This window comes from Triturus cristatus, chromosome 8, assembly GCF_964204655.1.
Source record: "Triturus cristatus chromosome 8, aTriCri1.1, whole genome shotgun sequence".
In the NCBI taxonomy this organism is placed as follows: Eukaryota; Metazoa; Chordata; class Amphibia; order Caudata; family Salamandridae; genus Triturus; species Triturus cristatus.
In genome coordinates, this window is record NC_140591.1 from 1106356333 (window position 1) to 1106428421 (window position 72089).

A 72089-nucleotide genomic window follows, 5' to 3' on the forward strand; every position below is an offset into this window, starting at 1 on the left:
TGTCCGGGGGCCAGATTTTCTGTTCTTACTCTGCTGGATACTTACCTCAGGAAAGGTGTTGGCCAGCTTCTGGGGGAAGGATCTTCTATTCTTACACTGCCAGCTACTTACCTTAGGGAAGGAGTTGTCCTGTGTCTGGGGTCAAAATTTCTATACTAACTCTGCCGTGTACTTACCTCAGGAAAGGTGTTGGAACGTGTCTGGGGGCTAAATTTCTATTGTTAATGTGCCGGGTACTTATCTCAGGGAACGTGTAGGGCTAGTGCCTGGGGGATAAATTTCTATTCATACTCTGCTGGGTACTTACCTCAGGGAAGTTGTTGGCTAGTGTCTGGGGGCTAAATTTATATTCATACTCCGCCGGGTATTTACCTCAGGGATGGTGTTGGCCAGTGTCTGGGTTATAAATTTCTACTCTTACTCCACCAAGAACTTACATCAGCGAAGGTGTTGGCAAGTGTCTGAGGGCTACATTTTTATTATTACTCCACTGGGAACTTATCTCAGCGAACGTGTTGGCCAGTGTTTGGGTTATAAATTTATACTCTTACTCCACCAAGTACTTACATCAGTGAAGGTTTTGGCCAGTGTCTGGGGGCTACATTTGTATTATTACTTCTCTGGGTACTTATCTCAGCGAACGTGTTGGCCAGTGTTTGGAGGCCAGATTTTCTATTTTTACTCTGCTGGGTATGTACATCAGGGAAGGTTTTGGCCAGGGTCAAGGGGTACATTTATATTATAATTCCGATGGGTACTTACCTCAGGGAAAATGTTCGCGGGCGTATGGGAGCTAAAATTCTATTCTTACTCTGCTGTTTGCTTACCTCAGGGAAGGTGTTGGCCAGTGTCTGGGGGCTAAATTTCTATTATGACTCTGCTGGGTGCTTATCTCAGGGAAGGTGTTGGCCAGTGTGTGGGGGCTAAATTTATATTCTTAATGTGCTGGGTACTTACCGCAGGGTGTGTATTATCCAGTGTCTGGGGAACAGATTTCCTATTCTTACTCTGCCGGGAACTCACCTCAGGGAAGGTGTTGGCCAGCTTCTGGCGGATAGGTTTTCTATTCTTACTCTGCCAGGTACTTACCTCAGGAAAGGTGTTGGCCCGTGTCTGGGGGCTAAATTTCTATTCTTACTCTACCAGGTACTTGCCTTGGGGATAAATCTCTATACAAACTCTGCTGGGTACTTACCTCAGGGAAGTTGTTGGCTAGTGTTTGGGGGCTCAATTTCTATTCTTACTTTGCCAGGTATTTATCTCAGGGAAGGTGTTGGCCAGTGTCTGGGTTCTAAATTCTACTGTTACTCCACTGAGTACTTACATCAGGGAAGGTGTTGGCCGGTGTCTGCGGGACAGATTTTGTGATCTTACTCTGCTGGGTACTTACCTCAGGGAAGTTGTTAACTAGTGTCTGGGGGCTCAATTTCTATTCTTACTCCGCCCGGTATTTACCTCAGGAAAGGTGTTGGCCAGTGTCTGGGTTCTAAATTCTACTCTTACTTCACTGAGTACTTACATCAGGGAAGGTGTTGGCCAGTGTCTGGGGGACAGATTTTCTGATCTTACTCTGCTGGGTACTTACCTCATGGAAAGTTTTGGCCAGTGTCAAGGGGCAAATTTATATTCTTATTCTGATTGATACTTACCTCAGGGGAAATGTTCGTCAGTGTATAGGTGCTAAAATTCTAGTCTTACTCTGCCGTGTGCTTACCTCATGGACGTTGTTGGCCAGTGTGTGGGGGCTTAACTTCAATTCTTACTCTGCCGGGTACTTACCTCAGAGAAGGTGTTGGCCAGTGTCTGGGGGCCGGATTATTAATTCTAGCACTGCCGGGTACTTACCTCAGGGAAGGTGTTGGCCAGTGTGTGGAGGCTAAATTTCCATTCTTACTATGATGGTTACTTACCTCAGGGAATGTGTTGGCCAGTGTCTGGTGACAGATTTTCTGTTCCTTCTCCCCTAGGTACTTACCTCAGGGAAGTTGTTGACCAGTGTCTGTGGGCCAGATTTTCTATAGTTTCTCTGCTGTATATTTACTTTGGGGGAGGTGTTGGCCAGTGTCTAGGGGCTAGATTTTCTATTCTTACACCTCCGAGTACTTAACTAAGGGAAGGTGTGGGCTAGTGTCTGGGGGCTAAATTTATATTCTTACTCCGCCAGGTACTTAACTCAGGGAAGGTGTTGGCCAGTGTTTGGGGGTTACATTTATATTCCTATTCCACTGCGTACTTACCTAATTAAAGGTGCTGGACAGTGTCTCAGGGCTAAATTTCTATTCTTACTCTTCCGGGTACTTACCTCAGGGAAAGTGTTGGCCAGTGTCTTGGGGCTAAATTTCTATTCTTACACAGCCTGGTCCTTACCTCAGGGAAGGTGTGGGCCAGTGTCTGGGTTCTACATTTCTATTCATACTACACTGAGTTCTTACCTCAGGGAAGGTGTTTGCCAGTGTCTGGGGCCTAAACATCTATTTTGACTCTGCAGGGTACTTATCTCAGGGAAGGTGTTGGCCAGTGTGTGGGGGCTAAATTTATATTCTTAATATGCTGGGTACTTACCCCAGGGAAGGTATTGTCCAGTGTCCGGGGGCCAGATTTTCTGTTCTTACTCTGCTGGATACTTACCTCAGGAAAGGTGTTGGCCAGCTTCTGGGGGAAGGATCTTCTATCCTTACACTGCCAGCTACTTACCTTAGGGAAGGAGTTGTCCTGTGTCTGGGGTCAAAATTTCTATACTAACTCTGCCGTGTACTTACCTCAGGAAAGGTGTTGGAACGTGTCTGGGGGCTAAATTTCTATTGTTAATGTGCCGGGTACTTATCTCAGGGAACGTGTAGGGCTAGTGCCTGGGGGATAAATTTCTATTCATACTCTGCTGGGTACTTACCTCAGGGAAGTTGTTGGCTAGTGTCTGGGGGCTAAATTTATATTCATACTCCACCGGGTATTTACCTCAGGGATGGTGTTGGCCAGTGTCTGGGTTATAAATTTCTACTCTTACTCCACCAAGAACTTACATCAGCGAAGGTGTTGGCAAGTGTCTGAGGGCTACATTTTTATTATTACTCCACTGGGTACTTATCTCAGCGAACGTGTTGGCCAGTGTTTGGGTTATAAATTTATACTCTTACTCCACCAAGTACTTACATCAGTGAAGGTTTTGGCCAGTGTCTGGGGGCTACATTTGTTTTATTACTTCACTGGGTACTTATCTCAGCGAACGTGTTGGCCAGTGTTTGGAGGCCAGATTTTCTATTTTTACTCTGCTGGGTATGTACATCAGGGAAGGTTTTGGCCAGGGTCAAGGGGTACATTTATATTATAATTCCGATGGGTACTTACCTCAGGGAAAATGTTCGCGGGCGTATGGGAGCTAAAATTCTATTCTTACTCTGCTGTTTGCTTACCTCAGGGAAGGTGTTGGCCAGTGTCTGGGGGCTAAATTTCTATTATGACTCTGCTGGGTGCTTATCTCAGGGAAGGTGTTGGCCAGTGTGTGGGGGCTAAATTTATATTCTTAATGTGCTGGGTACTTACCGCAGGGTGTGTATTATCCAGTGTCTGGGGAACAGATTTCCTATTCTTACTCTGCCGGGAACTCACCTCAGGGAAGGTGTTGGCCAGCTTCTGGCGGACAGGTTTTCTATTCTTACTCTGCCAGGTACTTACCTCAGGAAAGGTGTTGGCCCGTGTCTGGGGGCTAAATTTCTGTTCTTACTCTGCCAGGTACTTGCCTTGGGGATAAATCTCTATACAAACTCTGCTGGGTACTTACCTCAGGGAAGTTGTTGGCTAGTGTTTGGGGGCTCAATTTCTATTCTTACTTTGCCAGGTATTTATCTCAGGGAAGGTGTTGGCCAGTGTCTGGGTTCTAAATTCTACTGTTACTCCACTGAGTACTTACATCAGGGAAGGTGTTGGCCGGTGTCTGGGGGACAGATTTTGTGATCTTACTCTGCTGGGTACTTACCTCAGGGAAGTTGTTAACTAGTGTCTGGGGGCTCAATTTCTATTCTTACTCCGCCCGGTATTTACCTGAGGAAAGGTGTTGGCCAGTGTCTGGGTTCTAAATTCTACTCTTACTTCACTGAGTACTTACATCAGGGAAGGTGTTGGCCAGTGTCTGGGGGACAGATTTTCTGATGTTACTCTGCTGGGTACTTACCTCATGGAAAGTTTTGGCCAGTGTCAAGGGGCAAATTTATATTCTTATTCTGATTGATACTTACCTCAGGGGAAATGTTCGTCAGTGTATAGGTGCTAAAATTCTAGTCTTACTCTGCCGTGTGCTTACCTCATGGACGTTGCTGGCCAGTGTGTGGGGGCTTAACTTCAATTCTTACTCTGCCGGGTACTTACCTCAGAGAAGGTGTTGGCCAGTGTCTGGGGGCCGGATTATTAATTCTAGCACTGCCGGGTACTTACCTCAGGGAAGGTGTTGGCCAGTGTGTGGAGGCTAAATTTTCATTCTTACTATGATGGTTACTTACCTCAGGGAATGTGTTGGCCAGTGTCTGGTGACAGATTTTCTGTTCCTTCTCCCCTAGGTACTTACCTCAGGGAAGTTGTTGACCAGTGTCTGTGGGCCAGATTTTCTATAGTTTCTCTGCTGTATATTTACTTTGGGGGAGGTGTTGGCCAGTGTCTAGGGGCCAGATTTTCTATTCTTACACCTCCGAGTACTTAACTAAGGGAAGGTGTGGGCTAGTGTCTGGGGGCTAAATTTATATTCTTACTCCGCCGGGTACTTAACTCAGGGAAGGTGTTGGCCAGTGTTTGGGGGTTACATTTATATTCCTATTCCACTGCGTACTTACCTAATTAAAGGTGTTGGACAGTGTCTCAGGGCTAAATTTCTATTCTTACTCTTCCGGGTACTTACCTCAGGGAAGGTGTTGGCCAGTGTCTTGGGGCTAAATTTCTATTCTTACACAGCCTGGTCCTTACCTCAGGGAAGGTGTGGGCCAGTGTCTGGGTTCTACATTTCTATTCATACTACACTGAGTTCTTACCTCAGGGAAGGTGTTTGCCAGTGTCTGGGGCCTAAACATCTATTTTGACTCTGCAGGGTACTTATCTCAGGGAAGGTGTTGGCCAGTGTGTGGGGGCTAAATTTATATTCTTAATATGCTGGGTACTTACCCCAGGGAAGGTATTGTCCAGTGTCCGGGGGCCAGATTTTCTGTTCTTACTCTGCTGGATACTTACCTCAGGAAAGGTGTTGGCCAGCTTCTGGGGGAAGGATCTTCTATCCTTACACTGCCAGCTACTTACCTTAGGGAAGGAGTTGTCCTGTGTCTGGGGTCAAAATTTCTATACTAACTCTGCCGTGTACTTACCTCAGGAAAGGTGTTGGAACGTGTCTGGGGGCTAAATTTCTATTGTTAATGTGCCGGGTACTTATCTCAGGGAACGTGTAGGGCTAGTGCCTGGGGGATAAATTTCTATTCATACTCTGCTGGGTACTTACCTCAGGGAAGTTGTTGGCTAGTGTCTGGGGGCTAAATTTATATTCATACTCCGCCGGGTATTTACCTCAGGGATGGTGTTGGCCAGTGTCTGGGTTATAAATTTCTACTCTTACTCCACCAAGAACTTACATCAGCGAAGGTGTTGGCAAGTGTCTGAGGGCTACATTTTTATTATTACTCCACTGGGTACTTATCTCAGCGAACGTGTTGGCCAGTGTTTGGGTTATAAATTTATACTCTTACTCCACCAAGTACTTACATCAGTGAAGGTTTTGGCCAGTGTCTGGGGGCTACATTTGTATTATTACTTCACTGGGTACTTATCTCAGCGAACGTGTTGGCCAGTGTTTGGAGGCCAGATTTTCTATTTTTACTCTGCTGGGTATGTACATCAGGGAAGGTTTTGGCCAGGGTCAAGGGGTACATTTATATTATAATTCCGATGGGTACTTACCTCAGGGAAAATGTTCGCGGGCGTATGGGAGCTAAAATTCTATTCTTACTCTGCTGTTTGCTTACCTCAGGGAAGGTGTTGGCCAGTGTCTGGGGGCTAAATTTCTATTATGACTCTGCTGGGTGCTTATCTCAGGGAAGGTGTTGGCCAGTGTGTGGGGGCTAAATTTATATTCTTAATGTGCTGGGTACTTACCGCAGGGTGTGTATTATCCAGTGTCTGGGGAACAGATTTCCTATTCTTACTCTGCCGGGAACTCACCTCAGGGAAGGTGTTGGCCAGCTACTGGCGGACAGGTTTTCTATTCTTACTCTGCCAGGTACTTACCTCAGGAAAGGTGTTGGCCCGTGTCGGGGGGCTAAATTTCTGTTCTTACTCTGCCAGGTACTTGCCTTGGGGATAAATCTCTATACAAACTCTGCTGGGTACTTACCTCAGGGAAGTTGTTGGCTAGTGTTTGGGGGCTCAATTTCTATTCTTACTTTGCCAGGTATTTATCTCAGGGAAGGTGTTGGCCAGTGTCTGGGTTCTAAATTCTACTGTTACTCCACTGAGTACTTACATCAGGGAAGGTGTTGGCCGGTGTCTGGGGGACAGATTTTGTGATCTTACTCTGCTGGGTACTTACCTCAGGGAAGTTGTTAACTAGTGTCTGGGGGCTCAATTTCTATTCTTACTCTGCCCGGTATTTACCTCAGGAAAGGTGTTGGCCAGTGTCTGGGTTCTAAATTCTACTCTTACTTCACTGACTACTTACATCAGGGAAGGTGTTGGCCAGTGTCTGGGGGACAGATTTTCTGATGTTACTCTGCTGGGTACTTACCTCATGGAAAGTTTTGGCCAGTGTCAAGGGGCAAATTTATATTCTTATTCTGATTGATACTTACCTCAGGGGAAATGTTCGTCAGTGTATAGGTGCTAAAATTCTAGTCTTACTCTGCCGTGTGCTTACCTCATGGACGTTGTTGGCCAGTGTGTGGGGGCTTAACTTCAATTCTTACTCTGCCGGGTACTTACCTCAGAGAAGGTGTTGGCCAGTGTCTGGGGGCCGGATTATTAATTCTAGCACTGCCGGGTACTTACCTCAGGGAAGGTGTTGGCCAGTGTGTGGAGGCTAAATTTCCATTCTTACTATGATGGTTACTTACCTCAGGGAATGTGTTGGCCAGTGTCTGGTGACAGATTTTCTGTTCCTTCTCCCCTAGGTACTTACCTCAGGGAAGTTGTTGACCAGTGTCTGTGGGCCAGATTTTCTATAGTTTCTCTGCTGTATATTTACTTTGGGGGAGGTGTTGGCCAGTGTCTAGGGGCCAGATTTTCTATTCTTACACCTCCGAGTACTTAACTAAGGGAAGGTGTGGGCTAGTGTCTGGGGGCTAAATTTATATTCTTACTCCGCCGGGTACTTAACTCAGGGAAGGTGTTGGCCAGTGTTTGGGGGTTACATTTATATTCCTATTCCACTGCGTACTTACCTAATTAAAGGTGTTGGACAGTGTCTCAGGGCTAAATTTCTATTCTTACTCTTCCGGGTACTTACCTCAGGGAAGGTGTTGGCCAGTGTCTTGGGGCTAAATTTCTATTCTTACACAGCCTGGTCCTTACCTCAGGGAAGGTGTGGGCCAGTGTCTGGGTTCTACATTTCTATTCATACTACACTGAGTTCTTACCTCAGGGAAGGTGTTTGTCAGTGTCTGGGGCCTAAACATCTATTTTGACTCTGCAGGGTACTTATCTCAGGGAAGGTGTTGGCCAGTGTGTGGGGGCTAAATTTATATTCTTAATATGCTGGGTACTTACCCCAGGGAAGGTATTGTCCAGTGTCCGGGGGCCAGATTTTCTGTTCTTACTCTGCTGGATACTTACCTCAGGAAAGGTGTTGGCCAGCTTCTGGGGGAAGGATCTTCTATTCTTACACTGCCAGCTACTTACCTTAGGGAAGGAGTTGTCCTGTGTCTGAGGTCAAAATTTCTATACTAACTCTGCCATGTACTTACCTCAGGAAAGGTGTTGGAACGTGTCTGGGGGCTAAATTTCTATTGTTAATGTGCCGGGTACTTATCTCAGGGAACGTGTAGGGCTAGTGCCTGGGGGATAAATTTCTATTCATACTCTGCTGGGTACTTACCTCAGGGAAGTTGTTGGCTAGTGTCTGGGGGCTAAATTTATATTCATACTCCGCCAGGTATTTACCTCAGGGATGGTGTTGGCCAGTGTCTGGGATATAAATTTCTACTCTTACTCCACCAAGAACTTACATCAGCGAAGGTGTTGGCAAGTGTCTGAGGGCTACATTTTTATTATTACTCCACTGGGTACTTATCTCAGCGAACGTGTTGGCCAGTGTTTGGGTTATACATTTATACTCTTACTCCACCAAGTACTTACATCAGTGAAGGTTTTGGCCAGTGTCTGGGGGCTACATTTGTATTATTACTTCACTGGGTACTTATCTCAGCGAACGTGTTGGCCAGTGTTTGGGGGCCAGATTTTCTATTTTTACTCTGCTGGGTATGTACATCAGGGAAGGTTTTGGCCAGGGTCAAGGGGTACATTTATATTATAATTCCGATGGGTACTTACCTCAGGGAAAATGTTCGCGGGCGTATGGGAGCTAAAATTCTATTCTTACTCTGCTGTTTGCTTACCTCAGGGAAGGTGTTGGCCAGTGTCTGGGGGCTAAATTTCTATTATGACTCTGCTGGGTGCTTATCTCAGGGAAGGTGTTGGCCAGTGTGTGGGGGCTAAATTTATATTCTTAATGTGCTGGGTACTTACCGCAGGGTGTGTATTATCCAGTGTCTGGGGAACAGATTTCCTATTCTTACTCTGCCGGGAACTCACCTCAGGGAAGGTGTTGGCCAGCTTCTGGCGGACAGGTTTTCTATTCTTACTCTGCCAGGTACTTACCTCAGGAAAGGTGTTGGCCCGTGTCTGGGGGCTAAATTTCTGTTCTTACTCTGCCAGGTACTTGCCTTGGGGATAAATCTCTATACAAACTCTGCTGGGTACTTACCTCAGGGAAGTTGTTGGCTAGTGTTTGGGGGCTCAATTTCTATTCTTACTTTGCCAGGTATTTATCTCAGGGAAGGTGTTGGCCAGTGTCTGGGTTCTAAATTCTACTGTTACTCCACTGAGTACTTACATCAGGGAAGGTGTTGGCCGGTGTCTGGGGGACAGATTTTGTGATCTTACTCTGCTGGGTACTTACCTCAGGGAAGTTGTTAACTAGTGTCTGGGGGCTCAATTTCTATTCTTACTCCGCCCGGTATTTACCTGAGGAAAGGTGTTGGCCAGTGTCTGGGTTCTAAATTCTACTCTTACTTCACTGAGTACTTACATCAGGGAAGGTGTTGGCCAGTGTCTGGGGGACAGATTTTCTGATGTTACTCTGCTGGGTACTTACCTCATGGAAAGTTTTGGCCAGTGTCAAGGGGCAAATTTATATTCTTATTCTGATTGATACTTACCTCAGGGGAAATGTTCGTCAGTGTATAGGTGCTAAAATTCTAGTCTTACTCTGCCGTGTGCTTACCTCATGGACGTTGCTGGCCAGTGTGTGGGGGCTTAACTTCAATTCTTACTCTGCCGGGTACTTACCTCAGAGAAGGTGTTGGCCAGTGTCTGGGGGCCGGATTATTAATTCTAGCACTGCCGGGTACTTACCTCAGGGAAGGTGTTGGCCAGTGTGTGGAGGCTAAATTTTCATTCTTACTATGATGGTTACTTACCTCAGGGAATGTGTTGGCCAGTGTCTGGTGACAGATTTTCTGTTCCTTCTCCCCTAGGTACTTACCTCAGGGAAGTTGTTGACCAGTGTCTGTGGGCCAGATTTTCTATAGTTTCTCTGCTGTATATTTACTTTGGGGGAGGTGTTGGCCAGTGTCTAGGGGCCAGATTTTCTATTCTTACACCTCCGAGTACTTAACTAAGGGAAGGTGTGGGCTAGTGTCTGGGGGCTAAATTTATATTCTTACTCCGCCGGGTACTTAACTCAGGGAAGGTGTTGGCCAGTGTTTGGGGGTTACATTTATATTCCTATTCCACTGCGTACTTACCTAATTAAAGGTGTTGGACAGTGTCTCAGGGCTAAATTTCTATTCTTACTCTTCCGGGTACTTACCTCAGGGAAGGTGTTGGCCAGTGTCTTGGGGCTAAATTTCTATTCTTACACAGCCTGGTCCTTACCTCAGGGAAGGTGTGGGCCAGTGTCTGGGTTCTACATTTCTATTCATACTACACTGAGTTCTTACCTCAGGGAAGGTGTTTGCCAGTGTCTGGGGCCTAAACATCTATTTTGACTCTGCAGGGTACTTATCTCAGGGAAGGTGTTGGCCAGTGTGTGGGGGCTAAATTTATATTCTTAATATGCTGGGTACTTACCCCAGGGAAGGTATTGTCCAGTGTCCGGGGGCCAGATTTTCTGTTCTTACTCTGCTGGATACTTACCTCAGGAAAGGTGTTGGCCAGCTTCTGGGGGAAGGATCTTCTATCCTTACACTGCCAGCTACTTACCTTAGGGAAGGAGTTGTCCTGTGTCTGGGGTCAAAATTTCTATACTAACTCTGCCGTGTACTTACCTCAGGAAAGGTGTTGGAACGTGTCTGGGGGCTAAATTTCTATTGTTAATGTGCCGGGTACTTATCTCAGGGAACGTGTAGGGCTAGTGCCTGGGGGATAAATTTCTATTCATACTCTGCTGGGTACTTACCTCAGGGAAGTTGTTGGCTAGTGTCTGGGGGCTAAATTTATATTCATACTCCGCCGGGTATTTACCTCAGGGATGGTGTTGGCCAGTGTCTGGGTTATAAATTTCTACTCTTACTCCACCAAGAACTTACATCAGCGAAGGTGTTGGCAAGTGTCTGAGGGCTACATTTTTATTATTACTCCACTGGGTACTTATCTCAGCGAACGTGTTGGCCAGTGTTTGGGTTATAAATTTATACTCTTACTCCACCAAGTACTTACATCAGTGAAGGTTTTGGCCAGTGTCTGGGGGCTACATTTGTATTATTACTTCACTGGGTACTTATCTCAGCGAACGTGTTGGCCAGTGTTTGGAGGCCAGATTTTCTATTTTTACTCTGCTGGGTATGTACATCAGGGAAGGTTTTGGCCAGGGTCAAGGGGTACATTTATATTATAATTCCGATGGGTACTTACCTCAGGGAAAATGTTCGCGGGCGTATGGGAGCTAAAATTCTATTCTTACTCTGCTGTTTGCTTACCTCAGGGAAGGTGTTGGCCAGTGTCTGGGGGCTAAATTTCTATTATGACTCTGCTGGGTGCTTATCTCAGGGAAGGTGTTGGCCAGTGTGTGGGGGCTAAATTTATATTCTTAATGTGCTGGGTACTTACCGCAGGGTGTGTATTATCCAGTGTCTGGGGAACAGATTTCCTATTCTTACTCTGCCGGGAACTCACCTCAGGGAAGGTGTTGGCCAGCTACTGGCGGACAGGTTTTCTATTCTTACTCTGCCAGGTACTTACCTCAGGAAAGGTGTTGGCCCGTGTCTGGGGGCTAAATTTCTGTTCTTACTCTGCCAGGTACTTGCCTTGGGGATAAATCTCTATACAAACTCTGCTGGGTACTTACCTCAGGGAAGTTGTTGGCTAGTGTTTGGGGGCTCAATTTCTATTCTTACTTTGCCAGGTATTTATCTCAGGGAAGGTGTTGGCCAGTGTCTGGGTTCTAAATTCTACTGTTACTCCACTGAGTACTTACATCAGGGAAGGTGTTGGCCGGTGTCTGGGGGACAGATTTTGTGATCTTACTCTGCTGGGTACTTACCTCAGGGAAGTTGTTAACTAGTGTCTGGGGGCTCAATTTCTATTCTTACTCTGCCCGGTATTTACCTCAGGAAAGGTGTTGGCCAGTGTCTGGGTTCTAAATTCTACTCTTACTTCACTGACTACTTACATCAGGGAAGGTGTTGGCCAGTGTCTGGGGGACAGATTTTCTGATGTTACTCTGCTGGGTACTTACCTCATGGAAAGTTTTGGCCAGTGTCAAGGGGCAAATTTATATTCTTATTCTGATTGATACTTACCTCAGGGGAAATGTTCGTCAGTGTATAGGTGCTAAAATTCTAGTCTTACTCTGCCGTGTGCTTACCTCATGGACGTTGTTGGCCAGTGTGTGGGGGCTTAACTTCAATTCTTACTCTGCCGGGTACTTACCTCAGAGAAGGTGTTGGCCAGTGTCTGGGGGCCGGATTATTAATTCTAGCACTGCCGGGTACTTACCTCAGGGAAGGTGTTGGCCAGTGTGTGGAGGCTAAATTTCCATTCTTACTATGATGGTTACTTACCTCAGGGAATGTGTTGGCCAGTGTCTGGTGACAGATTTTCTGTTCCTTCTCCCCTAGGTACTTACCTCAGGGAAGTTGTTGACCAGTGTCTGTGGGCCAGATTTTCTATAGTTTCTCTGCTGTATATTTACTTTGGGGGAGGTGTTGGCCAGTGTCTAGGGGCCAGATTTTCTATTCTTACACCTCCGAGTACTTAACTAAGGGAAGGTGTGGGCTAGTGTCTGGGGGCTAAATTTATATTCTTACTCCGCCGGGTACTTAACTCAGGGAAGGTGTTGGCCAGTGTTTGGGGGTTACATTTATATTCCTATTCCACTGCGTACTTACCTAATTAAAGGTGTTGGACAGTGTCTCAGGGCTAAATTTCTATTCTTACTCTTCCGGGTACTTACCTCAGGGAAGGTGTTGGCCAGTGTCTTGGGGCTAAATTTCTATTCTTACACAGCCTGGTCCTTACCTCAGGGAAGGTGTGGGCCAGTGTCTGGGTTCTACATTTCTATTCATACTACACTGAGTTCTTACCTCAGGGAAGGTGTTTGTCAGTGTCTGGGGCCTAAACATCTATTTTGACTCTGCAGGGTACTTATCTCAGGGAAGGTGTTGGCCAGTGTGTGGGGGCTAAATTTATATTCTTAATATGCTGGGTACTTACCCCAGGGAAGGTATTGTCCAGTGTCCGGGGGCCAGATTTTCTGTTCTTACTCTGCTGGATACTTACCTCAGGAAAGGTGTTGGCCAGCTTCTGGGGGAAGGATCTTCTATTCTTACACTGCCAGCTACTTACCTTAGGGAAGGAGTTGTCCTGTGTCTGAGGTCAAAATTTCTATACTAACTCTGCCATGTACTTACCTCAGGAAAGGTGTTGGAACGTGTCTGGGGGCTAAATTTCTATTGTTAATGTGCCGGGTACTTATCTCAGGGAACGTGTAGGGCTAGTGCCTGGGGGATAAATTTCTATTCATACTCTGCTGGGTACTTACCTCAGGGAAGTTGTTGGCTAGTGTCTGGGGGCTAAATTTATATTCATACTCCGCCAGGTATTTACCTCAGGGATGGTGTTGGCCAGTGTCTGGGATATAAATTTCTACTCTTACTCCACCAAGAACTTACATCAGCGAAGGTGTTGGCAAGTGTCTGAGGGCTACATTTTTATTATTACTCCACTGGGTACTTATCTCAGCGAACGTGTTGGCCAGTGTTTGGGTTATACATTTATACTCTTACTCCACCAAGTACTTACATCAGTGAAGGTTTTGGCCAGTGTCTGGGGGCTACATTTGTATTATTACTTCACTGGGTACTTATCTCAGCGAACGTGTTGGCCAGTGTTTGGGGGCCAGATTTTCTATTTTTACTCTGCTGGGTATGTACATCAGGGAAGGTTTTGGCCAGGGTCAAGGGGTACATTTATATTATAATTCCGATGGGTACTTACCTCAGGGAAAATGTTCGCGGGCGTATGGGAGCTAAAATTCTATTCTTACTCTGCTGTTTGCTTACCTCAGGGAAGGTGTTGGCCAGTGTCTGGGGGCTAAATTTCTATTATGACTCTGCTGGGTGCTTATCTCAGGGAAGGTGTTGGCCAGTGTGTGGGGGCTAAATTTATATTCTTAATGTGCTGGGTACTTACCGCAGGGTGTGTATTATCCAGTGTCTGGGGAACAGATTTCCTATTCTTACTCTGCCGGGAACTCACCTCAGGGAAGGTGTTGGCCAGCTTCTGGCGGACAGGTTTTCTATTCTTACTCTGCCAGGTACTTACCTCAGGAAAGGTGTTGGCCCGTGTCTGGGGGCTAAATTTCTGTTCTTACTCTGCCAGGTACTTGCCTTGGGGATAAATCTCTATACAAACTCTGCTGGGTACTTACCTCAGGGAAGTTGTTGGCTAGTGTTTGGGGGCTCAATTTCTATTCTTACTTTGCCAGGTATTTATCTCAGGGAAGGTGTTGGCCAGTGTCTGGGTTCTAAATTCTACTGTTACTCCACTGAGTACTTACATCAGGGAAGGTGTTGGCCGGTGTCTGGGGGACAGATTTTGTGATCTTACTCTGCTGGGTACTTACCTCAGGGAAGTTGTTAACTAGTGTCTGGGGGCTCAATTTCTATTCTTACTCCGCCCGGTATTTACCTGAGGAAAGGTGTTGGCCAGTGTCTGGGTTCTAAATTCTACTCTTACTTCACTGAGTACTTACATCAGGGAAGGTGTTGGCCAGTGTCTGGGGGACAGATTTTCTGATGTTACTCTGCTGGGTACTTACCTCATGGAAAGTTTTGGCCAGTGTCAAGGGGCAAATTTATATTCTTATTCTGATTGATACTTACCTCAGGGGAAATGTTCGTCAGTGTATAGGTGCTAAAATTCTAGTCTTACTCTGCCGTGTGCTTACCTCATGGACGTTGCTGGCCAGTGTGTGGGGGCTTAACTTCAATTCTTACTCTGCCGGGTACTTACCTCAGAGAAGGTGTTGGCCAGTGTCTGGGGGCCGGATTATTAATTCTAGCACTGCCGGGTACTTACCTCAGGGAAGGTGTTGGCCAGTGTGTGGAGGCTAAATTTTCATTCTTACTATGATGGTTACTTACCTCAGGGAATGTGTTGGCCAGTGTCTGGTGACAGATTTTCTGTTCCTTCTCCCCTAGGTACTTACCTCAGGGAAGTTGTTGACCAGTGTCTGTGGGCCAGATTTTCTATAGTTTCTCTGCTGTATATTTACTTTGGGGGAGGTGTTGGCCAGTGTCTAGGGGCCAGATTTTCTATTCTTACACCTCCGAGTACTTAACTAAGGGAAGGTGTGGGCTAGTGTCTGGGGGCTAAATTTATATTCTTACTCCGCCGGGTACTTAACTCAGGGAAGGTGTTGGCCAGTGTTTGGGGGTTACATTTATATTCCTATTCCACTGCGTACTTACCTAATTAAAGGTGTTGGACAGTGTCTCAGGGCTAAATTTCTATTCTTACTCTTCCGGGTACTTACCTCAGGGAAGGTGTTGGCCAGTGTCTTGGGGCTAAATTTCTATTCTTACACAGCCTGGTCCTTACCTCAGGGAAGGTGTGGGCCAGTGTCTGGGTTCTACATTTCTATTCATACTACACTGAGTTCTTACCTCAGGGAAGGTGTTTGCCAGTGTCTGGGGCCTAAACATCTATTTTGACTCTGCAGGGTACTTATCTCAGGGAAGGTGTTGGCCAGTGTGTGGGGGCTAAATTTATATTCTTAATATGCTGGGTACTTACCCCAGGGAAGGTATTGTCCAGTGTCCGGGGGCCAGATTTTCTGTTCTTACTCTGCTGGATACTTACCTCAGGAAAGGTGTTGGCCAGCTTCTGGGGGAAGGATCTTCTATCCTTACACTGCCAGCTACTTACCTTAGGGAAGGAGTTGTCCTGTGTCTGGGGTCAAAATTTCTATACTAACTCTGCCGTGTACTTACCTCAGGAAAGGTGTTGGAACGTGTCTGGGGGCTAAATTTCTATTGTTAATGTGCCGGGTACTTATCTCAGGGAACGTGTAGGGCTAGTGCCTGGGGGATAAATTTCTATTCATACTCTGCTGGGTACTTACCTCAGGGAAGTTGTTGGCTAGTGTCTGGGGGCTAAATTTATATTCATACTCCGCCGGGTATTTACCTCAGGGATGGTGTTGGCCAGTGTCTGGGTTATAAATTTCTACTCTTACTCCACCAAGAACTTACATCAGCGAAGGTGTTGGCAAGTGTCTGAGGGCTACATTTTTATTATTACTCCACTGGGTACTTATCTCAGCGAACGTGTTGGCCAGTGTTTGGGTTATAAATTTATACTCTTACTCCACCAAGTACTTACATCAGTGAAGGTTTTGGCCAGTGTCTGGGGGCTACATTTGTATTATTACTTCACTGGGTACTTATCTCAGCGAACGTGTTGGCCAGTGTTTGGAGGCCAGATTTTCTATTTTTACTCTGCTGGGTATGTACATCAGGGAAGGTTTTGGCCAGGGTCAAGGGGTACATTTATATTATAATTCCGATGGGTACTTACCTCAGGGAAAATGTTCGCGGGCGTATGGGAGCTAAAATTCTATTCTTACTCTGCTGTTTGCTTACCTCAGGGAAGGTGTTGGCCAGTGTCTGGGGGCTAAATTTCTATTATGACTCTGCTGGGTGCTTATCTCAGGGAAGGTGTTGGCCAGTGTGTGGGGGCTAAATTTATATTCTTAATGTGCTGGGTACTTACCGCAGGGTGTGTATTATCCAGTGTCTGGGGAACAGATTTCCTATTCTTACTCTGCCGGGAACTCACCTCAGGGAAGGTGTTGGCCAGCTACTGGCGGACAGGTTTTCTATTCTTACTCTGCCAGGTACTTACCTCAGGAAAGGTGTTGGCCCGTGTCTGGGGGCTAAATTTCTGTTCTTACTCTGCCAGGTACTTGCCTTGGGGATAAATCTCTATACAAACTCTGCTGGGTACTTACCTCAGGGAAGTTGTTGGCTAGTGTTTGGGGGCTCAATTTCTATTCTTACTTTGCCAGGTATTTATCTCAGGGAAGGTGTTGGCCAGTGTCTGGGTTCTAAATTCTACTGTTACTCCACTGAGTACTTACATCAGGGAAGGTGTTGGCCGGTGTCTGGGGGACAGATTTTGTGATCTTACTCTGCTGGGTACTTACCTCAGGGAAGTTGTTAACTAGTGTCTGGGGGCTCAATTTCTATTCTTACTCTGCCCGGTATTTACCTCAGGAAAGGTGTTGGCCAGTGTCTGGGTTCTAAATTCTACTCTTACTTCACTGACTACTTACATCAGGGAAGGTGTTGGCCAGTGTCTGGGGGACAGATTTTCTGATGTTACTCTGCTGGGTACTTACCTCATGGAAAGTTTTGGCCAGTGTCAAGGGGCAAATTTATATTCTTATTCTGATTGATACTTACCTCAGGGGAAATGTTCGTCAGTGTATAGGTGCTAAAATTCTAGTCTTACTCTGCCGTGTGCTTACCTCATGGACGTTGTTGGCCAGTGTGTGGGGGCTTAACTTCAATTCTTACTCTGCCGGGTACTTACCTCAGAGAAGGTGTTGGCCAGTGTCTGGGGGCCGGATTATTAATTCTAGCACTGCCGGGTACTTACCTCAGGGAAGGTGTTGGCCAGTGTGTGGAGGCTAAATTTCCATTCTTACTATGATGGTTACTTACCTCAGGGAATGTGTTGGCCAGTGTCTGGTGACAGATTTTCTGTTCCTTCTCCCCTAGGTACTTACCTCAGGGAAGTTGTTGACCAGTGTCTGTGGGCCAGATTTTCTATAGTTTCTCTGCTGTATATTTACTTTGGGGGAGGTGTTGGCCAGTGTCTAGGGGCCAGATTTTCTATTCTTACACCTCCGAGTACTTAACTAAGGGAAGGTGTGGGCTAGTGTCTGGGGGCTAAATTTATATTCTTACTCCGCCGGGTACTTAACTCAGGGAAGGTGTTGGCCAGTGTTTGGGGGTTACATTTATATTCCTATTCCACTGCGTACTTACCTAATTAAAGGTGTTGGACAGTGTCTCAGGGCTAAATTTCTATTCTTACTCTTCCGGGTACTTACCTCAGGGAAGGTGTTGGCCAGTGTCTTGGGGCTAAATTTCTATTCTTACACAGCCTGGTCCTTACCTCAGGGAAGGTGTGGGCCAGTGTCTGGGTTCTACATTTCTATTCATACTACACTGAGTTCTTACCTCAGGGAAGGTGTTTGTCAGTGTCTGGGGCCTAAACATCTATTTTGACTCTGCAGGGTACTTATCTCAGGGAAGGTGTTGGCCAGTGTGTGGGGGCTAAATTTATATTCTTAATATGCTGGGTACTTACCCCAGGGAAGGTATTGTCCAGTGTCCGGGGGCCAGATTTTCTGTTCTTACTCTGCTGGATACTTACCTCAGGAAAGGTGTTGGCCAGCTTCTGGGGGAAGGATCTTCTATTCTTACACTGCCAGCTACTTACCTTAGGGAAGGAGTTGTCCTGTGTCTGAGGTCAAAATTTCTATACTAACTCTGCCATGTACTTACCTCAGGAAAGGTGTTGGAACGTGTCTGGGGGCTAAATTTCTATTGTTAATGTGCCGGGTACTTATCTCAGGGAACGTGTAGGGCTAGTGCCTGGGGGATAAATTTCTATTCATACTCTGCTGGGTACTTACCTCAGGGAAGTTGTTGGCTAGTGTCTGGGGGCTAAATTTATATTCATACTCCGCCAGGTATTTACCTCAGGGATGGTGTTGGCCAGTGTCTGGGATATAAATTTCTACTCTTACTCCACCAAGAACTTACATCAGCGAAGGTGTTGGCAAGTGTCTGAGGGCTACATTTTTATTATTACTCCACTGGGTACTTATCTCAGCGAACGTGTTGGCCAGTGTTTGGGTTATACATTTATACTCTTACTCCACCAAGTACTTACATCAGTGAAGGTTTTGGCCAGTGTCTGGGGGCTACATTTGTATTATTACTTCACTGGGTACTTATCTCAGCGAACGTGTTGGCCAGTGTTTGGGGGCCAGATTTTCTATTTTTACTCTGCTGGGTATGTACATCAGGGAAGGTTTTGGCCAGGGTCAAGGGGTACATTTATATTATAATTCCGATGGGTACTTACCTCAGGGAAAATGTTCGCGGGCGTATGGGAGCTAAAATTCTATTCTTACTCTGCTGTTTGCTTACCTCAGGGAAGGTGTTGGCCAGTGTCTGGGGGCTAAATTTCTATTATGACTCTGCTGGGTGCTTATCTCAGGGAAGGTGTTGGCCAGTGTGTGGGGGCTAAATTTATGTTCTTAATGTGCTGGGTACTTACCGCAGGGTGTGTATTATCCAGTGTCTGGGGAACAGATTTCCTATTCTTACTCTGCCGGGAACTCACCTCAGGGAAGGTGTTGGCCAGCTTCTGGCGGACAGGTTTTCTATTCTTACTCTGCCAGGTACTTACCTCAGGAAAGGTGTTGGCCCGTGTCTGGGGGCTAAATTTCTGTTCTTACTCTGCCAGGTACTTGCCTTGGGGATAAATCTCTATACAAACTCTGCTGGGTACTTACCTCAGGGAAGTTGTTGGCTAGTGTTTGGGGGCTCAATTTCTATTCTTACTTTGCCAGGTATTTATCTCAGGGAAGGTGTTGGCCAGTGTCTGGGTTCTAAATTCTACTGTTACTCCACTGAGTACTTACATCAGGGAAGGTGTTGGCCGGTGTCTGGGGGACAGATTTTGTGATCTTACTCTGCTGGGTACTTACCTCAGGGAAGTTGTTAACTAGTGTCTGGGGGCTCAATTTCTATTCTTACTCCGCCCGGTATTTACCTGAGGAAAGGTGTTGGCCAGTGTCTGGGTTCTAAATTCTACTCTTACTTCACTGAGTACTTACATCAGGGAAGGTGTTGGCCAGTGTCTGGGGGACAGATTTTCTGATGTTACTCTGCTGGGTACTTACCTCATGGAAAGTTTTGGCCAGTGTCAAGGGGCAAATTTATATTCTTATTCTGATTGATACTTACCTCAGGGGAAATGTTCGTCAGTGTATAGGTGCTAAAATTCTAGTCTTACTCTGCCGTGTGCTTACCTCATGGACGTTGTTGGCCAGTGTGTGGGGGCTTAACTTCAATTCTTACTCTGCCGGGTACTTACCTCAGAGAAGGTGTTGGCCAGTGTCTGGGGGCCGGATTATTAATTCTAGCACTGCCGGGTACTTACCTCAGGGAAGGTGTTGGCCAGTGTGTGGAGGCTAAATTTTCATTCTTACTATGATGGTTACTTACCTCAGGGAATGTGTTGGCCAGTGTCTGGTGACAGATTTTCTGTTCCTTCTCCCCTAGGTACTTACCTCAGGGAAGTTGTTGACCAGTGTCTGTGGGCCAGATTTTCTATAGTTTCTCTGCTGTATATTTACTTTGGGGGAGGTGTTGGCCAGTGTCTAGGGGCCAGATTTTCTATTCTTACACCTCCGAGTACTTAACTAAGGGAAGGTGTGGGCTAGTGTCTGGGGGCTAAATTTATATTCTTACTCCGCCGGGTACTTAACTCAGGGAAGGTGTTGGCCAGTGTTTGGGGGTTACATTTATATTCCTATTCCACTGCGTACTTACCTAATTAAAGGTGTTGGACAGTGTCTCAGGGCTAAATTTCTATTCTTACTCTTCCGGGTACTTACCTCAGGGAAGGTGTTGGCCAGTGTCTTGGGGCTAAATTTCTATTCTTACACAGCCTGGTCCTTACCTCAGGGAAGGTGTGGGCCAGTGTCTGGGTTCTACATTTCTATTCATACTACACTGAGTTCTTACCTCAGGGAAGGTGTTTGCCAGTGTCTGGGGCCTAAACATCTATTTTGACTCTGCAGGGTACTTATCTCAGGGAAGGTGTTGGCCAGTGTGTGGGGGCTAAATTTATATTCTTAATATGCTGGGTACTTACCCCAGGGAAGGTATTGTCCAGTGTCCGGGGGCCAGATTTTCTGTTCTTACTCTGCTGGATACTTACCTCAGGAAAGGTGTTGGCCAGCTTCTGGGGGAAGGATCTTCTATCCTTACACTGCCAGCTACTTACCTTAGGGAAGGAGTTGTCCTGTGTCTGGGGTCAAAATTTCTATACTAACTCTGCCGTGTACTTACCTCAGGAAAGGTGTTGGAACGTGTCTGGGGGCTAAATTTCTATTGTTAATGTGCCGGGTACTTATCTCAGGGAACGTGTAGGGCTAGTGCCTGGGGGATAAATTTCTATTCATACTCTGCTGGGTACTTACCTCAGGGAAGTTGTTGGCTAGTGTCTGGGGGCTAAATTTATATTCATACTCCGCCGGGTATTTACCTCAGGGATGGTGTTGGCCAGTGTCTGGGTTATAAATTTCTACTCTTACTCCACCAAGAACTTACATCAGCGAAGGTGTTGGCAAGTGTCTGAGGGCTACATTTTTATTATTACTCCACTGGGTACTTATCTCAGCGAACGTGTTGGCCAGTGTTTGGGTTATAAATTTATACTCTTACTCCACCAAGTACTTACATCAGTGAAGGTTTTGGCCAGTGTCTGGGGGCTACATTTGTATTATTACTTCACTGGGTACTTATCTCAGCGAACGTGTTGGCCAGTGTTTGGAGGCCAGATTTTCTATTTTTACTCTGCTGGGTATGTACATCAGGGAAGGTTTTGGCCAGGGTCAAGGGGTACATTTATATTATAATTCCGATGGGTACTTACCTCAGGGAAAATGTTCGCGGGCGTATGGGAGCTAAAATTCTATTCTTACTCTGCTGTTTGCTTACCTCAGGGAAGGTGTTGGCCAGTGTCTGGGGGCTAAATTTCTATTATGACTCTGCTGGGTGCTTATCTCAGGGAAGGTGTTGGCCAGTGTGTGGGGGCTAAATTTATATTCTTAATGTGCTGGGTACTTACCGCAGGGTGTGTATTATCCAGTGTCTGGGGAACAGATTTCCTATTCTTACTCTGCCGGGAACTCACCTCAGGGAAGGTGTTGGCCAGCTACTGGCGGACAGGTTTTCTATTCTTACTCTGCCAGGTACTTACCTCAGGAAAGGTGTTGGCCCGTGTCTGGGGGCTAAATTTCTGTTCTTACTCTGCCAGGTACTTGCCTTGGGGATAAATCTCTATACAAACTCTGCTGGGTACTTACCTCAGGGAAGTTGTTGGCTAGTGTTTGGGGGCTCAATTTCTATTCTTACTTTGCCAGGTATTTATCTCAGGGAAGGTGTTGGCCAGTGTCTGGGTTCTAAATTCTACTGTTACTCCACTGAGTACTTACATCAGGGAAGGTGTTGGCCGGTGTCTGGGGGACAGATTTTGTGATCTTACTCTGCTGGGTACTTACCTCAGGGAAGTTGTTAACTAGTGTCTGGGGGCTCAATTTCTATTCTTACTCTGCCCGGTATTTACCTCAGGAAAGGTGTTGGCCAGTGTCTGGGTTCTAAATTCTACTCTTACTTCACTGACTACTTACATCAGGGAAGGTGTTGGCCAGTGTCTGGGGGACAGATTTTCTGATGTTACTCTGCTGGGTACTTACCTCATGGAAAGTTTTGGCCAGTGTCAAGGGGCAAATTTATATTCTTATTCTGATTGATACTTACCTCAGGGGAAATGTTCGTCAGTGTATAGGTGCTAAAATTCTAGTCTTACTCTGCCGTGTGCTTACCTCATGGACGTTGTTGGCCAGTGTGTGGGGGCTTAACTTCAATTCTTACTCTGCCGGGTACTTACCTCAGAGAAGGTGTTGGCCAGTGTCTGGGGGCCGGATTATTAATTCTAGCACTGCCGGGTACTTACCTCAGGGAAGGTGTTGGCCAGTGTGTGGAGGCTAAATTTCCATTCTTACTATGATGGTTACTTACCTCAGGGAATGTGTTGGCCAGTGTCTGGTGACAGATTTTCTGTTCCTTCTCCCCTAGGTACTTACCTCAGGGAAGTTGTTGACCAGTGTCTGTGGGCCAGATTTTCTATAGTTTCTCTGCTGTATATTTACTTTGGGGGAGGTGTTGGCCAGTGTCTAGGGGCCAGATTTTCTATTCTTACACCTCCGAGTACTTAACTAAGGGAAGGTGTGGGCTAGTGTCTGGGGGCTAAATTTATATTCTTACTCCGCCGGGTACTTAACTCAGGGAAGGTGTTGGCCAGTGTTTGGGGGTTACATTTATATTCCTATTCCACTGCGTACTTACCTAATTAAAGGTGTTGGACAGTGTCTCAGGGCTAAATTTCTATTCTTACTCTTCCGGGTACTTACCTCAGGGAAGGTGTTGGCCAGTGTCTTGGGGCTAAATTTCTATTCTTACACAGCCTGGTCCTTACCTCAGGGAAGGTGTGGGCCAGTGTCTGGGTTCTACATTTCTATTCATACTACACTGAGTTCTTACCTCAGGGAAGGTGTTTGTCAGTGTCTGGGGCCTAAACATCTATTTTGACTCTGCAGGGTACTTATCTCAGGGAAGGTGTTGGCCAGTGTGTGGGGGCTAAATTTATATTCTTAATATGCTGGGTACTTACCCCAGGGAAGGTATTGTCCAGTGTCCGGGGGCCAGATTTTCTGTTCTTACTCTGCTGGATACTTACCTCAGGAAAGGTGTTGGCCAGCTTCTGGGGGAAGGATCTTCTATTCTTACACTGCCAGCTACTTACCTTAGGGAAGGAGTTGTCCTGTGTCTGAGGTCAAAATTTCTATACTAACTCTGCCATGTACTTACCTCAGGAAAGGTGTTGGAACGTGTCTGGGGGCTAAATTTCTATTGTTAATGTGCCGGGTACTTATCTCAGGGAACGTGTAGGGCTAGTGCCTGGGGGATAAATTTCTATTCATACTCTGCTGGGTACTTACCTCAGGGAAGTTGTTGGCTAGTGTCTGGGGGCTAAATTTATATTCATACTCCGCCAGGTATTTACCTCAGGGATGGTGTTGGCCAGTGTCTGGGATATAAATTTCTACTCTTACTCCACCAAGAACTTACATCAGCGAAGGTGTTGGCAAGTGTCTGAGGGCTACATTTTTATTATTACTCCACTGGGTACTTATCTCAGCGAACGTGTTGGCCAGTGTTTGGGTTATACATTTATACTCTTACTCCACCAAGTACTTACATCAGTGAAGGTTTTGGCCAGTGTCTGGGGGCTACATTTGTATTATTACTTCACTGGGTACTTATCTCAGCGAACGTGTTGGCCAGTGTTTGGGGGCCAGATTTTCTATTTTTACTCTGCTGGGTATGTACATCAGGGAAGGTTTTGGCCAGGGTCAAGGGGTACATTTATATTATAATTCCGATGGGTACTTACCTCAGGGAAAATGTTCGCGGGCGTATGGGAGCTAAAATTCTATTCTTACTCTGCTGTTTGCTTACCTCAGGGAAGGTGTTGGCCAGTGTCTGGGGGCTAAATTTCTATTATGACTCTGCTGGGTGCTTATCTCAGGGAAGGTGTTGGCCAGTGTGTGGGGGCTAAATTTATATTCTTAATGTGCTGGGTACTTACCGCAGGGTGTGTATTATCCAGTGTCTGGGGAACAGATTTCCTATTCTTACTCTGCCGGGAACTCACCTCAGGGAAGGTGTTGGCCAGCTACTGGCGGACAGGTTTTCTATTCTTACTCTGCCAGGTACTTACCTCAGGAAAGGTGTTGGCCCGTGTCTGGGGGCTAAATTTCTGTTCTTACTCTGCCAGGTACTTGCCTTGGGGATAAATCTCTATACAAACTCTGCTGGGTACTTACCTCAGGGAAGTTGTTGGCTAGTGTTTGGGGGCTCAATTTCTATTCTTACTTTGCCAGGTATTTATCTCAGGGAAGGTGTTGGCCAGTGTCTGGGTTCTAAATTCTACTGTTACTCCACTGAGTACTTACATCAGGGAAGGTGTTGGCCGGTGTCTGGGGGACAGATTTTGTGATCTTACTCTGCTGGGTACTTACCTCAGGGAAGTTGTTAACTAGTGTCTGGGGGCTCAATTTCTATTCTTACTCTGCCCGGTATTTACCTCAGGAAAGGTGTTGGCCAGTGTCTGGGTTCTAAATTCTACTCTTACTTCACTGACTACTTACATCAGGGAAGGTGTTGGCCAGTGTCTGGGGGACAGATTTTCTGATGTTACTCTGCTGGGTACTTACCTCATGGAAAGTTTTGGCCAGTGTCAAGGGGCAAATTTATATTCTTATTCTGATTGATACTTACCTCAGGGGAAATGTTCGTCAGTGTATAGGTGCTAAAATTCTAGTCTTACTCTGCCGTGTGCTTACCTCATGGACGTTGTTGGCCAGTGTGTGGGGGCTTAACTTCAATTCTTACTCTGCCGGGTACTTACCTCAGAGAAGGTGTTGGCCAGTGTCTGGGGGCCGGATTATTAATTCTAGCACTGCCGGGTACTTACCTCAGGGAAGGTGTTGGCCAGTGTGTGGAGGCTAAATTTCCATTCTTACTATGATGGTTACTTACCTCAGGGAATGTGTTGGCCAGTGTCTGGTGACAGATTTTCTGTTCCTTCTCCCCTAGGTACTTACCTCAGGGAAGTTGTTGACCAGTGTCTGTGGGCCAGATTTTCTATAGTTTCTCTGCTGTATATTTACTTTGGGGGAGGTGTTGGCCAGTGTCTAGGGGCCAGATTTTCTATTCTTACACCTCCGAGTACTTAACTAAGGGAAGGTGTGGGCTAGTGTCTGGGGGCTAAATTTATATTCTTACTCCGCCGGGTACTTAACTCAGGGAAGGTGTTGGCCAGTGTTTGGGGGTTACATTTATATTCCTATTCCACTGCGTACTTACCTAATTAAAGGTGTTGGACAGTGTCTCAGGGCTAAATTTCTATTCTTACTCTTCCGGGTACTTACCTCAGGGAAGGTGTTGGCCAGTGTCTTGGGGCTAAATTTCTATTCTTACACAGCCTGGTCCTTACCTCAGGGAAGGTGTGGGCCAGTGTCTGGGTTCTACATTTCTATTCATACTACACTGAGTTCTTACCTCAGGGAAGGTGTTTGTCAGTGTCTGGGGCCTAAACATCTATTTTGACTCTGCAGGGTACTTATCTCAGGGAAGGTGTCGGCCAGTGTGTGGGGGCTAAATTTATATTCTTAATATGCTGGGTACTTACCCCAGGGAAGGTATTGTCCAGTGTCCGGGGGCCAGATTTTCTGTTCTTACTCTGCTGGATACTTACCTCAGGAAAGGTGTTGGCCAGCTTCTGGGGGAAGGATCTTCTATTCTTACACTGCCAGCTACTTACCTTAGGGAAGGAGTTGTCCTGTGTCTGAGGTCAAAATTTCTATACTAACTCTGCCATGTACTTACCTCAGGAAAGGTGTTGGAACGTGTCTGGGGGCTAAATTTCTATTGTTAATGTGCCGGGTACTTATCTCAGGGAACGTGTAGGGCTAGTGCCTGGGGGATAAATTTCTATTCATACTCTGCTGGGTACTTACCTCAGGGAAGTTGTTGGCTAGTGTCTGGGGGCTAAATTTATATTCATACTCCGCCAGGTATTTACCTCAGGGATGGTGTTGGCCAGTGTCTGGGATATAAATTTCTACTCTTACTCCACCAAGAACTTACATCAGCGAAGGTGTTGGCAAGTGTCTGAGGGCTACATTTTTATTATTACTCCACTGGGTACTTATCTCAGCGAACGTGTTGGCCAGTGTTTGGGTTATACATTTATACTCTTACTCCACCAAGTACTTACATCAGTGAAGGTTTTGGCCAGTGTCTGGGGGCTACATTTGTATTATTACTTCACTGGGTACTTATCTCAGCGAACGTGTTGGCCAGTGTTTGGGGGCCAGATTTTCTATTTTTACTCTGCTGGGTATGTACATCAGGGAAGGTTTTGGCCAGGGTCAAGGGGTACATTTATATTATAATTCCGATGGGTACTTACCTCAGGGAAAATGTTCGCGGGCGTATGGGAGCTAAAATTCTATTCTTACTCTGCTGTTTGCTTACCTCAGGGAAGGTGTTGGCCAGTGTCTGGGGGCTAAATTTCTATTATGACTCTGCTGGGTGCTTATCTCAGGGAAGGTGTTGGCCAGTGTGTGGGGGCTAAATTTATATTCTTAATGTGTTGGGTACTTACCGCAGGGTGTGTATTATCCAGTGTCTGGGGAACAGATTTTCTATTCTTACTCTGCCGGGAACTCACCTCAGGGAAGGTGTTGGCCAGCTTCTGGCGGATAGGTTTTCTATTCTTACTCTGCCAGGTACTTACCTCAGGAAAGGTGTTGGCCCGTGTCTGGGGGCTAAATTTCTATTCTTACTCTACCAGGTACTTGCCTTGGGGATACATCTCTATACAAACTCTGCTGGGTACTTACCTCAGGGAAGTTGTTGGCTAGTGTTTGGGGGCTCAATTTCTATTCTTACTTTGCCAGGTATTTATCACAGGGAAGGTGTTGGCCAGTGTCTGGGTTCTAAATTCTACTGTTACTCCACTGAGTACTTACATCAGGGAAGGTGTTGGCCGGTGTCTGCGGGACAGATTTTGTGATCTTACTCTGCTGGGTACTTACCTCAGGGAAGTTGTTAACTAGTGTCTGGGGGCTCAATTTCTATTCTTACTCCGCCCGGTATTTACCTCAGGAAAGGTGTTGGCCAGTGTCTGGGTTCTAAATTCTACTCTTACTTCACTGAGTACTTACATCAGGGAAGGTGTTGGCCAGTGTCTGGGGGACAGATTTTCTGATGTTACTCTGCTGGGTACTTACCTCATGGAAAGTTTTGGCCAGTGTCAAGGGGCAAATTTATATTCTTATTCTGATTGATACTTACCTCAGGGGAAATGTTCGTCAGTGTATAGGTGCTAAAATTCTAGTCTTACTCTGCCGTGTGCTTACCTCATGGACGTTGTTGGCCAGTGTGTGGGGGCTTAACTTCAATTCTTACTCTGCCGGGTACTTACCTCAGAGAAGGTGTTGGCCAGTGTCTGGGGGCCGGATTATTAATTCTAGCACTGCCGGGTACTTACCTCAGGGAAGGTGTTGGCCAGTGTGTGGAGGCTAAATTTCCATTCTTACTATGATGGTTACTTACCTCAGGGAATGTGTTGGCCAGTGTCTGGTGACAGATTTTCTGTTCCTTCTCCCCTAGGTACTTACCTCAGGGAAGTTGTTGACCAGTGTCTGTGGGCCAGATTTTCTATAGTTTCTCTGCTGTATATTTACTTTGGGGGAGGTGTTGGCCAGTGTCTAGGGGCCAGATTTTCAATTCTTACACCTCCGAGTACTTAACTAAGGGAAGGTGTGGGCTAGTGTCTGGGGGCTAAATTTATATTCTTACTCCGCCGGGTACTTAACTCAGGGAAGGTGTTGGCCAGTGTTTGGGGGTTACATTTAAATTCCTATTCCACTGCGTACTTACCTAATTAAAGGTGTTGGACAGTGCCTCAGGGCTAAATTTCTATTCTTACTCTTCCGGGTACTTACCTCAGGGAAGGTGTTGGCCAGTGTCTTGGGGCTAAATTTCTATTCTTACACAGCCTGGTCCTTACCTCAGGGAAGGTGTGGGCCAGTGTCTGGGTTCTACATTTCTATTCATACTACACTGAGTTCTTACCTCAGGGAAGGTGTTTGTCAGTGTCTGGGGCCTAAACATCTATTTTGACTCTGCAGGGTACTTATCTCAGGGAAGGTGTTGGCCAGTGTGTGGGGGCTAAATTTATATTCTTAATATGCTGGGTACTTACCCCAGGGAAGGTATTGTCCAGTGTCCGGGGGCCAGATTTTCTGTTCTTACTCTGCTGGATACTTACCTCAGGAAAGGTGTTGGCCAGCTTCTGGGGGAAGGATCTTCTATTCTTACACTGCCAGCTACTTACCTTAGGGAAGGAGTTGTCCTGTGTCTGAGGTCAAAATTTCTATACTAACTCTGCCATGTACTTACCTCAGGAAAGGTGTTGGAACGTGTCTGGGGGCTAAATTTCTATTGTTAATGTGCCGGGTACTTATCTCAGGGAACGTGTAGGGCTAGTGCCTGGGGGATAAATTTCTATTCATACTCTGCTGGGTACTTACCTCAGGGAAGTTGTTGGCTAGTGTCTGGGGGCTAAATTTATATTCATACTCCGCCAGGTATTTACCTCAGGGATGGTGTTGTCCAGTGTCTGGGATATAAATTTCTACTCTTACTCCACCAAGAACTTACATCAGCGAAGGTGTTGGCAAGTGTCTGAGGGCTACATTTTTATTATTACTCCACTGGGTACTTATCTCAGCGAACGTGTTGGCCAGTGTTTGGGTTATAAATTTATACTCTTACTCCACCAAGTACTTACATCAGTGAAGGTTTTGGCCAGTGTCTGGGGGCTACATTTGTATTATTACTTCACTGGGTACTTATCTCAGCGAACGTGTTGGCCAGTGTTTGGGGGCCAGATTTTCTATTTTTACTCTGCTGGGTATGTACATCAGGGAAGGTTTTGGCCAGGGTCAAGGGGTACATTTATATTATAATTCCGATGGGTACTTACCTCAGGGAAAATGTTCGCGGGCGTATGGGAGCTAAAATTCTATTCTTACTCTGCTGTTTGCTTACCTCAGGGAAGGTGTTGGCCAGTGTCTGGGGGCTAAATTTCTATTATGACTCTGCTGGGTGCTTATCTCAGGGAAGGTGTTGGCCAGTGTGTGGGGGCTAAATTTATATTCCTAATGTGTTGGGTACTTACCGCAGGGTGTGTATTATCCAGTGTCTGGGGAACAGATTTTCTATTCTTACTCTGCCGGGAACTCACCTCAGGGAAGGTGTTGGCCAGCTTCTGGCGGACAGGTTTTCTATTCTTACTCTGCCAGGTACTTACCTCAGGAAAGGTGTTGGCCCGTGTCTGGGGGCTAAATTTCTATTCTTACTCTACCAGGTACTTGCCTTGGGGATAAATCTCTATACAAACTCTGCTGGGTACTTACCTCAGGGAAGTTGTTGGCTAGTGTTTGGGGGCTCAATTTCTATTCTTACTTTGCCAGGTATTTATCTCAGGGAAAGTGTTGGCCAGTGTCTGGGTTCTAAATTCTACTGTTACTCCACTGAGTACTTACATCAGGGAAGGTGTTGGCCGGTGTCTGGGGGACAGATTTTGTGATCTTACTCTGCTGGGTACTTACCTCAGGGAAGTTGTTAACTAGTGTCTGGGGGCTCAATTTCTATTCTTACTCCGCCCGGTATTTACCTCAGGAAAGGTGTTGGCCAGTGTCTGGGTTCTAAATTCTACTCTTACTTCACTGAGTACTTACATCAGGGAAGGTGTTGGCCAGTGTCTGCAGGACAGATTTTCTGATCTTACTCTGCTGGGTACTTACCTCAGGGAAGTTGTTGGCTAGTGTCTGGGGGCTCAATTTCTATTCTTACTCCACCAGGTATTTACCTCAGGGAAGTTGTTGGCCAGTGTCTGGGTTCTAAATTTCTACTCTTACTCCACTGAATACTTACATCAGGGAAGGTGTTGGCCAGTGTCTGGGGGACAGATTTTCTGATGTTACTCTGCTGGGTACTTACCTCATGGAAAGTTTTGGCCAGTGTCAAGGGGCAAATTTATATTCTTATTCTGATTGATACTTACCTCAGGGGAAATGTTCGTCAGTGTATAGGTGCTAAAATTCTAGTCTTACTCTGCCGTGTGCTTACCTCATGGACGTTGTTGGCCAGTGTGTGGGGGCTTAACTTCAATTCTTACTCTGCCGGGTACTTACCTCAGAGAAGGTGTTGGCCAGTGTCTGGGGGCCGGATTATTAATTCTAGCACTGCCGGGTACTTACCTCAGGGAAGGTGTTGGCCAGTGTGTGGAGGCTAAATTTCCATTCTTACTATGATGGTTACTTACCTCAGGGAATGTGTTGGCCAGTGTCTGGTGACAGATTTTCTATTCCTTCTCCCCCAGGTACTTACCTCAGGGAAGTTGTTGACCAGTGTCTGTGGGCCAGATTTTCTATAGTTTCTCTGCTGTATATTTACTTTGGGGGAGGTGTTGGCCAGTGTCTAGGGGCCAGATTTTCTATTCTTACACCTCCGAGTACTTAACTAAGGGAAGGTGTGGGCTAGTGTCTGGGGGTTAAATTTCTATTCTTACTCCGCCGGGTACTTAACTCAGGGAAGGTGTTGGCCAGTGTTTGGGGGTTAAATTTATATTCCTATTCCACTGCGTACTTACCTAAGTAAAGGTGTTGGACAGTGTCTCAGGGCTAAATTTCTATTCTTACTCTTCCGGGTACTTACCTCAGGGAAGCTGTTGGCCAGTGTCTTGGGGCTAAATTTCTATTCTTACACAGCCTGGTCCTTACCTCAGGGAAGGTGTGGGCTAGTGTCTGGGTTCTACATTTCTATTCGTACTCCACTGAGTTCTTACCTCAGGGAAGGTGTTTGTCAGTGTCTGGGGCCTAAACATCTATTTTGACTCTGCTGGGTGCTTATCTCAGGGAAGGTGTTGGCCAGTGTGTGGGGGCTAAATTTATATTCTTAATATGCTGGGTACTTACCGCAGGGAAAGTATTGTCCTGTGTCCGGGGTCCTGATTTTCTATTCTTACTCTGCTGGGTACTTACCTCAGGGAAGAGGTGGCCAGCTTCTGGGGGAAGGATTTTCTATTCTTACTCTGCCAGCTACTTACCTTAGGGAAGGAGTTGTCCTGTGTCTGGGGTCAAAATTTCTATACTAACTCTGCCGTGTACTTACCTGAGGAAAGGTGTTGGCATGTGTCTGGGGGCTAAATTTCTATTGTTAATCTGCCGGGTACTTACCTCAGGGAACGTGTAGGGCTGGTGCCTGAGGGATAAATGTCTATTCATACTCTGCTGGGTACTTACCTCAGGGAAGTTTTTGGCTAGTGTCTGGGGGCTAAATGTATATTCTTACTCCGCCAGGTATTTACCTCAGGGATGGTGTTGGCCAGTGTCTGGGTTATACATTTCTACTCTTACTCCACCAAGTACTTACTTCAGTGAAGGTGTTGGTCAGTGTCTGGGGGCCACATTTTTATTATTACTCCACTGGGTACTTATCTCACCGAACGTGTTGGCCAGTGTTTGGGGGCCAGATTTTCTATTTTTACTCTGCTGGGTACTTTCTCAGGGAAGGTTTTGGCCAGTGTCAAGAGGTAAATTTATAATATTATTCCGATGGGTTCTTACTTACCTCAGGGAAAATGTTCGCCAGCGTATGGGAGCTAACATTCTATTCTTACTCTGCTGTTTGCTTACCTTAGGGAAGGTGTTGGCCAGTGTCTGAGGGCTAAATTTCTATTATGACTCTGCTGGGTGCTTATCTCAGGGAAGGTGTTGGCCAGTGTGTGGGGGCTAAATTTATATTCTTAATGTGCTGGGTAGTTACCGCAGGGTGTGTATTATCCAGTGTCTGGGGAACAGATTTTCTATTCTTACTCTGCCGGGAACTCACCTCAGGGAAGGTGTTGACCAGCTTCTGTGGGACAGGTTTTCTATTCTTACTCTGCCAGGTACTTACCTCAGGAAAGGTGTTGGCCCGTGTCTGGGGCCTAATTTCTATTCTTACTCTGCCAGGTACTTGCCTTGGGGATAAATCTCTATTCATACTCTGCTGGGTACTTACCTCAGGGAAGTTGTTGGCTAGTGTCTGGGGGCTCAATTTCTATTCTTACTCCGCCAGGTATTTACCTCAGGGAAGGTGTTGGCCAGTGTCTGGGTTCTAAATTCTACTCTTACTCCACTGAGTACTTACATCAGGGAAGGTGTAGGCCAGTGTCTGGGGGATAGATTTTCTGATCTTACTCTGCTGGGTACTTACCTCATGGAAAGTTTTGGCCAGTGTCAAGGGGCACATTTATATTCTTATTCTGATTGATACTTACCTCAGGGGAAATGTTCGCCAGTGTATAGGTGCTAAAATTCTAGTCTTCCTCTGCCGTGTGCTTACCTCATGGATGTTGTTGGCCAGTGTGTGGGGGCTTAACTTCATTTCTTACTCTGCCGGGTACTTACCTCAGGGAAGGTGTTGGCCAGTGTCTGGGGGCCGGATTATTAATTCTAGCACTGCCGGGTACTTACCTCAGGGAAGGTGTTGGCCAGTGTGTGGAGGCTAAATTTCCATTCTTACTATAATGGTTACTTACCTCAGGGAATGTGTTGGCCAGTGTCTGGTGACAGATTTTCTATTCCTACTCCCCCAGGTACTTACCTCAGGGAAGTTGTTGACCAGTGTCTGTGGGCCAGATTTTCTACTGTTTCTCTGCTGTATATTTACTTCGGGGGAGTTGTTGGCCAGTGTCTAGGGGCCAGATTTTCTATTCTTACACCTCCGAGTACTTAACTAAGGGAAGGTGTGGGCTAGTGTCTGGGGGCTAAATTTCTATTCTTACTCCGCCGGGTACTTAACTCAGGGAAGGTGTTGGCCAGTGTTTGGGGGTTAAATTTCTATTCCTATTCCACTGGGTATTTACCTAAGTTAAGGTGTTGGACAGTGTCTCGGGGCTAAACTTCCATTCTTTACAAGCAGGGTACTTAACTCAGAGAAGGTGTGTGCCAGTGTCTGGGGGCTAAATTCTATTCTTACTCTGCTGGGTACTTAGCTCAGGGAGGGTGTTGGCCAGTGTCTGGGGGCTAAATTTATACACTTACTCTGCTGGCACTTAGCTCAGAGAAGGTTTTGGCCAGTGTCTGGGGGCTAAATTTCTATTCTTACTCTTCTGGGTATTTACCTCAGGGAAGGTGTTGGCCAGTGTCTTGGGGCTAAATTTCTATTCTTACACAGCCTGGTCCTTACCTCAGGGAAGGTGTGGGCCAGTGTCTGGGTTCCACATTTCTATTCATACTACACTGATTTCTTACCTCAGGGAAGGTGTTTGCCAGTGTCTGGGGCCTAAACATCTATTTTGACTCTGCTGGGTACTTATCTCAGAGAAGGTGTTGGCCAGTGTGTGGGGGCTACATTTATATTCTTAATATGCTCGGTACTTACCTCAGGGAAGGTGTTGGCCAGCTTCTGGGGGACAGATTTTCTATTCTTACTCTGCCAGCTACTTACCTTAGGGAAGGAGTTGGCCTGTGTCTGGGGTCAAAATTTCTATACTAACTCTGCCGTGTACTTACCTCAGGAAAGGTGTTGGCACGTGTCTGGTTGCTAAATTTCTATTGTTAATCTGCTGGGTACTTACCTCAGGGAAAGTGTAGGGCTAGTGCCTGGGGGATAAATCTCTATTCATACTCTGCTGGGTACTTACCTCGGGGAAGTTGTTGGCTAGTGTCTGGGGGCTAAATTTATATTCTTACTCCGCCATGTATTTACCTCAGGGATGGTGTTGTCCAGTGTCTGGGTTATAAATATCTACTCTTACTCCACCAAGTACTTACATCAGTGAAGGTGTTGGCCAGTGTCTGGGGGCTACATTTTTATTATTACTCCACTGGGTACTTATCTCAGCGAACGTGTTGGCCAGTGTTTGGGGGCCAGATTTTCTATTTTTACTCTGCTGGTACTTACCTCAGGGAAGGTTTTGGCCAGTGTCAAGGGGTAAATTTATATTATTATTCCGATGGGTGCTCACCTCAGGGAAAATGTTCGCCAGCGTATGGGAGCTAAAATTCTATTCTTACTCTGCTGTTTGCTTACCTCATGGAAGTTGTTGGCCAGTGTCTGGGGGCTTAATTTCTATTCTTACTCTCCCAGATACTTACCTCAGGGAAGGTGTTGGCTGTGTCTGGGGGCAGATTTTCTATTCTAGCACTGCCAGGTACTTACCTCAGGGAAGGTGTTGGCCAGTGAGTGGGGGTTACATTTCTATTCTTACTATGGTGGGTACTTACCTCAGGGAATGTGTTGGCCAGTGTCTGGGGCCAGATTTTCTTTTCTTACTCCTCCGAATACTTACCTAAGGGAGGGTGTGGGCTAGTGTCTGGGTGCGAAATTTCTGTTCTTATTCCGCCGGGTACTTAACTCAGGGAAGGTGTTGGCCAGTGTCTGGGGGTTAAATTTCTATAATTATTCCACTGGGTACTTACCTAAGGAAAGGTGTTGGACAATGTCTCGGGGCTAATCTTCCATTCTTTACAAGCAGGGTATTTAACTCAGAGAAGGTGTGGGCCAGTGTCTGGGGTCTAAATTATATTCTTACTCTGCTAGGTACTTAGCTCAGGGAAGGTATTGGACAGTGTCTGGGTTATAAATTACTAGTCTTACGCTACCAAGTACTTACATCAGTGAAGGTGTTGGCCAGAGTCTGGGGGCTAAATTTGTATTATTACGCCAATGGGTACTTATCTCAGGGAAGGTGTTGGTCAGTGTCTGGGTTATAAATATCTACTCTTACTCCACCAAGTACTTACATCAGTGAAGGTGTTGGCCAGTGTCTGGGGGCTACATTTTTATCATTACTCCACTGGGTACTTATCTCAGCGAACGTGTTGGCCAGTGTTTGGGGGCCAGATTTTCTATTTTTACTCTGCTGGGTACTTACCTCAGGGAAGGTTTTGGCCAGTGTCAAGGGGTAAATTTATATTATTATTCCGATGGGTGCTTACCTCAGGGAAAATGTTCGCCAGCGTATGGGAGCTAAAATTCTATTCTTACTCTGCTGTTTGCTTACCTCATGGAAGTTGTTGGCCAGTGTCTGGGGACTTAATTTCTATTCTTACTCTGCCGGATACTTACCTCAGGGAAGGTGTTGGCTGTGTCTGGGGGCAGATTTTCCATTCTAGCACTGCCAGGTACTTACCTCAGGGAAGGTGTTGGCCAGTGTGTGGGGGTTACATTTCTATCCTTACTATGATGGGTACTTACCTCAGGGAACGTGTTGGCCAGTGTCTGGGGCCAGGTTTTCTATTCTTACTCCCCCAGGTGCTTATCTCAGAGAAGTTGTTGACCAGTGTCTGGGGGCAGATTTTCTATTGTTTCTCTGCTGTATATTTACCTGGGGGGAGGTGTTGGCCAGTGTCTAGTGGCCAGATTTTCTTTTCTTACTCCTCCGACTACTTACCAAAGGAAAGGTGTGGGCTAGTGTCTGGGGCGAAATTTCTATTCTTATTCCGCCGGGTATTTAACTCAGGGAAGGTGTTGGCCAGTGTCTGGGGGTTACATTTCTATAGTTATTCCACTGGGTACTTACCTAAGGAAAGTTGTTGGACAATGTCTCGGGGCTAATCTTCCATTCTTTACAAGCAGGGTATTTAACTCAGAGAAGGTGTGGGCCAGTGTCTGGGGGCTAAATTCTATTCTTACTCTGCTAGGTTCTTAGCTCAGGGAAGGTATTGGCCAGTGTCTGGGTGCTAAATTTCTACCCTTACTCTGCTGGTACTTAGCTCAGGGAAGGTGTTGGCCAGTGTCTGGGGGCTAAATTTCTATTCTTACTGTGCCGGGTACTTACCTCAATGTGTTGGCCATTGTCTTGGGGCTAAATTTCTATTCTTACTCTGCCTGGGACTTACCTCAAGGAATGTGTGGGCCAGTGTCTGGGTTCTGCATTTCTATTCTTACTCCACTGAGTTCTTACCACAGGGAAGGTGTTGGCCAGTGTCTGGGGCCTAAACATCTATTATGACTTTGCTGGGTACCAACCTCAGGGAAGGTGTTGGCCAGTGTGTGGGGGCTAAATTTATATTCTTAATGTGCTGGGTACTTACAGCAGGGAAGGTATTGTCCAGTTTCCAGGGGCCAGATTTTCTAATCTCACGCTGCTGGGTACTTACTTCAGGGAAGGTCTTGGCCAGCTTCTGGGGGACAGATTTTCTGTTCTTACTCTGCCAGCTCCTTACCTTAGGGAAGGTGTTGGCCTGTGTCTGGGGTCAAAATTTCTATACTAACTCTGCCGGGTACTTACCTTAGGAAAGGTGTTGACCAGTGTCAGGGGGCTAAATTTCTATTGTTACTCTGCCAGGTACTTACCGCCGGGAAAGTGTAGGGCTAGTGCCTAGGGGATAAATCTCTATTCATAATCTGCCGGGTATTTACCTCAGGAAAGGTGTTGGGCAGTGTCGGGGTTATAAATTACTACTCTTACGCTACCAAGTACTTACATCAGTGAAGGTGTTGGCCAGAGACTGGGGGCTAAATTTGTATTATTACTCCAATGGGTACTTATCTCAGGGAAGGTGTTGGTCAGTGTCTGGGTTATAAATATCTACTCTTACTCCACCAAGTACTTACATCAGGGAAGGTGTTGGCCAGTGTCTGGGGGCTACATTTTTATCATTACTCCACTGGGTACTTATCTCAGTGAACGTGTTGGCCAGTGTTTGGGGGCCAGATTTTCTATTTTTACTCTGCTGGGTACTTACCTCAGGGAAGGTTTTGGCCAGTGTCAAGGGGTAAATTTATATTATTATTCCGATGGGTGCTCACCTCAGGGAAAATTTTCGCCAGCGTATGGGAGCTAAAATTCTATTCTTACTCTGCTGTTTGCTTACCTCATGGAAGTTGTTGGCCAGTGTCTGGGGGCTTAATTTCTATTCTTACTCTGCCGGATACTTACCTCAGGGAAGGTGTTGGCTGTGTCTGGGGGCAGATTTTCTATTCCAGCACTGCCAGGTACTTACCTCAGGGAAGGTGTTGGCCAGTGTGTGGGGGTTACATTTCTATCCTTACTATGATGGGTACTTACCTCAGGGAACGTGTTGGCCAGTGTCTGGGGCCAGGTTTTCTATTCTTACTCCCCCAGGTGCTTATCTCAGAGAAGTTGTTGACCAGTGTCTGGGGGCAGATTTTCTATTGTTTCTCTGCTGTATATTTACCTGGGGGGAGGTGTTGGCCAGTGTCTAGTGGCCAGATTTTCTTTTCTTACTCCTCCGACTACTTACCTAAGGGAAGGTGTGGGCTAGTGTCTGGGGCGAAATTTCTATTCTTATTCCGCCGGGTACTTAACTCAGGGAAGGTGTTGGCCAGTGTCTGGGGGTTACATTTCTATAGTTATTCCACTGGGTACTTACCTAAGGAAAGTTGTTGGACAATGTCTCGGGGCTAATCTTCCATTCTTTACAAGCAGGGTATTTAACTCAGAGAAGGTGTGGGCCAGTGTCTGGGGGCTAAATTCTATTCTTACTCTGCTAGGTTCTTAGCTCAGGGAAGGTATTGGCCAGTGTCTGGGTGCTAAATTTCTACCCTTACTCTGCTGGTACTTAGCTCAGGGAAGGTGTTGGCCAGTGTCTGGGGGCTAAATTTCTATTCTTACTGTGCCGGGTACTTACCTCAATGTGTTGGCCATTGTCTAGGGGCTAAATTTCTATTCTTACTCTGCCTGGGACTTACCTCAAGGAATGTGTGGGCCAGTGTCTGGGTTCTGCATTTCTATTCTTACTCCACTGAGTTCTTACCACAGGGAAGGTGTTGGCCAGTGTCTGGGGCCTAAACATCTATTATGACTTTGCTGGGTACCAACCTCAGGGAAGGTGTTGGCCAGTGTGTGGGGGCTAAATTTATATTCTTAATGTGCTGGGTACTTACAGCAGGGAAGGTATTGTCCAGTTTCCAGGGGCCAGATTTTCTAATCTCACGCTGCTGGGTACTTACTTCAGGGAAGGTCTTGGCCAGCTTCTGGGGGACAGATTTTCTGTTCTTACTCTGCCAGCTCCTTACCTTAGGGAAGGTGTTGGCCTGTGTCTGGGGTCAAAATTTCTATACTAACTCTGCCGGGTACTTACCTTAGGAAAGGTGTTGACCAGTGTCAGGGGGCTAAATTTCTATTGTTACTCTGCCAGGTACTTACCGCCGGGAAAGTGTAGGGCTAGTGCCTAGGGGATAAATCTCTATTCATAATCTGCCGGGTATTTACCTCAGGAAAGGTGTTGGGCAGTGTCTGGGTTATAAATTACTACTCTTACGCTACCAAGTGCCTACATCAGTGAAGGTGTTGGCCAGAGTCTGGGGGCTAAATTTGTATTATTACTCCAATGGGTACTTATCTCAGGGAAGGTGTTGGTCAGTGTCTGGATGCTACATTTATATTCTTAATGTGCTAGATACTTCCTGCAGGGAAAGTGTTGGCCAGTGTTTGGGGGCCAGATTTTCTATTTTTACTCTGCTGGGTACTTACCTCAGGGAAGGTTTTGGCCAGTGTCAAGGGGTAAATTTATATTATTATTCCGATGGGTACTTACCTCAGGGAAAATGTTCGCCAGCGTATGGGAGCTAAAATTCTATTCTTACTCTGCTGTGTGCTTACCTCAAGGAAGTTGTTGGCCAGTGTCTGGGTGCTTAATTTTGGTTCTTACTCTGCATGGGTACTTACCTCAGGGCAGGTGTTGGCTGTGTCTGGGGGACAGATTTTCTATTCAAGAACAGCCAGGTACTTACCTCAGGGAAGGTGTTGGCCAGTGTGTGGGAGTTAAAGTTCTATTCTTACTATGATGGGTACTTACCTCAGGGAATGTGTTGGCCAGTGTCTGAGGCCAGATTTTCTATTCTTACTCCCCCAGGTATTTATTTCTGAGAAGTTGTTGACCAGTGTCTGGGGGACAGATTTTCTATTGTTTCTCTGTTGTATATTTACCTTGCGGGAGGTGTTGGCCAATGTCTAGGGGCCAGATTTTCTATTCTTACTCCTCTGAGTACTTTCCTAAGGGAAGGTGTTGGCTAGTGTCTGGGGGCTAAATTTCTATTCCTACTCTGCTGGGTACATAACTCAGGGAAAGTTTTGGCCAGTGTCTCGCGGCTAGATTTCTATTCTTATTCCACCGGGTACATACCTAAGGGAAGGTTGTTGGCCAGTGTCTTGGGGCTAAATTTCTATTCTTACTCTGCTGGGCACTTAGCTCAGGGAAGGTGGCAGCCAGTGTCTCGGGGCTAAATGTCTATTCTTACTGTGCCGGGTACATACCTCAGGGAAGGTGTTGGCCAGTGTCTTGGGGCTAAATTTCTATTATGACTCTGCCGGGTACTTATCTCAGGGAAGTTGTTGGCCAGTGTATGGGGGTTAAATTTCTATTATGACTCTGCTGGGTACTTATCTCAGGGAAGGTGTTGGCCCGTGTGTGGTGGCTAAATATATATTCTTGGTGTGCCTGGGTTCTTACCGCAGGAAGGTGTTGTCCAGTGTCTGAGGGCCAGATTTTCTATTCTTACTCTGCCAGGTACTTACCTCAGGGAAGGTGTTGGCTAGCTTCTGGGGCACAGATTTTCTATTCTTACTCTGCCAGGTACTTACCTTAGGGAAGGTGTTGGCCAGTGTCTTGGGGCTAAACCTCTATTCTTAATCTGCTGGGTACTTACCTCAGGGAAGGTGTTGACCAGTGTGTGGGGTCAGATTTTCTATTCCTACTCCACCAGGTATTTACCTCTGTGAAGGTGTTTGGCAGTGTCTTGGTGCTACATTTATATTCTAACTCCACTGGTCACTTACCTCAGGGAAGGTGTTGACCAGTGTTTAGGGGCAAGGTTCTATTATTACTCTGCCAGGTATTTACCTTAGGGCAGGTGATGGCTAGTGTCTGGGGGCAAAGTTTCTATTCTTACTCTGCCAGGCAGTTACCTATGAGAAGGAGTTGACCAGTGTCTGTGGGCCAGATTTTCTATTCTTTCTCTGCCTATTATTTACCTCAGGAAAGTGTTGACCAGTGTCTGGGGGTCCGAATTTCTATTCTTACTCTGCCGGGAACTTACCTCAGGTAAGGTGTTGGCCAGTGTGAGGATGCCAGATTTTCTGTTCTTACTCCTCCGAGTACGTACCTCAGGGAAGGTGTTGGCCAGTGTCTAGGGGCTAAATTTCTATTCTTACTCTGCCGGGTAAATAAGTGTGGGAAAGTGTTGGCCAATGTCTGGGGAGGTTAATTTTTATTCTTACTCCGCTGGGTACTTACCTCAGGGAAGGTGTTGGCCTTTGTCTGGTGGCTAAATTTCTTTTCTTACTCCTCTGGTTACTTAGGTAATGGAAGGCGTTGGCCAGTGTCTGGTGACTGAATTTCTATTCTTACTTCAGTGGGTGCTTACCTTAGGGAAGGTTTTGGCCAGTGTCTGGGGGCTAAATATCTATCCTTACTCTTCCTTGTACTTACCTCGGGGAAGGTGATGGCCAGAGTCTGGGGGTTACATTTCTATTCTTCCTCTGCCAGGTATTAACCTCAGGGAAGATGTTGGCCAGTGTCTGTGGGTTAAATTTCTATTCTTACTCTGCTGCATACTTACCTCAGGTAAGGTGTTGTACAGTGTCTGGGGCTAAATTTCTTTTCCTACTCTGCTGGGTACTTACCTCAGGGAAGTTGTTGGCTAGGTTCTGGGGGCTAAATTTCTATTCTAACTCCGCTGGGCTCTTACATAAGGGAAGCTGTTGGCAAGTGCTTGGAGGCCAGATTTTCTATTCTTACTCTGCCAGGTACTTACTGAAGGGCAGGTGATGGCTAGTGTCTGTAGGCTAAATTTCTATTCTTTCTCTGCTGGGTACTGACCTCCGGGAAGGTGTTGGCCAGTGTCTGGGGGCCAAATTTTCTATTCTTACTCCACTGGGTACTTACCTTAGGGAAGGTGTTGGCCAGTGTCTGTGGGATACATTTCTATTCTTACTCTGCCTGGTACGTACCTCAGGGAAGGTGGTGGCTAGTGTCTGGGGCCTAAATTGCTATTCTTATTTCACTGGGTACTTACCTAAGGGAAGGTGTTGGCTAGTGTCTGGGGGCTAAATTTCTATTCCTACTCTGCTGGGTACATAACTCAGGAAAATTTTGGCCAGTGTCTGGGGGCAAGATTTCTATTCTTATTCCACCGTGTACATACCTAAGGGAAGGTGTTGGCCAGTGTCTTGGGGCTAAATTTCTATTCTTAGTCTGCTGGGTACTTAGCTCAGGGAAGGTGGCAGCCAATGTCTTGGGGCTAAATGTCTATTCTTACTGTGCCGGGTACTTACCTCAGGGAAGGTGTTGGCAAGTGTCTTGGGGCAACATTTCTATTATGACTCTGCTGGGTACTTATCTCAGGGAAGTTGTTGGCCAGTGTATGGGGGTTAAATTTCTATTATGACTCTGCTGGGTACTTATCTCAGGGAAGGTGTTGGCAAGTGTGTGGTGGCTAAATTTATATTCTTAATGTGCTGGGTTCTTACCGCAGGGAAGGTGTTGGCTAGCTACTGGGGCACAGATTTTCTATTCTTACTTTGCCAGCTACTTACCTTAGGGAAGGTGTTGGCCAGTGTCTTGCGGCTAAACCTCTATTCTTAATCTGCTGGGTACTTACCTCAGGGAAGGTGTTGACCAGTGTGTGGGGTCAGATTATCTATTCCTACTCCTCCAGGTATTTACCTCAGTGAAGGTGTTTGGCAGTGTCTTGGCGCTACATTTATATTCTAACTCCACTGGTCACTTACCTCAGGGAAGGTGTTGACCAGTGTTTGGGGGCAAGGTTCTATTCTTACTCTGCCAGGTATTTACCTTAGGGCAGGTGATGGCTAGAGTCTGGGGGCAAAGTTTCTATTCGTACTTTGCCAGGCAGTTACCTACGAGAAGGTGTTGGCCAGTGCCTGTGGTTCAGATTTTCCATTCTTACTCCGCCTTGTACTTACTTCACGAAAGTGTTGACCAATGTCTGGGGGTCCGAATTTCTATTCTTACTCTGACGGGAACTTACCTCAGGTAAGGTGTTGGCCAGTGTGAGGATGCCAGATTTTCTGTTCTTACTCCTCCGAGTACATACCTCAGGGAAGGTGTTGGCGAGTGTCTAGGGGCAAAATTTATATTTTTACTCTGCCGGGTAAATAAGTGAGGGAAAGTGTTAGCCAATGTCTGGGGAGGTTAATTTCTATTCTTACTCCATTGGGTACTTACCTCAGGGAAGGTGTTGGCCAGTGTCTGGTGGTTAAATGTCTTTTCTTACTCCGCTGGGTACTTAGGTAATGGAAGGCGTTGGCCAGTGTCTGGTGACTGAATTTCTATTCTTACTTCAGTGGGTGCTTACCTTAGGGAAGGTTTTGCCAGTGTCTGGGGGCTAAATATCTATCCTTACTCTTCCTTGTACTTACCTCGGGGAAGGTGTTGGCCAGAGTCTGGGGGTTACATTTCTATTCTTCCTCTGCCAGGTATTAACCTCAGGGAAGATGTTGGCCAGTGTCTGCGGGCTAAATTTCTATTCTTACTCTGCTGCATACTTACCTCAGGTAAGGTGTTGTCCAGTGTCTGGGGCTATATTTCTTTTCCTACTCTGCTGGGTACTTACCGCAGGGAAGGTGTTGGCTAGGCTCTGGGGGCTAAATTTATATTCTAACTCCTCTGGGCACTTACATAAGGGAAGGTGTTGGCAAGTGTTTGGGGGCCAGATTTTCTATTCTTACTCTGCCAGGTACTTACTGAAGGGCCGGTGATGGCTAGCGTCTGTAGGCTAAATTTCTATTGTTTCTCTGCCCTGCACTTACCTCCGGGAAGGTGTTGGCCAGTGTCTGGGGGCCAAATTTTCTATTCTTACTCCACTGGGTACTTACCATAGGGAAGGTGTTGGCCAGTGTCTGGGGGATACATTTCTATTCTTACTCTGCTTGGTACGTAACTCAGGGAAAGCTTTGGCCAGTGTCTGGGGGCTAGATTTCTATTCTTATTTTACCGGGTACATACCTAAGGGAAGTTGTTGGCCAGTGTCTTGGGGCTAAATTTCTATTCTTACTCTGCTGGGTACTTATCTCAGGGAAGGTGGCAGCCAGTGTCTTGGGGCTAAATTTCTATTATGACTCTGCTGGGTACTTATCTCAGGGAAGTTGTTGGCCAGTGTATGGGGGTTACATTTCTATTATGACTCTGCTGGGTACTTATCTCAGGGAAGGTGTTGGCCCGTGTGTGGTGGCTAAATTTATATTCTTAATGTGCTGGGTTCTTACCGCAGGGAAGGTGTTGTCCAGTGTCTCAGGGCCAGGTTTTCTATTCTTACTCTGCTGGGTACTTACCTCAGGGAAGGTGTTGGCCAGCTTCTGGGGAACAGATTTTCTATTCTTACTCTGCCAGCTACTTACCTTAGGGAAGGAATTGGCCTGTGTCTGGGGTCAAAATTTTTATACTAACTCTGCTGTGTACTTACCTCAGGAAAGGTGTTGGCACGTGTCTGGGGGCTAAATTTCTATTGTTAATCTGCCGGGTACTTACCTCAGGGAAAGTGTAGGGCTAGTGCCTGGGGGATAAATCTCTATTCATACTCTGCTGGGTACTTACCTCAGGGAAGTTGTTGACTAGTGTCTGGGGGCTAAATTTATATTCTTACTCCGCCAGGTATTTACCTCAGGGATGGTGTTGGCCAATGTCTGGGTTATAAATTTCTATTCTTGCTCCACCAAGTACTTACATCAGTGAAGGTGTTGGTCAGTGTCTGGGGGCTACATTTTTATTATTACTCCACTGGGTACTTATCTCAGCGAACGTGTTGGCCAGTGTTTGGGGGCCAGATTGTCTATTTTTACTCTTCTGGGTACTTAGCTCAGGGAAGGTTTTGGCCAGTGTCAAGGGGTAAATTTATATTATTATTCCGATGGGTACTTACCTCAGGGAAATGTTCGCCAGCGTATGGGAGCTAACATTCTATTCTTACTCTGCTGTTTGCTTACCTCAGGGAAGGTGTTGGCCAGTGTCTGGGGGCTAAATTTTTATTATGACTTTGCTGAGTGCTTATCTCAGGGAAGGTGTTGGCCAGTGACGGCTGATAGCCAGAAACCGGTCCTAGGATGCTTGATTCCGGTCCAGGGAAGACATGGCTTGGCAGTTCGGGCTGGACTGTTCTCATGAGGCACAGGGTCAAGACTGATTTGCATATGGCCATGTCTGAACTGGGGTGGCGTAGTGGGCAAAAGAATGATGGATTTAACCCAGATCTCTTGACTGGGGGAGAATGTCTGCATTGTCAGCATTCCGTCCATCATTTGTTTGTTGTAACGCTTTTCGCCCTAAGTGGGATGGGTATTCCCAGACGTGGGACCCGTGCTCGCTACGCCACTGGAGTCAAGCTATCCTGGCTGATGACGATAACTCAGAGAAGGTGTGTGCCAGTGTCTGGGGGCTAAATTCTATTCTTACTCTGCTGGGTACTTAGCTCAGGGAGGGTGTTGGCCAGTGTCTGGGGGCTAAATTTATACACTTACGCTGCTGGCAATTAGCTCAGAGAAGGTGTTGGCCAGTGTCTGGGGGCTAAATTTCTATTCTTACTCTTCTGGGTACTTAGCTCAGGGAAGGTGTTGGCCAGTGTCTTGGGGCTAAATTTCTATTCATACACAGCCTGGTCCTTACCTCAGGGAAGGTGTGGGCCAGTGTCTGGGTTCTACATTTCTATTCGTACTCCAATGAGTTCTTACCTCAGGGAAGGTGTTTGCCAGTGTCTGGGGCCTAAACATCTATTTTGACTCTGCTGGGTACTTATCTCAGGGAAGGTATTGGCCAGTGTGTGGGGGCTAAATTTATATTCTTAATATGCTGGGTACTTACCGCAGGGAAGGTATTGTCCAGTGTCCGGGGGCAGATTTTCTATTCTTACTCTGCTGGGTACTTACCTCAGGGAAGGTGTTGGCCAGCTTCTGGGGGACACATTTTCTATTCTTACTCTGCCAGCTACTTACCTTAGGAAAGGAGTTGGCCTGTGTCTGGGGTCAAAATTTCTATACTAACTCTGCCGTGTTCTTACCTCAGGAAAGGTGTTGGCACGTGTCTGGGGGCTAAATTTCTATTGTTAATCTGCCGGGTACTTACCTCAGGGAAAGTGTAGGGCTAGTGCCTGGGGGATAAATCTCTATTCATACTCTGCTGGGTACTTACCTCAGGGAAGTTGTTGGCTAGTGTCTGGGGGCTAAATTTATATTCTTACTCTGCCATGTATTTACCTCAGGGATGGTGTTGGCCAGTGTCTGGGTTATAAATTTCTACTCTTACTTTACCACGTACTTACATCAGTGAAGGTGTTGGCCAGTGTCTGGGGGCTACATTTTTATTATTACTCCACTGGGTACTTAGCTCAGCGAATGTGTTGGCCAGTGTTTGGGGGCCAGATTTTCTATTTTTACTCTGCTGGGTACTTACCTCAGGGAAGGTTTTGGCCAGTGTCAAGGGGTAAATTTATATTATTATTCCGATGGGTACTTACCTTAGAGAAAATGTTCACCAGCGTATGGGAGCTAAAATTCTATTCTTACTCTGCTGTTTGCTTACCTCATGGAAGTTGTTGGCCAGTGTCTCGGGCTTAATTTCTATTCTTACTCTGCCAGATACTTACCTCAGGGAAGGTGTTGGCTGTGTCTGGGGGCAGATTTTCTATTCTAGCACTGCCAGGTACTTACCTCAGGGAAGGTGTTGGCCAGTGAGTGGGGGTTACATTTCTATTCTTACTATGGTGGGTACTTACCTCAGGGAATGTGTTGGCCAGTGTCTGGGGCTAGGTTTTCTATTCTTACTCCCCCAGGTGCTTATCTCAGAGAAGTTGTTGACCAGTGTCTGGGGGGCAGATTTTCTATTGTTTCTCTGCTGTATATTTACCTGTGTGGAGGTGTTGGCCAGTGTCTAGTGGCCAGATTTTCTTTTCTTACTCCTCCGACTACTTACCTAAGGGAGGGTGTGGGCTAGTGTCTGGGTGCGAAATTTCTGTTCTTATTCCGCCGGGTACTTAACTCAGGGAAGGTGTTGGCCAGTGTCTGGGGGTTAAATTCTATAGTTATTCCACTGGGTACTTACCTAAGGAAAGGTGTTGGACAATGTCTCGGGGCTAATCTTCCATTCTTTACAAGCAGGGTATTTAACTCAGAGAAGGTGTGGGCCAGTGTCTGGGGGCTAAATTCTATTCTTACTCTGCTAGGTACTTAGCTCAGGGAAGGTATTGGACAGTGTCTGGGTGCTAAATTTCTACCCTTACTCTGCTGGTACTTAGCTCAGGGAAGGTGTTGGCCAGTGTCTGGGGGCTAAATTTCTATTCTTACTGTGCCGGGTACTTACCTCAAGGTGTTGTCCAGTGTCTTGGGGCTAAATTTCTATTCTTACTCTGCCTGGTACTTACCTAAAGGAATGTGTGGGCCAGCGTCTGGGGCCTAAACATCTATTATGACTTTGCTGGGTACCAATCTTAGGGAAGGTGTTGGCCAGAGTGTGGGGGCAAAATGTATATTCTTAATGTGCTGGGTACTTACAGCAGGGAAGGTATTGTCCAGTTTCCAGGGGCCAGATTTTCTATTCTTACGCTGCTGGGTACTTACCTCAGGGAAGGTCTTGGCCAGCTTCTGTGGGACAGATTTTCTGTTCTTACTCTGCCAGCTACTTACCTTAGGGAAGGAGTTGGCCTGTGTCTGGGGTCAAAATATCTATACTAACTCTGCCGGGTACTTACCTCAGGAAAGGTGTTGGCCTGTGTCAGGGGGCGAAATTTCTTTTGTTACTCTGCCAGGTACTTACCGCCGGGAAAGTGTAGGGCTAGTGCCTAGGGGATAAATCTCTATTCATACTCTGCCGGGTACTTACCCCAGGAAAGGTGTTGGCCAGTGTCTGGGTTATAAATCACTACTCTCACTCTACCAAGTACTTACATCAGTGAAGGTGTTGGCCAGTGTCTGGGGGCTAAATTGTTATTATTACTCCAATGGGTACTTATCTCAGGGAAGGTGTTGGCCAGTGTCTGGATGCTAAATTTATATTCTTAATGTGCTGGGTACTTCCTGCATGGAAGGTGTTGGCCAGTGTTTGGGGGCCAGATTTTCTATTTTTACTCTGCTGGGTACTTACCTCAGGGAAGGTTTTGGCCAGTGTCAAGGGGTACATTTATATTATTATTCCGATGGGTATTTACCTCAGGGAAAATGTTCGCCAGCGTATGGGAGCTAAAATTCTATTCTTACTCTGCTGTGTGCTTACCTCAGGGCAGGTGTTGGCTGTGTCTGGTGGCCAGATTTTCTATTCAAGCACTGCCAGGTACTTACCTCAGGGAAGGTGTTGGCCAGTGTATGGGGGTTAAAGTTCTATTCTTACTATGATGGGTACTTACCTCAGGGAATGTGTTGGCCAGTGTCTGGGGCCAGATTTCCTATTCTTTCTCCCCCAGGTATTTATTTCAGAGAAGTTGTTGACCAGAGTCTGGGGGAAAGATTTTCTATTGTCTCTCTGCTGTATATTTACCTTGCGGGAGGTGTTGGCCAGTGTCTAGGGGCCAGATTTTCAATTCTTACTCCTTTGAGTACTTTCCTAAGGGAAGGTGTTGGCTAGTGTCTGGGGGCTAAATTTCTATTCCTACTCTGCTGGGTACAGAACTCAGGGAAGGTGTTGGCCCGTGTCTTGGGGCTAAATTTCTATCCTTACTCTGCTGCGCACTTAGCTCAGGGTGACGAATACAGGCCCAAGCTAGGCCCTCAAGTACAAAGGGTTCACCCTTCTGTGTACAAAGTACTAGGAGGAAATTGGCACGGAAACTGCAAATACAAAGACAAAGTTTATTAACCTTCAAAGGTGGTCCTACAACCTACGCAACACTCTACAGTATTGCACAGAGTAGCACACAGAACTTGTGCGCATGGTCCCCTTTTATACACAATAGGGGGGGCTCATAAGTAGGCGGATACAACATGAAGTAAGATTTGTGGCCTTATATGGACATGTTCAATGCATGATCAATACATGGGTGGAGTTAACAGTTCCTAAGACCCGCAAAAACACATTCGAGCAAAGCCTAATTAGTGACAGATGTGGTCAGTCTTGAACATGCACCAAACATACAAAGGAGCTATTTATAGACTGTTGCTAGGCAGATCTCGGGAGTGACCAATGAGATGGTAAGACTCTTCTCGTGCAGAGCACACGGTTTCATGGCCATACAAGATGGTGGACGGCTAAGCAAAATGGAGTCTGAACATTAGTCAATATAAAGCAGAAAACGTAATTCAGAGATGAAGAGCACATGTCTTCAGTGAATGCTTAATCATATCGCTGTTTTATTTACAACAGACAACCCTTTCAGCATTTGCTGAAGACATTCGGCTTGCTAGGATAATCAAGATAATCATCATTTATATCGATTCTCATCATCTCTGTTATTTCTTTGTTTATGCTCTTTTGATAGGTGGCATCGGCAACAGCTTTCTTATTGGGGATACAGAATGAAACACATAGAGAAAATATCATAGGACCACATTGAATACACATACAACATGTGAACAAAATTGCTACAATAACACATTAACCAGTAAGGACTTTCCATCCCCATGTAGTAATTAAGGTCCAAAACCATCCAGAAAAGGTCCAAGTGCCATTTTCTGTATGGATGTCAGCAGCAATTTTATGCAATTTATTAATAGCTTGATAAACTGATGGTGTGTGATCAGGGATGAACACACAACAACTACTTCCTATAATTCTACATGCTCCACCTCTATCTGCTAACATAACATCTTATACCATACGATTCTGTAATGTAACAATTCTAGTGATCTGCAACTCTTCCGTAATGTTCCCAAGAGCAGCAGCAGTTTGATTTGTCACAGCCTCTACAACCCTAGTTAATCGTCGAACCTTCCTACTATTCAGGGCAGCTCCAACAAAGAAAAACAGTCCTATATTAAAATCAATATACTGTTGCAAACTGGTATCCATCTGGTCAACATCATCAACAGAGATAGTGCGTTTATACCTGTTTACGGTTACATTGTTCAATAACTTCAAGTCTTAAGACGCAGGTGCTAAGAATACAGGGGGTAATAAAAAGGCCACATAGCATACCCCAGACCATCCGGCAGGCAAACGGTAGTAACCTTTATTACCACACACAAAATAGGTATTGTGGGAGGCCAGAAAGGTACTGTTATTTAATCCATTTATGTTTAGTACAACAATGCAATCACTGACACCAACAGGAATATGACCAACGCTTTGGATACACATGTCCGCTTGGGCTTGTGCCACTGAAATTACAAATTTCTCGTTTCCATTAGTGTCTCTAGTATTCGTAAAGATGTAGGGAATTGATTCATTGTCTGGTCGATATTCTTCCCATTCCCATATTGTTCCATTGGCTTGTGGATAGCCTTCTTTATCCTGATGACACTCTTTGTTAAGTCTGAAGAGTAATCGTCCCACTGTAGGTTTTCGTGTGGCAAAAAGCAGAGTGTACCATGCTCTACAAGAGCCATTATGTGAGAAAGGGAGAGGTATAAATGGTGTTCCCCCTTTCTTCTGATGCGCTGGCATCATACCACATATCCAACAGTTTGTAGCATTTGTAGCGACGTGGGTATGATGCAGCATCTGGATGAAAGTATTATTCAGATAGGATTGGCGATGCTTCAATTCTTGATATGGAAGGGTGTAGAAGTAGTGCTCCTCAGGCACTGGAGTAGACACAACAAGCAACTCACGGGCAGGAATTACATCCTCAACAAACCACGTGGTTATGGCAGCAATCGCCATAGCAACAATGAACCCTATTGCACAAAAAATTTTCTTCTTCTCCATTTTCAAACAAGTGTCCATATCTTCCTGAAACTAAAAAGGTTGTCAGAACTCTTCCCCCTAGGCAGCGGTTGATTTCTTCACCATCGGGCCAAGACGGGTGTCACTACACTAATGCAGGGCTGATCCCCCCCCTTGCCTCATTGTCTCTCCGTTTCACTAACCCAGGGGCTGCTCTGACAACGTATTTTGATACTCAAAAATTCACTTTCTCGGTCTGGGGTGATATCTTCTTACTCCAGGGGTCACTTGGTCCGGGAAGAGCTCCTCAGTATCGTCCGGGTCCACAGCACGGCCTTTCTTCGCAGTCAGGATTTCTCGATGGTCGGTCAATACAGCAGGCTCCACCAATCCGGGTGGCACTCTACGACAATGTATGGAGTGGATCCAATTTTTGCGGTTGGAGACCCGGACAGCCGTTCTCGTTGCAAGCAAGACCTGCTCAGGACCGCACCACCTCGGCTCTAGACTGCTCGTCCTCTCAAACGATTTCACCAGCACAAAATCTCCAGGCCGGAGATCATGGCCTTCACCTGTGGACCGGTCAGGGAGCGCTTCTCGAACCTGTTGATGAATAGAGACCAACTTATCGGTTAACTGCGCCAGATAATCACTCATCATTACACAAGGTACATCATACACTGACTTTGGTTTCGGTGGGCCCCAAATATTCATCGGACGTCCAAACACGATCTCATATGGCGTGAGACCGGTTCGAGAATGCGGTACTGATCTGATTGACAATAATGCCAAAGGTAAAGCATCCGGCCAAGTCAGAGAAGTGGAAGCTTGTATTTTCGCTATCTTAAGCTTCAGAGTGCCGTTGTACTTCTCAACCAGTCCCGCAGACTGAGGGTGAAACACTGCGTAGAACTTCTGGGTGATTCCCAATCCTTTCAGGACATACTTGATAATGTCTGCTATAAAATGAGGTCCGTTATCGCTCCACAACAATCTACAAACACCATATCGAGGAAAGAACTCCTTCAATAACACCTTGGCTGTAGTAATTGCAGTATTGTCTTTCGTAGGGTATGCCTCAATCCATTTGCTGAAGGCGCAAACCACTACTAGGACATACTTCAGATTATTACAGCGTTCAAGCTGAATATAATCCATTTGCAAAACTTCAAAAGGTGCAGTGGGTGTTGCAAATCCTCCTGCTGGAGTTCGTGTCCCTTTTCCTGGATTGTACTTCAGGCAAATCATACAAGTCTGCACCACTCTCTTTGCCGTGCTAGCAATCTCTGGATGCTCCCAAACTTGTGTGAGCAATTTTACAATTGCGGAAGCTCCAACATGATCTAGCCCATGTGCCATCTGAACCATAGGTTGTACAAAAGCTATGGGTAACTTCCATTTATCCATCTGCTTATTTCTCCAACAACCTTCATCATCCAGTTCTCCGTCAATAGACCACTGCTCCCGTTCTTTATCGGAAGCTGTCCTCTGTATTTCTAACACTTCTCTCCTAGCATCGTGCCATCTTTCTGCCTGCGACTTCACAACATGCATTGCAGTGGAGTCAGGCTGCATCGCAGTGCCTCGTGCTACTCGGTCTGCCAGAGCATTCCCTTCTCCCACCTTATCTATCACCTTTTTATGTGCATTGCATTTAACTATGGCAATCTTCTTTGGATATGTCAATGCGGTCAAGAGGTTGTGAACTAACTCTCCGTTCATTATCTGTGCTCCATGTGACGTTAGAAACCCTCTCTCCTTCCAGAGTAAGCCAAAGTCGTGTGCTACCCCGAAGGCATAGCGGCTATCTGTATAAACATTCACACGCAATCCTGCACTAAGCTCACATGCTCGTGTTAATGCTATCAGTTCGGCTGCTTGAGCTGATTTCTGCGGTATGCGTGCTGTCTCCACTACTGTTCGTAACGTGGTGATTGCATACGCCGCTGAAGTCGTACCATCTGGTAGCTTCAGGCATGACCCATCCACCCACAGTTCTCCATCTACATCTGTAAAGGGCGTATCCTGGAGATCAATACGACCCTTTGTCTGTTCCTCAGTTACAAAAATGCAATCATGTGTTTCTTGTGCCTCCGGCTGAGTCTCCGAAAATGGCAACAATGTGGCTGGGTTTAGCGTTGCGCATCTCTTCAATGTGATATGAGGAGCCAACAACGTCAGCTCATATCCTGTTAGACGAGCACTAGTTAAGTGCTGCGTCTTTGTCTGATTCAACAGGGCGTCAACAGCATGGGGGACCAGCACCAATAGCTTATGAGATAACACAATTCCTTCACTTTGGCGTATTGACACAGCTGTCGCCACAACCGAGCGAAAACAACCAGGCAACGCTCGGGCAACAGGATCAAGTACTGCCGAGAAATATGCACAAGGGCGCTGCTTGTCGCCATGCATCTGAAATAAAACTGATAACGCACATCCATCTCTTTCATGCACATACAATGTAAAGGGCTTCATATAATCAGGGGTGCCTAACACTGGTGCTGAACAAAGGGCTTGTCGTAACTGTTGAAAAGCATTTCCACACTCATCTGACCAGGGAAGGGGAGCTGGAGTGTCTTTCGTCAAAAGTGCCAACAGTGGTTTAACTATGTGTGAAAAACCCAGTATCCATTGCCTACAAAAAGAAGTGAGTCCCAAAAAGGAACGCACGTCCTTCTGTGTAGAAGGTACTGGTGTGTCCAAAATTGCTTGAATGCGATCTAATGTGAGTGCGCGCCCCTCCTTAGACAAAAGGTGACCTAGGTAGGTTACCTTTGGTCTACAGAATTGTAATTTTTTCTTCGAGACTTTGTGATTTTGTAATGCCAAAAAGGAAAGCAAAGATAACGTGCACTTCTCACATTGCTCAGGAGTATCGGCCGCCAACAAGATGTCATTGACATATTGTATGAGGGCCACCCCTTCAGGTAAAACAAAGGAATCCAACTGTCGTTTCAATGCTTGACTGTAAATGCTGGGACTTTCTGTGTAGCCTTGAGGAACTCTACAAAATCGATATGAACGATTATTCAAAGTGAAGCCGAAAAGGTATCGGCTATCAGGATGAATAGGAATCGAAAAGAAAGCATTCTTCAAATCAATAACAGAAAACGTGGTTGCCGTTGGTGGAACCAAAGTAAGCAATGTAGTGATGTCAGAAACCACTGGGTATTGAGGTATCACTATCTTATTCACCTCCCTCAAATCAATAATAAAACGATAAATCCTAGTATCAGTGTCTTTCTTCAAAATCGGAAGGATAGGACTATTACAGACATTGTACGGAACTTCCTCCACTACCCCCACCTTAATGAGATCCTGCACTATCTGCGTGAGTGCCTCCTCCCCCTCCTGCAAAATGCGATATTGAGGTAGGCGTGGCAACACAGCTCTCTCCTTTACCCTAATGTGCACCTGGGGGATAACCATCTGTCCCACATCAGTATCCGAGGTGGCCCACAGAGTGCGGGGGAGAGAAGCCAATGCGGTATCCTCTGCAACCACACACATCCTTCCTGTCATTGGATAGTTATCGTTCAAAATCACATGCACTCCTTCAGGGGAGCAACGGATTGTGGCTCTGAAATGTTTGAGCATATCCAGACCCACAATGTTATCAGGCGTGTTCGGGGAAAGCAAAAACGGACAAAGTGTAGAAAACTTATTAACATGAAATGCAAGGGGTTGTGATAATGGGCTAAGTGAATGTGTGCCATCGAACCCTATCGATGTAACCATTAAGCCAGACAGGGGAGCCCTCGGAACCAATTGTTTGGACAAAGCGCTACGAGTAGCCCCTGTATCAACCAGAAACCGATCAGTAGAACCCAGAACATGTGCTGTAACATAAGGAACCCTCTGATCTACTGGCACTTCAACTGATTCCTCCCCCCATCCTACGCAATCCTATGCATGTTGTGAATCGTGATACCCAGGGCGCTCATAATCGGACATTTGATACTGGTTTCGGCAATCAAACACATTAGGCCCCTCACGTGGCCGCATATTAGAATCAAATCGTGCACGCTCAGGTAAATGTCCTCTAGGGCCCTAGAAACCTCCTCTACCTCTCATCGGCCCCTGGCCACGCCCCTGGCGCTGTGCCTGCAATACCGGACAATCCCTGGCCCAATGACCCAACTGTTTGCAATACGCACATTGATCCTTAGTTACATCTGGGCGACCAAAAGGGGGACCATAAAATCCTCTTCCGCCTCTCTCAGCACCCCGGCGAGGCGGTCCATACACTTGCACTAACATCACCTTTGTTTTTAAGTCTTTCGACTTCTTCTCTTCGTTACCCTTCGCTTCTTGTTCCCGACGCTCATAATACTGAGCCATCGTCAGGAGGGATGCCGTAGACGATGTGGTCCAAGAGCTTTCACTCGCTTTTAATCGAGCTGCTACTCCTGGTAATAAATTCGACACATATTTATCAACAAAAAGATGTCGACCCGTATCATCCGTAAGTGACTGACCGCTAAAATCATGAAATGTTTCCTCGAATCGCGTAAAGAAATCAGAAACGGATTCATCAACCTTCTGTTTGCATGAGGCTAACATGTTCCAATCAATCTTTTTAGGGGGGATAATCGTTTTCAACTTAGTCAAAATAGCAGCTGGGAGGTCTAAAATAAGCTGAGGTGGCTTTTGCGTGGGTTTTCTTTCTCTATCCTCATCTTCTATATCAGACCATTTCGCCTTAAAGGCTGCTTGATCATCTACTTTCCGTACGGATCTCCACATATCCGGTGGTAAAATAAGGCCAAAGAACAAATCTATATCCGCTAGGGTCATAGTACAAGAATTTAAAGCCCCCTTAACTTCCTCGTAAAAGGCGGCAGGATTCTTTCGGGGATCGGGTAGTGCTTTCTTTAATGCCATAACATCAGCCCTATGCCAAGGAGTGTAAACCCAATTGTACACAAAATATCCTCTAGCATCGGGGGAAGACATATCCGAACTAGTTCCCGTTCCCTTAGGAGGAACGTACAGAGGCGCAGCCTCTCGCATCGGCTTAGCATGCACTAATTCAATCTTATCTGAATGAATGATAGACGACTGCTTTCCGCTTGCATTTGAATTTGATTGCTCCTCCTCCTCTTTCTTTTGGCGCGCTTTCTCTTTGAGTTCAAACATCGCGTCCCGTAACGCAAACAGCCGTCGAACCGCATCGGGTACCTTAGAGGGAGAAAGGACACCATTACGTAATGCTTTAGAATCTAATACTATATCATCAGACTCAAGAACATCAGAATATTTCCGAAAAGCAGTAACCACTTCATCAGAAAAAGTTTCAGCAAAGAATAACTTTTCCCTATCCTGCCATCCTTCCAAAGACGACAATAATTCAGCAAGAGATAGATTATCTTTAAGCGCACGAAAAGACTTTCCGAAGCTCACCCATGCGATCAGTTGATAACATGGACCGCGTGTCTACCATCTCTTTGAGCAATCCAGGATCCTTAACTCCCGGAGCAGACGGGTTAACATAAGGTGGCGGAGAACGATCTAATAGAGAAAAATCATCTTCAAGATTAGTAAGGACAGGATAAAGAGGCTGCCGAACAGCATATTGACCCGATATTTCAACCTGTGCTCTTTCTCCTGTTTTTCCGCCAGTTCTTTTTCCTCACGCTGCTTCGCTTCCTGTGCTTTCACATGGTCCTTTTTCCGTTGTTCTTTGTCACTCAGCGCTTTTTCACATTTCTCGCGCTCACGCACTTCTTTCACCCACAATCGTATACATTCAAACATATCTTGTCTCGCACGCCGCTTACATATACACTGCTCCACATACTTAATCTTACGCATATCAAACGATCCATACAAAGGCCATCGCAACTCAGGATCCTTCTTGGTATATTTCCTCCACAATGTGCTGTACATTATAGGGGAAAGACCGTGCTTCACATACATATCCCTATTAGGAGTCCCCTCTGGGGAGGCTGGTTCAGATTCCTCAAGACTTAACCGGTTTCCAAAACAGCAGCACCACTTTCGGAGTGCGCTCAAAGCAGGCATGTTCAAGAATAGTGCAAAATATGCAATATTATCAAAAAGTGGCACTTAAACGTTGCGCCGTTCAAATTCAAACAACCCCGGAGAAATATCTCCACATTACCTGCCTATATGTGTTGCAACGCATTTATATTTTCACATTATCATTTCAAAATATGACCGGTCATCACAAATCAAATTAAATAGCCACGACAAGCGTATCCTAAAACTGCCTTGCCAATCCAGGCTTCAAAAGCTCAAGTACCGTACAGCGGTTCTTACCAATCAAGAGCGTCCAGGTTCCAACTGCCAAGTTCCAAATTCGCCCAAACGGCTATTGCACGGCAGAACCGACAGAAGGGGTCTCAGTCGAGGACCGGCACCACCCAGATGGTCAGCTCGGAAGGGAAGGAAGAAAGCCTTGGGATGCTAGGACTAAAGACGCCGCTGGCAGTGATCACATCCCCGGCAAGGTTCCACTCCTTCGTCACGACCAGGCCTTCGAGTATCCGAGTCGCTGATGAGCCCCACGTGACGGGCGCCAATTGACGAATACAGGCCCCAGCTAGGGCCTCAAGTACAAAGGGTTCGCCCTTCTGTGTACAAAGTACTAGGAGGAAATTGGCACGGAAACTGCAAATACAAAGACAAAGTTTATTAACCTTCAAAGGTGGTCCTACAACCTACGCAACACTCTACAGTATTGCACAGAGTAGCACACAGAACTTGTGCGCATGTTCCCCTTTTATACACAATAGAGGGGGGCTCATAAGTAGGCGGATACAACATGAAGTAAGATTTGTGGCCTTATATGGACATGTTCAATGCATGATCAATACATGGGTTGAGTTAACAGTTCCTAAGACCCGCAAAAACACATTCGAGCAAAGCCTAATTAGTGACAGATGTGGTCAGTCTTGAACATGCACCAAACGTACAAAGGAGCTATTTATAGACTGTTGCTAGGCAGATCTCGGGAGTGACCAATGAGATGGTAAGACTCTTCTCGTGCAGAGCACGCGGTTTCATGGCCATACAAGATGGCGGACGGCTAAGCAAAATGGAGTCTGAACATTAGTCAATATAAAGCAGAAAACGTAATTCAGAGATGAAGAGCACATGTCTTCAGTGAATGCTTAATCATATCGCTGTTTTATTTACAACAAGGGAAGGTGGCAGCTAGTGTCTTGGGGCCAAATGTCTATTCTTACTGTGCCGGGCACATTCCTCAGGGAAGGTGTTGGCCAGTGTCTTGGGGCTAAATTTCTATTATGACTCTGCTGGGTACTTATCTCAGGGAAATTGTTGGCCAGTGTATGGGGGTTACATTTCTATTATGACTCTGCTGGGTACTTATCTCAGGGAGGGTGTTGGCCCGTGTGTGGTGGCTAAATTTATATTCTTGATGTGCTGGGTTCTTACCGCAGGGAAGGTGTTGTCCAGTGTCTGAGGGCCAGATTTTCTATTCTTACTCTGCCAGGTACTTACCTCAGGGAAGGTGTTGGCTAGCTTCTGGGGCACAGATTTTCTATTCTGACTCTGCCAGGTGTTGGCCAGTGCCTTGGGGCTAAACCTCTATTCTTAATCTGCTGGGTACTTACCTCAGGGAAGGTGTTGACCAGTGTGTGGGGTCAGATTTTCTATTCCTACTCCTCCAGGTATTTACCTCAGTGAAGGTGTTTGGCAGTGTCTTGGTGCTACATTTATATTCTAACTCCACTGGTCACTTACCTCAGGGAAGGTGTTGACCAGTGTTTGGGGGGTAATGTTCTATTCTTACTCTGCCAGGTATTTACCTTAGGGCAGGTGATGGCTAGTGTCTGGGGGCAAAGTTTCTATTCTTACTCTGCCAGGCAGTTACCTATGAGAAGGTGTTGGCCAGTGCCTGTGGGCCAGATTTTCTATTCATTCTCCGCCTTTTACTTACCTCAGGAAAGTGTTGACCAGTGTCTGGGGGTCCGAATTTCTATTCTTACTCTGCCGGGAACTTACCTCAGGTAAGGTGTTGGCCAGTGTGAGGATGGCAGATTTTCTGTTCTTACTCCTCTGAGTACATACCTCAGGGAAGGTGTTGGCCAGTGTCTAGGGGCTAAATTTCTATTCTTACTCTGCCGGGTAAATAAGTGTGGGAAAGTGTTGGCCAATGTCTGGGGAGGTTAATTTCTATTCTTACTCCGCTGGGTACTTACCTCAGGGAAGGTGTTGGCCAGTGTCTGGTGGCTAAATTTCATTTCTTACTCCTCTGGGTACTTAGGTAATGGAAGGCGTTGGCCAGTGTCTGGTGACTGAATTTCTACTCTTACTTCGGTGGGTGCTTGCCTTAGGGAAGGTTTTGGCCAGTGTCTGGGCGCTAAATATCTATCCTTACTCTTCCTTGTACTTACCTCGGGGAAGGTGTTGGCCAGAGTCTGGGGGTTAAATTTCTATTCTTCCTCTGCCAGGTATTAACCTCAGGGAAGATGTTGGCCAGTGTCTGCGGGCTAAATTTCCATTCTCACACTGCTGCATACTTACCTTAGGTAAGGTGTTGTCCAGTGTCTGGGGCTAAATTTATTTTCCCACTCTGCTGGGTACTTACCTCAGGGAAGGTGTTGGCTAGGTTCTGGGGGCTGCATTTCTATTCTAAGTCCGCTGGGCACTTACATAAGGGAAGGTGTTGGCAAGTGTTTGGGGGCAAGATTTTCTATTCTTAATCTGCCAGGTGCTTACTGAAGCAAACAAAAAACAATTTATTCCATTTAATATAACTCTCCAAGAAAAGAAGGCCATTGATACTTTGAAAAATAACAACTCCCTTATCATTAAATCAGCAGACAAGGGTGGCGGCATTGTCTTACAAGAGTAAGATTACTACAAACCCGAGATATTTCGTCAACTCCAGAACACAGACCACTATTGTAGGCTTCCTAGGGACCCCACTAAGGAACTACAAGGCCTTATACTCCAAATCACCACTGAGGCTAAAGATGACGGCTTCCTTAGCCAGAAAGAATTCCAATTTCTTAATGCAAAATCACCCAGATTACCAGTTATTTACACATTACCCAACATTCATAAACACCAGGCTACACCACCAGGCTGCCCAATAGTTTCCGGTTGTGGCTCCATTTTGGAACCATTAGGCCAATATGTCAACTTTTTCATTAAGGACTTTGTACCCAAAACCCAGTGCTACATTAGGGATAGCATGGATATGATCAATATGGTTGAACATCATCCCTTTAACACTACTGAGGATTTGCTCTGTACTCTGGATGTTGAATCACTTTATACTAAGATCCCACAGGTTTTTGCTCTTACAGTGATTCAACAGACTCTTGACTTAAGACCTAGACCACATGCAGTCCCCACATTATTTCTTTTGAAATTACTTGAACTATGTCTGACCAGAAACTTTTTCAGCTTTGATGATGGATTTTTCCAGCAGGTGAAAGGCACTTCGATGGGTTCAATTTTTGCCCCGAATTTGGCCATTCTCTGTATGGATTTTTTGGATTTTTGGAAACCACCATCATTTTGACACCTACTAACCCCTTTTACTCTGGGGTTAAATTATGGCGCCGATATATCGACGACGTCTTCCTAATCTGGCATAACAATGAGGGCACGCTAAATAATTTTTTACTTTGGCTCAACAACAACTGCCTAGGTCTACAGTTTACACTTTCTACCGATTCTTCTGCCATTCCCTTTCTTGACCTCACCATATACCACTCCAATGGTGAACTCCTCACCAAACTCTACAGAAAACCAACTGAAGGCAACACACTATTGAGATATGAGAGTAACCACCCCAGGGCTCTGAGGGATTCTCTACCTTATTCTCAATTCTTGCGGATCAGACGCAATTGTTTCTCTAAGGAAGATTACTTTCTAGAGGCATCTGTTCTTTCAGAGAAACTAAAAACCCGTGGCTACCCCAAGCGCCTTGTTCACAATGCCCAGAAACGCGCTTGGTATTGTCCCAGAGAAGTCTTGCTCTCACCCAAACCCAAAAAAGACATGAAAAGAATAGTTTGCGTAACCACCTTCTCTGTAATTTCCAACCCCATTCGCAAATCTATCCTTAAACACTGGCCCACATTAAATGTTGGTACGCTGAATCTAGAACGGCCAATGTTTGCTTTTCGAAAGAATCGCAATTTGAAAGACCACCTAGTGAGAGCCGCAATTCCCAAAACAGCACCCCCACTCACATTGAATGCACATTGGGGTCTGACACCTTTGACTGGGCACGCTAAATGTGGCAACTGCAATATGTGTGAGTGTACAATGGAAGGTAAAACCTTCTCTTTTGACAACATTGTTATTAAGTCTAATGGTTTTTCTAATTGTAATACATGCAATGTAATCTATTTGATTCAATGCCCTTGTAATAAGAACTACATTGGCCAGACCACCCAGAAAATCAAAACAAGAATTGGACAACACCGCAGTAGGATCCGATGCAACGTCCTAAATGCGCCACTGGTCGAACATTTTAACCATGCCGGCCACCAGGATAACAAGATCAAGTGGACTGTATTAAGAACCATCAAGTTGCCACCGAGAGGCGCTGACTTGGCACAAATCCTTAACAAAGAGGAGCTGAAGCTCATTATTCGTTTGGACACAATACGTAATGGCCTCAACAGAAATGAGGATTGGATGACCTTAATTAGAATTTTGGAACAATTGTCCTGTCACCATATAACCTGTTCAAGTGTTATTCAATTGCTACATGTGCTTCTTGTAATTCCATCGTATGGTTTTAATGCTTCAGTATTTCTTGCTGATATAATCTATTAATATCACTGCCTTTTATCATTTCACCCCCACTGACCCAACATGGCCGCCACACAATCCCTCACCTTGCTGACGAATTAGCTCACTGTACGTTGAGAGTACGTCGCAATTGTGCCTCATCACGTGTCCAAACACCGTTCCTTAACCCAGGCATTCGCGGGCTTCACTTCACCAGCGATCGCGCTAGTCACCGGCACTGAGGTAAGATTCTGCCTTGCTCCGCTCCGGTACTCTCCCGTTCAGGCTCTCCAATCCAATACTTACCTCCTTCTCTTCCCCCCCCAGGCAACCTTGTGATCGACAAGCTGCTTACCTACAACACGGACGCCCATATCCCTCTCATCGGCGCCGTCTCTCCTTATCCAACTCTGCCCCAAGCTCCGCAGTTTGGGTATTATTTTGAACTGATCGGTGAGTTATCGGCATTCACTTCCTTTTTCGTAACCCTCTCACTGCATCTCCCCATCCCCTCTAAAATTACCCTTCCTTTCTCAGAAGCCCATGCAACCGGTAACCTCCGGGTTTTCAACGACCAATTATTCTCCAAGTACCGCAGTTTGGTTACCATATCGAACTCATCGGTGAGCTTTTGGTATTTACCCCTTTTCCGTAACCCTCCACCGCATCTCTCCATCCCTTCTAACCTTTCCTTTCCTTCCTTAGAAGCCAATTCACCCGGGATCCTCCGGTTTTTCTACGTCCAACCCTTCACGGCCAGCCCCTTGCAACGCGTGGTTAGTATCAGCTAGAGTACCCGTGTTTGTTCCGATCTTCGTCTCAACCTTAGGCAACCACTCACTATCTACCCACTCCGGTATTCCTGTTTCGGCACTTTCACCATACGGCCAATACTTTTAACTTCTACGTGCTTTCATCACGCGCTACTTTACCGTCTTTCACTCTTCTCCACCTTACTCACCTATTAGGACGCATCACGTACTCCTTTTCATCTGGTTTGCTTTCAGAGTTGTTATGCTAAATGAATTGAGGAATTATTGCCTTTTCCTGGTTTCTGCCCAGGTTTTGTTAACTTTTAATGAATGTCCCTACTGATTTGACCTGCACCAACAGACTTGGCACTATTAAGTACACTGTGTGGTACACTGTTTCCTATCTGTGTTGAGATTTTAATGTTTTTCCTTCCTGCCTCCTCTTTCCATTTTCTACAGGCAGTGCGCTCTCAGGCTTGTCATTTAATTAGTCCTGATGATGATCTATATATCCTTTAATAGATCGAAACGTCGTCGACCTGTTGAACAGCATGCATGTTAAACACATTAGTTAAAAATTGTGCATGACTGTTTACCGTCTAAAAAGCTTGCCCCTTTATTCTCTATCGGCGTTAAGCTTGTTTGTTTAGCCTGAAAAATGTCTTTAAAATTGTGATTGTCTTTAATTGTTTTGTTTGTTGAAGGACACAGGACTGTGTCCCACTCTAATTTGTTGGTTGTATATTCTATTCATTACGCATATTATTAAATCTATATGTCCGGCAGGACATTTCAAATTAATATAGAGCCGATTCTGGTCTATATTTATTGTTCATATACTTAATTGATTTTGAAGGACCATTTGTTTTTTGAAATAGCAAGCACCCTAGGTCCTTCTCACCTTACGGGTTTCCCCTTGTTCATAATTAATATCGGTGCATACTGAAGGGCAGGTGATGGCTAGTGTCTGAAGGCTAAATTTCTATTCTTTCTCTGTTTGGCACTTACCTCCGGGAAGGTGTTGGCCAGTGTCTGGGGGCCAAATTTTTTATTCTTACTCCACTGGGTACTTACATTAGGGAAGGTGTTGGTCAGGGTCTGGGGGATACATTTCTATTCTTACTCCGCCTGGTACTTACCTCAGGGAAGGTGGTGGCCAGTGTCTAGGGCCTAAATCGCTATTCTTATTTCACTGGGTACTTACCTCAGGGAAGGTTTTGGCCAGTGTCTGGGGGGGCAGATTTTCTATTTCTTTACTGCTGGGAACTTACCTCAGGAGAGGTTTTACCAGTGTCTGGGGCGAAATTTCTATTCTTACTCTGCCAGGTATTTACCTCGGGGAAGTTGTTGCCCAGTGTCTGGTGGGGTAATTTTCTATTCTTACTCTGCTGGGTACTTACCTCAGGGAAGGTGTTGGCCAGCTTCTGGGAGCCAGATTTTCTGTTCTTAACCTGCCAGCTACTTAACTCAGGGAAGGTGTTGGCCAGTGTCGGAGGGCTACATTTCCATTCTTACTCTGCTGGGTACATACCTCAGGGAAGGTGTTGGCCAGTGTCTGGAGGCTAAATTTCTATTCTCACCGCACCAGGTACTTGCCTCATGGAAAGTGTTGGACAGTACTGGGGCACATTTTAATTCTTACTCTGAATGGTACTTACCTCAGGGAAGTTGTTGGCTAGTGTCTATTGGCTAAATTTATTTTCTTACTCTGCTGTATATTTACCTCGGGTAAGGATTTGTCCAGTGTCTGCGGGCGAAATTTATTTTCTTACTCTGCCAGGTACTTACCTCAGGGAAGGTATTGGCTAGTGTCTGGGGGCTAAATTTATATTCTTACTCTGCAACATTTATAGTCTAACTCCACTGGGCACTTACCTCAGGGAAGGTGTTGGCCAGTGTCTTGGGGCCAGATTTTCTATTCTTACTCTGATGGATACTTACTTAAGGGCAGGTGATGGCTGGTGTCTGGGGGTAAATTTCTATTCTTACTCCACTGAGTACTTACCTCAGGGTCAGTGTTGTCCAGTGTCTGGGGCCAAATTTATTTTCTTACTCCACCGGGTACTTTCCTTGGGGAAGGTGTTGCTACTGTGTCTTGGTAAATTACTATTCTTAGTCCAAAGGGTACTTACCTCAGGGAAGGTGTTGGCCAGTGTCTGGGGGCTAACTTTCTATTCCTAATATGCTGAGAACTTACCTCAGGGAAGGTGTTGGCCAGTGTCTGGTGGCTAAATTTCTATTCTTACAGTGCCTGTTACTTACCTCAGGGAAGGTGTTGACCAGTGTCTGGGTTCTAATTTGCTATTCTTACTCTACCGAGTACTTACCTCAGGGAAGGTGTTGGTCAGTGTCTAGGGGCTAAATTTCAAATATTACTCTGCTGTGTACTTATCTAAAGGAAGGTGTTTGCCAATGTCTTGGGGCTAAATGTATATTCTTAATGTGTTGGGTAGTTACCGCAGGGAAGGTGTTGTCCAGTGTCTGGGGGCCAGATTTTCTATTCTTACTCTGCCGGGTACTTACCTCAGGGAAGGTGTTGGCCAGCTTCTGAAGGACAGATTTTCTATTCTTACTCTGCCAGCTACTTACCTTAGGGAAGGTGTTGGCCAGTATCTGGGGGCTAAATTTCTATACTTACTCTGCTGGGTATAAACATCAGGGGAGGTGTTGGCCAGTGTCTGGGGGCTAAATTTCTATTCTTACTCTGCCGGGTACTTACCTCAGGGAAGGTGTTGGCCAGTGTCTTGGGGCTAAATTTCTATTCTTACTCTGCCTGGCACTTACCTCAAGGAAGGTGTGGGCCAGTGTCTGGGTTCTACATTTCAGTTCTTACTCCACTGAGTTCTTACCTGAGGGAAGGTGTTGGCCAGTGTCTGGGGCCTAAACATCTATTATGACTCTGCTGGGTACCTATCTCAGGGAAGGTGTTGGCCAGTGTGTGGGGCTAAATTTATATTCTTAATGTGCTGGGTACTTACAGCAGGAAAGGTATTGTCCAGTTTTCGGGGGCCAGATTTTCTATTCTTACTCTGCTGGGTACTTACGTCAGGGATGGTGTTGGCCAGCTTCTGGGGGACAGATTTTCTATTCTTACTCTGCCAGCTACTTACCTTAGGGAAGGAGTTAGCCTGTGTCTGGGGTCAAAATTTCTATACTAAATCTGCCGGGTACTTACTTCAGGAAAGGTGTTGGTTCGTGTCGGGGGCTAAATTTCTATTGTTACTCTGCTGATTACTTACCACAGGGAAAGTGTAGGGCTAGTGCCTGGGGGATAAATCTCTATTCATAATCTGTTGGGTACTTACCTCAGGGAAGTTGTTGGCTAGTTTCTGGGGGCTAAATTTCTATTCTTACACTGCCTGGTACTTACCTCAGGGAAGGTGTTGGCCAGTGATTGGGTTATACATTTCTACTGTTACTCCATCAAGTACTTACATCAGTGAAAGTGTTGGCCAGTGTCTGGGGGCTACATTTTTATTATTACTCCACTGGGAACTTATCTCAGGGAAGGTGTTGGCCAGTGTCTGGATGATAAATTTATATTCTTAATGTGCTGGGTACTTCCTGCAGGGAAGGTGTTGGCCAGTGTTTGGGTGCCAGATTTTCTATTTTTACTCTGCTCTGTACTTAACTCAGGGAAGGTTTTGGCCAGTGTCAAGGGGTACATTTATATTATTATTCCGATGGGTACTTACCTCAGGGAAAATGTTCGCCAGCGTATGGGAGCTACAATTCTATTCTTACTCTGCTGTGTACTTACCTCATGGAAGTTGTTGGCCAGTGTCTGGGGGCTTAATTTATATTCTTACTCTGCCGAGTACTTACCTCAGGGAAGGTGTTGGCTGTGTCTGGGGGCCAGATTTTCTATTCTAGCACTGCCAGGTACTTACCTCAGGGAAGGTGTTGGCCAGTGTGTGGGGGTTACATTTCTATTCTTACTATGATGGGTACTTACCTCAGGGAATGTGTTGGCCAGTGTCTGGGGCCAGATTTTCTATTCTTACTCCCCCAGGTACTTATCTCAGAGAAGTTGTTGACCAGTGTCTGGGGACCAGATTTTCTATTGTTTCTCTGCTGTACATATACCTTGCGGGAGGTGTTGAGTAGTGTCTAGGGGCCACATTTTCTATTCTTACTCCTCTGAGTACTTACCTAAGGGAAGGTGTTGGCTAGTGTCTGGGGCTAAATTTCTATTCCTACTCTGCCGGGTACATAACTCAGGGAAGGTTTTGGCCAGTGTCTGGGGGCTAGATTTCTATTCTTATTCCACCGGGTACTTACCTAAGGGAAGGTGTTGGCCAGTATCTTGGGGCTAAATTTCTATTCTTACTCTGCTGGGAACTTAGCTCAGGGAAGTTGTCAGCCAGTGTATTGGGGCTAAATGTCTATTCTTACTGTGCCGGGTACTTACCTCAGGGAAGGTGTTGGCCAGTGTCTGGGTTCTAAAATTCTATTCCTAATCTGCTGGGTGCTTACCTCAGGGAAGGTGTTGGATAGTCTCTGCGGTCCCTGTTTTTATTCTTACTCTGCATGGTACTTACCTCAGGGAATGTTTTGGCCAGTGTATGGAGCTAAATTTATATTCTTACTCTGCCTGGAACTTACCTCAGGGAAGGTGTTGGCCAGTGTCTGGTTTCTAAATTTCTATTCTTACTCCACTGAGTACTTACCACTGGGAAGGTTGTGTCCTTTGTCTGGGGGCCAGATTTTCTATTATTACTCTGCCGGGTACTTACCTCAGGGAAGTTGTTGTCCAGTGTCTGGCGGCTAAAAATCTATTCTTACACCGCTGGGTACTTACCTAAGGGAACAGTTTGGCTAGTGCCTGGGTGCTAAATCTCTATTCTTACTCTGCTGGGTACTTACCTCAGGGAAGTTGTTGGCTAGTGTCTGGGGGCTAAATTTCTATTCTTACTCCACCAGGTATTTACCTCGGGGAAGGTATTGGCCAGTGTCTGAGTTCTAAATTTCTACTCTTACTCCACTGAGTACTTATGTCAGGAAAGGTGTTGGCCAGAGTCTGGGGGCTACATTTCTATTCTTACACTGCCGGGTACTTTCCGCAGGGAAGGTGTTGGCCAGTGTGTGGGGGCCAGATTTTCTATTCCTACTCCTCTAGGTACTTACCTCAGTGAAGGTGTTGACCAGTGTCTTGGGGCTAAACTTCTATTCTTTCTCCGCTCGTTGCTCACCTCGGGGATGGTGTTAGCCAATGTCTGGCGGCCAGATTTTCTATTCTTACTCCGCTGGCTACTTACGTCAGGGAAGGTGTTTGCCAGTGTCTGGGGACTAAATTTCAATTCTCACTCTGCCGGGTACTTACCTTTGAGAAGGTGCTGGCTAGAATCTGGAGGCTAAATTTCTATTATTACTCTGCCGGGTACTTACCTGTGGGAAGGTGCTGGCCAGTGTCTGGGAACCAGATGTTCTATTCTATATCTACTGGATACTTACCTCACGGAAGGTGTACTGTTGGCCAGTGTCTGCAAGCTAAATTTCTATTCTTACTCCGCTGGCTACTTTCCTCAGGGAAGGTGCTGGCCTGTGTCTGGGAGCCAGATGTTCTATTCTTACTCTGCTGGATACTTACCTCAGGGAAGGTGTTGACCAGTGTCTGGGTGCAAAATTTATATTCTTCATGTGCTGAGTACTTAACGCTGGGAAGTTATTGGCCAGTGTCTGGCGGCCAGATTTTCTATTCTTACTCTGCCAGGTACTTACCTCAGGGAAGGATTTGGCCATTGTCAAGAGGTAAATTTATAATTTTATTCTAATGGGTACTTACCTCAGGGAAGATGTTGGACAGTGTATGGGTGCTAAATCTCTATTCCTACTCAGCCGTGTGCTTACCTCGGGGAAGTTTTTGGCCAGTGTCTGTGGCAAAATTTCTATTCGTACTCTGCCGGGTACTTACAGCAGCAAAGGGGTTGGCCAGTGTCTGGGGGACAGATTTTCTATTCTTACTTTGCTGGGGACTTACCTCAGAAAAGGTGCATGCCAGAGTCTTGGAGCGAAATTTTTATTCTTACTCTGCCTGGTACTGACCTCAGGGAAGGTGTTGGCCAGTGTCTGGGTTCTTAATTTTTATTTTTACTCCACCGAGTACTTACCTCAGGGAAGGTGTTAGCCAGTGTCTGGGGGCTAAATTTCTATTATTACTCAGCTGGGTACTTATCTCAGGGAAAATGTTGGCCAGTGTATGGGTGCTAAATTTCTATTCTTACTCTGCTGTGTGCTTACATCATGACAGTTGTTGGTCAGTGTCAGGGGGCTAAATTTCTATTCTTACTCTGCCAGGTACTTACCTCAGGTAAGGTCTTGGCCAGTGTCTGGGGGCTACATTTCTATTCTTACTGTGCCTGGTACTTACCTCAGGGAAGGTGTTGGCCAGTGTCTGGGTTCTACATTTCTATTCTAACTCCACTGAGTACTTACCTCAGGGAAGGTGTAGGCCAGTGTCTGAGGGCTAAATTCCTATTATGACTCTGCTTGGTACTTATCTCAGGGAACATGTTGGCAAGTTTCTGGGGGCTAAATTTATACTCTTAATGTGCAGGGAACTTACCACAGGGAAGGTGTTGTCCAGTGTCTGGGGGCCAGATTTTCAATTCTTACTCTGCTGGGTACTTACCTCAGGGAAGGTGCTGGCCAGCTTCTGGGGGACAGATTTTCTATTCTTACTCTGCCAGCTACCTACCTTAGGGAAGGTGTTGGTCAGTGTCTGGGGGCAACATTTCTATGCTAACTCTGCTGGGTACAAACCTCAGGGAAGGTGTTGTACAGTGTCTGGGAGCTAAATTTCTATTCTTACTCCACCGGGTACTTACCTCAGGGAAGGCGTTGGCCAGTGTCTCGGGGATAAACTTTCATTCTTACTCAGCAGCTTACTTAACTCAGGGAATATGTGGACCAGTGTCTGGGTGCTAAATTTCCATTCTTACACTGCTGGGTACTTAGATCAGGGAAGGTGTTTCAAGTGTCTGGGGACCAGATTTTCTATTCAATCTCTGCCAGCTACTTACCTCAGGGAAGGTGTTGTTCAGTGTCTGGGGGCTACATTTCTATTCTTAATCTGCTGGATACTTACCTCATGGAAGGTGCTGGCAAGTATCTGGTGGCTACATTTCTATTCTTACTTTGCTGGGTACTTACCTCAGGGAAGGTGCTGGCCAGTGTCTAGGAGCCAGATGTTCTATTCTTACTCTGCTGGATACTTACCTCAGCGAAGGTTTTGGCCAGTCTCTGGGTTCTAAATTTCTATTCCTAATCTGTGGGTGCTTACCTCAGGGAAGGGGTTGGATACTCTCTGGGGTCCCAATTTTTATTCTTACTCTGCATGGTACTTACTTCAAGGAATGTTTTTGCCAGTGTCTGGGAGCTAAATTTCTATTCGTACTCTGCTGAGTATTTACCTCAGGGAAGGTGTTGTCCAGTGTCAGGGGGTCAGATTTTCTATTCTTACTCTGCTGGGCACTTACCTCAGGGAAGGTGTTGGTCAGCTTCTGGGAGACATATTTTCTATTCCTACTCTCCCAGCTACATACCTTAGCGAAGGTGTTGGCCAGTGTCTGGGTCTATATTTCCATTCTTACTCTGCTGGGTACATACTTCAGGGAAGGTGTTGGCCAGTATCAGGATGCCAGATTTTCTATTCTTACTCTGAAGGGTACTTACCCCAGGGATGTTGTTGGCCAGTGTCTGGCAGCTAAATTTCTATTCTTACACCTCCGGGTAATTACCTAAGGGAAAATGTTGGCTAGTGCCTGGGGGCTAAATCTCTATTCTTACTCTGCTGGGTACTTACCTCAGGGAAGTTGTTGGCTAGTGTCTGGGGGCTAAATTTGTATTCTTACTCCACCAGGTATTTACCTCAGGGAAGGTGTTGGCCATTGTCTGGGATGTAAATTTCTACAATTACTCCACCGAGAACTTACCTCAGGGAAGGTGTTGGCCAGTGTCTGGGAGCTTAATTTCTATTTTTACTCTGCAGTGAACTTACATAAGGGAAGGTGTTAGCCAGTGTCTGGGATCTACATTTCTATTCTAACTCCACTGAGTACTTACCTCAAGGAAGGTGTATGCCAGTGTCTGAGGGGTAAATTCCTATTATGACTCTGCTTGGTACTTATCTCAGGGAACATGTTGGGCAGTGTCTGGGGGCTACATTTATATTCTTAATGTGCAGGGTGCTTACCGCAGGGAAGGTGTTGTTCAGTGTCTGGGGCCCAGATTTGTAATTCTTACTCTGCTGGGTATTTACCTCAGGGAAGGTGTTGGCCAGGTTGTGGGGGACAGATTTTCTATTCTTACTCTGCCAGCTACTTACCTTAGGGAAGGTGTTGGCCAGTGTCTGGGGGTTAAATTTCTATGCTAACTCTGCTGGGTACAAACCTCAGGGAAGGTGTTGTACAGTGTCTGGGGGCTAAATTTCTATTCTTACTCCAACGGGTACTTACCTCAGGGAAGGCGTTGGCCAGTGTCTCGGGGATAAACTTTCATTCTTACTCAGCAGGTTACTTAACTCAGGGAATGTGTGGACCAGTGTCTGGGGGCTACATTTCTATTCTTACTCTGCTGGGTACTTAGATCATGGAAGGTGTTGCAAGTGTCTGGGGACCAGATTTTCTATTCGATCTCTGCCAGCTACTTACCTCAGGGAAGGTGTTGGTCAGTGTTTGTGGGCTACATTTCTATTCTTACTCTGCCGGGTACTTACCTCAAGGAAGGTGCTGGCAGTCTCTGGGGGATACATTTCTATTCTTTCTCTGCAGGATACTTAATTCAGGGAAGGTGCTGGCTGGTGTCTGGGAGCCAGATGTTCTATTCTTACTCTGCTGGATACTTACCTCAGGGAAGGTGTTGACCAGTGTCTGGGGGCTACATTTCTATTCTTACTCTGCTGGGTGCATACCTGAGGGAAGGTGTTACCAGTATCTGGGGGCCAGATTTTCTATTCTTACTCTGCCAGCTACTTACTTCAGGGAAGGTGTTGGTCAATGTCTGGGGGCTAAATTTCTATTTTCAATCTGCTGGGTACTTACATCATGGAAGGTGCTGGCCAGTATCTGGGGGCTAAATTTCTATTCTAACTTTGCCAGGTACTTACTTCAGGGAAGGTGCTGGCCAGTGTCTGGGAGCCAGATGTTCTATTCTTACTCTGCTGGATACTTACCTCAGGGAAGGTCCTGGACAGTGTCTGGGGGCTAAATTTCTATTCTTAGTTTGCCCGGTACTTACCTCAGGGAAGGTGCTGGCCAGTGTCTGGGAGCCAGATGTTCTATTCTTACTCTGCTGGATACTTACCTCAGGGAAGGTGCTGGCCAGTGTCTGGGGGCTACATTTCAATTCTTACTCTGCTGGGTACTTAGATCATGGAAGGTATTGCAGGTGTCTGGGGACCAGATTTTCTATTCGATCTCTGCCAGCTACTTACCTCAGGGAAGGTGTTGGTCAGTGTTTGTGGGCTAAATTTCTACTCTTACTCTGCCGAGTAGGAAGGTGCTAGCCAGTATCTGGGGGATACATTTCTATTCTTTCTCTGCCGGATACTTACCTCATGGAAGGTGCTGGCCAGTGTCTGGGAGCCACATGTTCTATTGTTACTCTGCTGGATACTTACCTCAGGGAATGTGTTGACCAGTGTCTGGGGGGTACATTTCTATTCTTACTCTGCTGGGTGCATACCTTAGGGAAGGTGTTACCAGTCTCTGGGGGCCAGATTTTCTATTCTTACTCTGCCAGCTACTTACCTCAGGGAAGGTGTTGGCAAGTGTTTGGGTGCTAAATTTCTATTCTTACTCTGCCGGGTACTTACCTCAAGGAAGGTGCTGGCCAGTGTCTGGGAGTTAGATGTTCTATTCTTACTCTGCTGGATACTTATCTCAGGGAAGGTGTTGACCAGTGTCTGGGGGCTAAATTTCTATTCTTACTCTGCCGGGTGCTTACCTCAGGGAAGGTGTTGGATAGTCTCTGGGGTACCCATTTTTATTCTTACTCTGCATGGTATTTACCTCAGGGAATGTTTTGGCCAGTGTCTAGGGGTCTAAATTTCTATTGTTACTCCACTGGGCACTTATCTCAGGGAAGGTGTTGGCCAGTGTCTGGGTCCTAAATTTATATTCTTAATGTGCTGGGTACTTAACGCAGGGAAGGTGTTGGATAGTCTCTGGGGTACCCATTTTTATTCTTGCTCTGCATGGTACTCACCTCGGGGAATGTTTTGGGCAGTGTATGGGGGCTACATTTCTATTCTTACTCTGCCTGGTACTTACCTCAGGGAAGGTGTTGGCCAGTGTCTTGGGGCTAAATTTCTATTGTTACTCCACTGGGCACTTATCTCAGGAAAGGTGTTTGCCAGTGTCTGGGTCCTAAATTTATATTCTTACTCTGCTGGATACTTACCTCAAGGAAGGTGTTGGCCAGTGTCTGGGTTCTACATTTCTATTCCTAATCTGCCAGGTGCTTACCTCAGGGGAGGTGTTGGATAGTCTCTGGGGTACCCATTTTTATTCATACTCGGCATGGTACTTACCTCAGGGAATGTTTTGGCCAGTGTCTGGGGGCTACATTTCTATTCTTACTCTGCCTGGTACTTACCTCAGGAATGGTGTTGGCCA